The sequence below is a fragment of the Orcinus orca genome, chromosome 4 (genome assembly GCF_937001465.1).
Source record: "Orcinus orca chromosome 4, mOrcOrc1.1, whole genome shotgun sequence".
NCBI lineage: Eukaryota > Metazoa > Chordata > Mammalia > Artiodactyla > Delphinidae > Orcinus > Orcinus orca.
In genome coordinates this window covers 125555076-125627164 of record NC_064562.1, presented here as the reverse complement: position 1 = coordinate 125627164, position 72089 = coordinate 125555076, and positions in this window count along the sequence as shown.

Genomic DNA, 72089 nt, shown 5'->3' with positions numbered 1-72089 from the left:
CTTAGTGGGTGAAATTGTTAAAGTCCCACCAGCTTGTCCAAGCCTCACAACTTCACTCCCCACCCCCAAAATAATTCCTATCACTCTTCAGATTGTTTAGGCAATATGAGATATAAAGTAAATAGTAGGAAACGTCATAAGAAAATAAAAATGGAATCCACCACCCCTCATTTGCTTTCCTCCTATTCTAAAAGTAATAATTTCTTCCAAGGTGATGCTGGGAAATAAATGAGATCTGAACAATAGCATTGATTTACGCTTTCTAATTACTTCAAAGGAAATGTGTTCTCTGGATGTGGCCATACAGACACGTTAATTTAACCAAATAATAGTAACACAAGTTAAAAATTTTTCAGACCACAATTTATTTATTTTTGGCTGAGTTGGGTCTTTGTTGCTGCACGCGAGCTTTCTCTAGTTGCGGTGAGCGGTGGCTCCTCTTGTTGCGGAGCACGGGCTTAAGTTGCTCCGCGGCATGTGGGATCTTCCCGGGCCAGGGCTCGATCCCGCGTCCCCTGCATTGGCAGGTGGATTCTTAACTACTGTGCCACCATGGAAGCCCCAGACCACAATTTAATAATATAAAAAATTTAATTTCTTTTTTAATTGAAATATAGTTGACTTACAATGTTATATTCATTTCAGGTGTACAACATAGTGATTCAATATTTTTATAATTATATACTATACAAAGTTATTATAAAATATTGACTGTATTCCCTGTGCTGTACACTATATACCTGTGACTTATTTATCTTATAACTAGTAGTTTGTACAAAAATATTTAATTTCACATACATCTTCTTAACAGAAGTACAATTTGATTTTACTGTTCTATTTCTTAATGTGTAACATCAAAATATCAGTTATTTGGTCCTCCAAGACAATTGTGAATACACAAAAGAAATTCAGAGAATTTGGATGAAAGTCGTTTTTATCTTGAATTATCAAAATAATTCTTTTCGTTTCTCCATGATCCAATTCATATCAATAAAAAAAATTAATTTATATGCAATACGTCACACAACACACTAACATGTATTGTTTAAACCATGGCCTCAGCTATAAAGTAGAAATTATAATTTTTAGAACCTGAAGATTTTTATCTTTGTGAACTATATTATTTCATTCATTATTATTGTAAAATATCTTAGATTTATATAGTTCAGTGTTTCAGCATGTTAAAACAACTTATATATATATTAATTCATTGGATAGTGGAAAAACCCTTCACATTAGGTAAAACAGGTGTTATCTTCACTTTACAGATGAAGAAACTGAGACAGAAGTAAAGGATCTTGCCCAACAATATGTAATGAGCTTTGGATGCTAACTGACAAGTGGACCCAAGTATCCTGGCAACCAGTCAGCACCCTTGCATTGACTGCTGGAAGTTGTCACCCTGCTAGGGCAGAGGTTAATTCTTCACTTTAATCAGTTTAGTGATTTACCAGTCATGGTTTAATAATTTAAATAATTTAAAGTTACCAAAAAAAAAAAAAAATGAATCTGTAGGCTCCTGAGAGCTTGAGAGGAAACTGATCACAAGAGAACAGGTTCCCATACTGGACACTGCTACAGAATGAGCCCAAATGACCAGAAAGAGAAAAGGTATCTACGTGCTTTACTTTTACAGGATCTTCAAGTTCCATTTTACAGAAACTTGTGCTCAATAAAAATTGTATTTTGACACCTGGATTGACTAGAGTGAAAACTTTTTCACATTTTTCAAAGGAAGGAGCTCTTAGAACACGGAGGGATACTGGCAGACAGCATCTCTCACGACTTTAGCAAGGCTTTTGATTCAGCCCTGCATGATAGAGTCATCAACGATCTGGAAACACAGTCTGGGTCACACAAATGATCCAGAGCTGCACAGTTAATAAGCGGTTATCATTGGCTCAGTGTCAACCGGGTGGGAAATGAATAGAAAATCCCAAATGTAAATTTGTTTAACATTTGCCATCAGTGACCTAGAGAAATGGAGAGCTTATTTAAGTTTGCAGCTGGATAAGATAAATGTCCTTTCTGGCAGTAAAAAATCTCAAAAATGAAGAGACAGCATACAATAGAATCAGAATTCTGCCTATTTTGATTAATTGGGAAAAATAGTAGTGGAAAAAACCAAGATCAATAGAACTAAGAGCAATAGAATATCTTTGAGAAAATGTGATTATAACAATAAAGAATAAAAAATTATGGCAATTGCTTGACCTTTTGATGTCTGCTTCCATAACCCAAGTTGACAGTGGTTGCACAATCCACCCCACCACCACCACACACACACACACGCACACGCACACGCACAGAGTACGCCAAAAAGAAATCGAATTCAGATGGAAAAAATTGTGGCGGGTATCTAGTATTTTATATAGAAACTTTCCTTTCCTTTAGTCAGACTCAGAAATTTCTAGTGAAAGAATACTTTGCTTAAGTAGTGTTGTTCTTGTCACCGTGTGTGTGTATTCAACACAGGCTATATGCTTTATGAAGTTGTACAGTCCCCGGAGTAAAACAAAAGTATGAGAGGTGGGAGAGGACATTGTTATTTTTTTCTTTTAAAAAGACATATTTAGAGAGGGCTTCCCTGGTAGCGCAGTGGTTGAGAGTCCGCCTGCCGATGCAGGGAACACGGGTTCGTGCCCCGGTCCGGGAAGATCCCACATGCCGCGGAGCGGCTGGGCCCGTGAGCTATGGCCGCTGAGCCTGTGCGTCCGGAGCCTGTGCTCCGCAATGGGAGAGGCCACAGCAGTGAGAGGCCCGCGTACCGCAAAATAAATAAATAAATAAATAAATAAAATAAAAAGACATATTTAAAACATTAAGTGATCAGGCCAATATTATACAGGGAATAAGGAATACAACATGTTAAAAATAAAATTAAAAATTTGTTTAATGATATGTTTATGCTTCTCACATGGACAATCTCTATTCATTCTTATTCTAAGACAGATCTTTGAAAATAAAGCAAAATGTTTGAAATGGACAAACCTCAAGCCATGAAATAGAATGTGATGGAGAAAACTAATCACACCATGCTGAAACTTTTCTCTCTAAATTTGCAAATGCTAAAAAATAAAGAGCATTTCATTGTCTATTGGCCTAACTTCTTTTTCCTAAGAATTTCCACAAAGATTTTAAATGAAAAATTCCTATAAATTGTGTGTAGTATCAATTGAGACCATGGTAATATCTTGCAGTTCAGATGGAAAGGGCAAACAATAACTTCTTTTATTTTTAAAAATCTATTTTTGTTTATGGGTGAGATTTTGCTATTTGAAGGGGGAGAGTAAAAGGACACTAAATTTTTCTTTTTTTTTTTTTGCGGTACGTGGGCCTCTCACTGTTGTGGCCTCTCACATTGCGGAGCACAGGCTCCGGACACGCAGGCTCAGCGGCCATGGCTCACGGGCCCAGCCGCTCCACGGCATGTGGGATTTTCCCGAACCGGGGCACAAACCTGTGTCCCCTGCATCGGCAGGCGGACTCTCAACCACTGCACCACCAGGGAAGCCCAGGACACTAATTTTTTTTATCTCTATCCCTCTCTGTCATGAACTGGGAGAAATGTAACTTTTCTCTAAAACAGCATTCTCTTTGCTCCCTCATCCAACACCAAGACCAACACTGTAAATGTGCCGGAGTTTAAGAAAACAATGCAGAATTGATTAAGTCATTATATATAATCACTTGGAAGGAAGAGTTTATATTTGTACATGGTTTCCATGGATTAGCCTACTTAAAAATTTACCCACTTAGTTTAGAGGTACCATATGTAATCTGTGATGAAATATTCCTTTGTCTTTGACCTTTCAAATGTTCTCATTTAAAAACAGATCTTATATAATGCTCTGTGCTTGTGTGTGTGTGTGTCTGTTTATGTATGTGTGTGGAGATATATATGATCTTCCTCGACTTACCATAGGCTTACGTCCTGATAAACTTATAGTAAATTGAAAATATTGTAAGTGGAAAATGCATTTAATACACTTAACCTACCAAACATCGTAGCTGGGCCTAGCCTACCTTAAACGTGCTCAGAACGCTTACTTTAGCCTATAGTTGGGTAAAAGCATCTAACACAAAGCCTATTTTATAATAAGGTGTTGAGTATTTCATGTAATTTATTGAATACTCTACTGAAGGTGAAAAACAGAATAGTTATATGGGGACAGAATTGTTGCAGGTATATGGGTTGTTTACCCTCATGATCACGTGGCTGACTGGGAGCTGCAGCTGCCCTGCCCAGTATCACGAGAGAGTATCATACTGCAAATCGCTAGCCCAGGAAAAGATCCCAACTCAAAATTCAAAGTACGGTTTCTACTGAATGTATATTGCTTTCTCACCACGGTAAAGCCACAAAAAAAAAAAAATAATAATAAGTCGAACTATTGGAAGTCTAGGACAATCTGTATACACCAAACACATATGTGAAAGACAGGGAAATCCCTTCACTAGAATTTTGTTTTCTTTCATATAATTAGCCAAGCTCTGACTCCAAATCTTTGGTTGGGGGTCCAGAATTTAAACTTAAAGAGTTTTGGCTTTAAGTAGGAATTTAATTTGGGTTTTAGTATTTTATCTATGTAGTTCCATAGAAGAAATTAAGTGATTTTAGGACAACTGCAATTCATGGAAATTTATTAATTTTCACTGATTAGTTCATGACTAATTTTAAAGGAAGGCAGCAATGAAAATGCGCAAATACTGGGATTATCCTGAAACTTCTTTAATTTTTTTTATTGAAGGATTTGCAAAAGATAAATGTTGGGACATATTTTTAAGAAAGCATGAAATGCCATATCACATCACAATAATTTTCTAAATCTCTCATCAAAGGATAGAAACATAGAAATTGTCACACATGCTAAAAATATGGCCCATTCATTTTCATGCCAAAAGCAATCATCCCTAAAATCAGCTTTGAATATTAAATGTATTGCATCTCTTACTGTAATTCAGCTGAAAACTCTGCCACCCTTGATTTTCTTAAGTGTTTTTTTAATCCATTTCTAACTCTATAAATAGCAACAACTTGTGGTTAAAAGTAATGCCAGATTACAGAAAATAAAATTATACTTTTTAAATTTATCACACTCAAGTTTCAAAGTGAGTCCCCACTACCCTTTGTATTAGTTCACTAAGGCTGCCGTAACAAAGAACCAAAAAATGAGTGGTTTAAACAACAGAAATGTATGGTCTCACAGTTCTGGAGGCTGGAAGTCTGAGACTGAGGTGTCAGCAGGGCTGGTTCCTTGAGAACTGTGAGGGAAGGATCTGTCCCAGGCATCTCTCCTTGGCTAGTTGATGGCCATCTTCTCTCTGTGCCTCTTCACATGGCCTTCTTCCTGTATGTGAGTCTGTCTCCAAATTTCCCCTTTTTACAATGATACCACTCATACTGGATTGGGGCTACCCTAATGACTTCATTTTAACTGGGTTACCTCTCTAAAGACCCTTTATCCAAATAAGATCACACTGAGGTACTGGGATTTAGGACTTCAACATACGGATTTGATAGGGAGGCACACAACTCAATACAAGACACCAGTGTAAAACTTGATGTAGAAAATTCTTTACCTTAAAAAATATATATATATCTTCTGAGTAAAGAAACAACATCAGAACATGTCTCTGTGAGTATGACCAACTTGGGTAAAATGAAAGAACTGGGTCTGTACGTGCAAGCCCAGCGTCCAAACAGATTTACTCAAGTTTGTACTGGAGGTTAAAAAAAAAACTGTATCAATTAGAACTTTTTTGTTCTAGTGACAAGTGACAGAAAGCCCAACCCAAATTTGGCTTAAACAAAAAGGACATGTATTGGTTCCTGTAACTGAAAGGTCTAGGGGTAGGACTGGTTTGGGGTATGTCTGGATTCAAGGCTCAGGCAATATCATCAGGATGAAATTTTTCTATATTACTCAGCTCTGCCTATATCTGGTTGGCTTCATCCTTTCAGATTTAAGTTCTGCAGGAAGAAATTTTCCACAATCATCTGCAAAATTCTCTTGGTATCTTACTATCTCAGATTGGGTCATGTACTCATGCTAAGCATGGTGATCCAGGAAAGGCAAAGCTCTGAGTTAAGTCTGAACTCACAAACCACACACCTAGAATCAGTGGTGGAGTAAACTCTAACTGGGTAAACTAAAAATGGGAGAAAAGTTGACCCCTAAATAAACATCAAAATATGTTACCAGAGGTGGGGTAATTAGATAGGAGATGCCAAAATCAACAAATATTCACTACAGAGGTCCCAAGTGACAAACCCAGAAGTCAGTGGGTCAGCTTGGGAACAGTATTTCCTTACCTATGTAAGACCTCCCTGGATTCAACAAATGAGTTTTAAGGACCTATCTCAGAATTCTCATATAATGCTGAATATATCTGTAAAATGAGTATCAGCTAAACCTCTGATTTTGCATGCAAAAACCCATGTCCACCAAACTTCTGCAGAAAATGTCAAATAACTGAAAACCATGGCTTTGATTTATGGAGTGTAAATAACCAATGTGACTTCAGAATTCAAAGGACTACAGACAACAGCCAGAAGAGAATAAGTTTAAGTGAAACTAAGAAAAAAAATTTTTCCAAGTGGCCTTTTTTTCTTTTTGTCTCTTGAGTAGTAGAGTATCCAACCACTATGTCCACTGAAGAGAAATCAATATTTTATCTTGCAATGGACTAAGAAAAAGGAAACTTAGAAAAATTTTATTTGAAGGCTGAAGTTACTGAATCTAACTACCTCCTCTCAGTTCATTAAGACAGTGTCACAGATTAATAGAAATGATATTTCTGGGTCCACACTCTTTTAGACCAGTTAAACGGGTATGACAAATTATTGGTTGCAGATCTTTCATTTCAACTCTCATTGTTCATATATATGCTGAATCATATTTAAGACCTAGGATCTGGAACATAATCGAGAGGATATATGTGTAAAGTAGCTTGTTGGTTAGAGATGAACTACTTTTATTCTAGCATATTTTGTGACATTGTTCCTTAGTATTGTGTAGATTTTCACTTTAAGATCAAACAAATACATCCTCTAGATTGTCACCATCTTTGGATTTGTCTGTCTTGATTTTTTGTTTTGTTTTGTTTTGGTTTTGCCCACAGATGGAAGCAAGCTGTGAGCCTAAGAAGCATGACCAAATTTATCATTTTTAAGCAAGAAGTTTGGTCTGCACTACACATGAATATATATCATTGAAAATTACACTTTTTTCTTCTCTCTTTTCTGTACTGGAGACAGGTCTTCCCTTACACATTTCTCTCCCTCCCCTTCCTCTTTTTATCCATCAAAGAAGTTTCAAGAAAAGGAGAAAGGATTAGACCAGGCAAAAGAACACTTTGGCTCCTACTTAACATGAAATGAGTTCCAATTACCAAGTTCCCTATAGGACACACCAAAGAACCAGCTGAAAGTGGTTAGGAAGTGTCAGCAATTTAAAATGTGTTACTAATTATTTCTGTACCTCATCAACAACTCAGCACTTTTATTCTTGGTAACCATGACTCACCCTCTTCATCCATTCACCATTTCGATTAACTTTTTATGTTGTGGTTATTTTCATGAGAAAAGTGACCCCGAAAAGTTGTTGGGTCCTGGATGTTATTCAGAGACCCACCTTCCAGACACTTCTGTCCATCACCATATCCTGCAGCTTCTCACTCTGATCTCTGAGTGCAGTGGAAGGACTGGAGCGTGAGGACAGTGTTGATGCAAATCTAATCCAGCTCTGACAAGGCTCTTTTACAGTGTGTCTTATAAGAACTATATTTTGAGTACTATACTCTGAAATCTTTTCCACACTACACAGATGTGGGAAATAGGTATGCATCACCGTACATATGTATAGATTTTAATCCAATCATCTTTTACCCATGAGGTCAGGGACTCCCATTGTATTCCTAAAAGCCAAACACGACTGTGCTTAGACTATAGGCTGCATTCATAAATACTTGTTTAATAAACAAATAAAAGAAAGAATAGATGTTGCCAGATGTTGCCAGATCAAATATAATAAGGAAAGAATTCACTATCTATAACAATGAATCCCCTCTAGAAAGGATGAATTATGTTACTAGAAGGCCATTGCTCAATTGAGCACTTGGATGAATGTCTAAGTATGAGTTTGACAGTATAAGCCAGAAAACATGCAACCATTTTCCAAACTGTTGGGGGACCCTGAAGTGGAGATGGAACCTGGATGGAGGTGCTCACTAAAGAGGGAGAGAGAAAACCCTGGATGGCAGCAGAGCCCTGAGAAACTTGGGAGAACAAGAATTACTAACGTGGAGCTTTATTATGGTTTGCTCTACAACGTGTCATGGAATAAAACGTTCTTCTGCCTTCCTACAAAATATTCGGTAAATTTTACATCTTTCACTAACGTGAGGATAATCTTTTGAGGAACTTGAGAAGTCTGCAGTTTTCTTTTCTTGCTAGACACCCTGCTGGGTGATGATAGCTCACAAGAAAATAGTATTATGAAAGTGTAAATCCTTGGGTGGGAATTTTTCAGAAATCATAGAAAGACTGATGGCTACACAAGTCATCTGTGAGACTGGGGGCACAGTTCAACTCTGTCTAGATCCAGAAGGTGCAGGGAAACCAAGCTGCCATCCGGGTTCCATGCTGCCCACTCAGAGTGGAAGAATGGAAGCCTCAGAGGGATAGGACTAAGATGCTCTTTGAATATCTTTTCCACTGTGCGGCTTTCAGTTCCCCACCAGCTATCACCTGATTACCATCAGACAGCTCTGACTATGACATCTTTTTTTCTGACTAAGCTCCTAATAAATTATCGGTATTTATGATTATTATGGTACCTAACATTTATTATGGTCATGCAGTGTGACAGTTATGGTGCTAAGACTTAACAAGTGTTATTTCATTTATGGGTATTTATCTATAATATTCCTCATGACATAGGAAACATTATGCCTGGAACAGTGTAATTGATATATAAACACTCTTTCAATGAACGAATTAATGCTAATAGCTAGTTACTAGCTAGCTATTCAACCCTTAGTATGTGCCAGGCACTGTTCTAAGCTCTTTCCGTAAACTAACTCAGTGAATCCTTAGTACAATCCCATGGGGTAGATACTATTATTATTCCTATTTTTATGGCTCAGAGAAGTTAAAGACTTGCCTATAGCCATAGAGTCTGGCTCCAAATTCCACACTCTTAACCACACAGCCTTCCAAATGAATAATCTAAGGAAAATTTGGAGAAGTTAAATAACTTATCCAAGTTCACCTGTCAAGTGAGAGCAGACACGGGACTCAAACTCAGGCCTGGCTGTCCTCAAAATCCACACTTTTAAGTTTTACATGCAAAAGAAACCAAAAGCATTAATTAACTCATAACTAAGTGGGTTCTCAAAGATCAGAGTCCAAATCTTCTTCAAGTCCCTCACAAAACTTTGACAGTCTGGATAACACTTGACAACCTAAAAGAGGCACCAACTGGGCAGCCAGAAGAAGGGGGAGTCAGATTACTAGTAAAAGAGGTCAAAGACAACAATTAAAGGGAACATTATTTTTGATTAACCAGGCATTATGGCACCAAATCGGGGCTGGCTTCACGGGCATACAGCCAGTACAGTCACACAGGGCTCTGTGCTCAGAAAAGCCTTACACTTGCAATTTGATACTCTGTAGCCTCTGTCTTGAAATGACAATCCAGGAAAACAGGACTTGGAGAAGTTAAAAGACTTGGCTGAGATCATCCACCAATTGAGATCATTTGAATCTGCCTTTCGTAAGTGAAATCTGATGGGGAAATGGAGCACGCAAGGGTCTTGGTGCTTCACGCAGGTGTGCACACACCTCCTATGATCTCTCTGCCTTCCCACCAACCCAGGATGGGTTCTTGATCACCTAGGCTCTGCCCAGCTTCCTTGCCCCTGATCTACCCTGTGACTACTAGCACCCTAGCCTTGAGGTAGGGAAGGCTCAAAATCTGTTGTCACTTGCCCTTTAGTCTCAGGAGGGCCTGGGTGCAGGTGCAGAGAGGGTTGGTGTTGGACACACACCCCATGACATCCTAGAGCAGATCAAGGCAGTGACTCTCTCTACCCTGGACTGGCAGCAACACACAATATTTAGTGGGTAAGTTGGCATGGGGTCTTGCCAAGCCAGGTACCAAGCACATCTCAGAACAAAGGTTGTGATCCATAGGGGGTCATCAGTCCACCATATATTGGGACACGAGCCTGCGGGAAGGAGAGGTTGATTCCCTGACCCCATCAGGAGCCCAACATTTTCATTTTGCACTGGGTAACTCAAATTATGTAACCATCACTCCACCAGATCAACACAGGCCTTTAACTACATGGTTGGAAACTGACTTGTCAACTCCATTATCACCTAGCTTAGCACTAAAATAGGTAGAAAAGTAGAAAAATAAATTATAATTAGATCTGTAAATTAAAAGAGAGCATCCAGAATTCCATTATTTCACAACAGCTATATTTCCATGGTAATGCTTAATCTTGCTAGTTTATGTGAATATGATGATTTGTTTTTACTCACATTCAAGAGTTCTTCAGAAAGATCTCTAGACTAACAGTCAGGAAAAATTTGTTCTAGTCCCAACAGTGCCACTAACTTACTATATGAGATTGAAGAAGTCTATTACTCCTCTGGCTTTCAGGTTCTTTGACTATAAAATGAAATAGATGGATTATGATCTCTGAGTTACTTCCAACACTAAGGTCTACAAGTTTGATTCCAGCATTTTCACTCTTCAGATAAGTTATCTATTCATACAACCTCAAAAACCACCCATAGGTATAGGTCTCAAAAATTGTAGTCATAATTACAATTGTTGGTGCTTACCAGGGTAAGTACTTTATATGCATTATTTCCTTCAATCCTCAAGGTTTTTAAAGAAAGTATCTGGCTACTGTTGAACTTATTTCTGGATAAACGACTATTCATATTTTTTTTTTTTGCTTAAGTTAATTTTAGTAAATTAGATTTGTTTAGGAAGTAGCCAATTTTGCTAAATTTTCTAAGTTTTTGCCATAAAATTGTTTGCAATATCCTCGTATGTGCTTATGTCTACAGTGCATGTAGTGATGGCCCCTTTTCACTTCGGTGGTTAATTGTTTATGCTTTCTCTTTTTTTTTAATTAATAAGTCTAGATGGAAGTTTACCAATTTTATTTTAGTGACTACTTTATGATTGTTCTCTATTTTTTCATTTTCTTAACAAAGCTAAGAGAGTAGTTGGAAATAAAGAGATAAGGTCAGGAAGGTACGAGTGGGAGTCAGGGGGTAAATCCTATAAGAACTTAGGATTTTAGTCTAAGTGAAATAGAAAGCTATTGCATGGTTTTGAGCAGAGGTGAGATATGATTTGACATATGGTTTAAAGGATGTTTTTGTTAGAAACACTAAAAGTAGGACACTGTAAAAATAGGTAGATTAGTCAGGAATCTATTGTATTAATCCAATCAAGGGATGATAATATCCTGCATTGGGGTAATAGCGGTAGAAGTGATAAAAAGAAAACAGATTTTGGATGTAGTTTAGAGGTAGGGCTAACATAATTTAATGAAGTATTGAATGTGGAATATGAGAGTCAGAGAAAAGTCAAGGATTACACCTGAGCAACTGAAAAATGGAGTTGTCATCAACCAAAGTAGCTTTGTTTTGTTGTTTGTTTGTTTGACAGTGTGAGGAGTTTCAGAAGTTCTGTTTTGAAGACACTGATTTTGAAATGTCTGTTAGATGTGTAAATGGAAATGCTAAGTAACCAATTGAAGAGAGATTGAGCTGAAGATATAATTGTGGGAGTCATTAACTTACAGACGGATGACAGCACACTTCATCCAGGAAGTGAATGTAAAGAGAGAAGAAAACTAAGGATGGAGTTCTAGGGCACTCTCCAACTCTAAAATATAAGAAAGAAGAGGAGGAACCAGTGAAGACGACAGAGAATGCGGGACCAGCAAAGCAGAAGCGAAACCAAGAGAATGTGCTGTCCTAGAAACCAAAGGCAGATATATATTAAAGAGAGGAGAATAATCAACTGTGTAAATGTTACTGATGGGTCAAGGAAGATGAAGACTGAGAACAGACTTTTTGATTTAGCAAGATGGAGGTCATTTGTTACCTTGGTGGAATGGAATGAAAGACTGATTAGTTAAAGTGGGTTAAGAGAGAATTGGAGAAATGGAATTGAAGACAGGGCGTATAGATAACTCCTTCAAGGAGCTTTGTTGCAAAAGGGGCAAAGAAAAGGTGATAGATGGGAGGAGAACTGAGCCAATAAAAGTTTGTTGTTGTTTTAGATGGGAGAAATAACAGTATGTTTGTACGCTGGGGTGAAGAATTCAGTACAGTACAAATCTGATGTTGCAAGAAGCAGGGAGGAAGTATTGCTGGTGTGATGTCACTGAGTAGGTGAGAAGGGATAGCATCTCCTGCACAAGTGGAGGGATGGGCTTTCAATAAGAGCATGGATATTTCAAAGAGGTGGGAAGGCAGAGTATGGGAATATAATGCTGATGAGCAGACATGGTGTTGGGAATCTGTGGAAGTTCTCTTCTGATTGTTCTAAATGTCTCATTATAAAAGAAAAAGGTCATCTGCTAAGATTGAAGATGGGGGAAGAAGTGTTAGAATTTTGCAAAGAAAGAAAGGCATGAAAGAGTCACCTAGGCATGTGGGTGAGTGAATGGACCACCTACAGAAAGTACATTTGCTTGGTAACATTAAATTTAAAGTGATACCTTGTAGTGTTGGGAGTTGCGAATGGTAGTGGGTTTGGGGGTTTTTTCTTCCCCATACACTTTAGGAAAGAGGTAAGTTGACTTGAACAACCTTCTTTTGCATTGGGAAAATGAACAGGTGTTTGAAATGGTTTTAATTTTTTTTTAATTAAAAGAACACTCTGGAAAATACTAAATATCTGTAACTTATAAACACCAACTTTCAATGTAATAAGTGTACCTTAATCTTATGTGTGTTTAACTGGATTACATAGATTCTTATCTTTTGTTAAAATACGTATACTCATTGGGCTTCCCTGGTGACGCAGTGGTTGAGAGTCCGCCTGCCAAGGCAGGGGACACGGGTTCGTGCGCCGGTCCGGGAAGATCCCACATGCCGTGGAGCGGCTGGGCCCGTGAGTCATGGCCGCTGAGCCTGCGTGTCCGGAGCCTGTGCTCCGCAACGGGAGAGGCCACAACAGTGAGAGGCCCGCGTACAGCCAAAAAAAAAAAAAAAAAATAGCACAGATTTGACAGAAGTCTCCTGCTTTAGCTATTACTCCTTACCAAAGCGAGAGCTAGCGGGGAAATGCAATCTCTTTTCTGTCCCTCGGTTCCTGACCCATTTTAGGTGCTTAATAAATTCTTTGCCCCAATCTTCTAAATCTTCTAGCTTTGTGACAGAATTGCATTTCGGCTCTGTAAGAATCTGTAACATTTTAGCATCCAGTCACTCCCAAAACTTGACTTGTATTCTCTGGTTTGACCAAATCTAGACTGGAATATTTCTTGACATAAAAAGTACGAAGCTGGAAAGCACGAGAACTGTAATTGTGAGCATAAATCAGTACACAGAGCAGCCTCACTCTTGCGGCATCTAAGTCATGGCAGGATCACAGCTCTCCATAAGAAGCTGATGAATGTAGAATGTGGGCTGTGGCAACTTGCCGTCCGTGAAGGGTGGAGGGAGCATCTCTCGGGTCTTGTCGTCCACATCAAACTCCACCTGCCCCCACTTTGTTCTGCCGTGGCTTTCTGTGTGCCGCGTGCTGGCTCCACTCACCTTCAACAGCCGCCTGTTTAGGCTCAGCTGTGCTCCGTGCCTAGTGATCGCCACAACTGGAGAATTCCAGTCACTAGCCTGCCAAGGATGGTGGAAAGTTTGGGGCTATCAAGGAGTGGACTCTTAATAAGTACACATTAAGTACTCTTTAAAGAGTGTCCAGGCTGGTGTGCTGCCAGTGTTGTCCCCATGCCCATTGAGCATGGCACAGTGGAAAGTTCACGGGCTTTGGGGTTACACAGACTTGGGTTCAAATTCCAAATCTGATTTTTTTAAATAGTTCATACTTACTGAGAACTTACTACTTACAAGGCACTAAACCAAGCACTTTCCATATATAAATCATTTAATACTCATATTATTATTCCCATTTTTACAGATGAGGAAATTGAGGCTTACTAATTTGCCCCAAGCCACATAACCAATAAATGGCAAAGCAGGGACTTGACCCCTAATTTTTCAAATCAATACTCTCAACCACTGTTTTACACTATGTGGGTATGGGAAAGGAAATTAACTTTATCAGCTCTTGAGAATTTAAATTTAAAAAAAAACCATAAATAACCAAGAACATAATGACTGCTCATTAAATGTGAAGATGCTTGAAGAATTATGGTTAATTATTCTGTGTGTTAATGGATTGCTTTACATGTTTAAGAAGAATTATTACTTTGAGAGATATATACAAAAGTATTTACAGATGGAATATTATGTCTGAATTTGCTTCAAAATAATCCAGTGGGGTAGGGGATATAGATGAAACAAGATTGTCATGATAATTACTGAAGTTGTGATGAGTACGGGATTATAGTACTATTCATTCTACTTTTATTCTGCTTGGAGATAATAAAAAGTGTTTTTTAACATACCCCTTAAAATAATGTAAAGTGTGTGTGTGTGTGTGTGTATACACAGAGAAAGAGACTTGTTTTTCTAGAAAGAGTTTCCATAAATGAGAAATAAACCATTCTGTTTCTTATGAATGAAACTGATCTTTAGATATATGGTTTCTTAAATGAAAAGTTGTTCCAGTATAAGACAATGATTTATCTATAGCCACATTTAAAAAGTAAAACATGCAATACCATTATTTTGAAACTGCCCTCAAAACCACAACTATCTCTTCTGGAGGACATACCTGGATTTAAATGGTGACTAAATGAAGAAAGCAAGTGTTTTCTGCTTCACACACAAAGCATTAAAATCTGATCAACTACAGTAAGCAGAAGATTCAAGTTTTCTGGCCAATAATGTATTTTAAAGGCATAAAATACTGGAGATTTTTCCCCAAACCATCTTTGAGGATGCTGAACTGGAAAAATATCAAGAAAGTATGAGATGAGTAATGCCAATAGAAGATTAAATTTCATTCATGTACTTCCTATTTATTTACAAAAACCTAAAAGCACATAATATGGGTTTTGTATTATTGGATTTTTCATCCAAAGAATTAAGTGATATTAAACATGTAAAATTTGCAAGAAGGTTCACTTGGTGAATTCACTAGGGATGTAACCTATGTCTTCAATTTTAATATGAAAATGTAGGCAGTAATTTGGAGATGGAAGATAAAACATCCATTATGAAGGGAAAAAAAAAACTACTGTAAAGTTATATATAGTGAAGTGGACACCAGGTAGAAATTTAAGTTGTCAGTCCACCAAACTTTTTATCTGTTGGGAAAATATTTGCCAGTCTTTCTTATATTCACCAACAAGAAAGACACTGGTAGTGATCAGGTTTTCAATATTCTAAATTCATCACTTGTTTGAAAAACAATTTGTTGTTTTACCATAAATGACTCATTCAACCATTACAAAAAGGGAGAAAATTGAGTTGCACTCAAGTAAATATTCAAAATTCTTTTGAGTACATATCCATAGAGTCAGAATCGAAACTTTAGGCATAAACGCAAGAATGACAATATCCAGTCTGTTGCCTTCAATGTTTTTGGTGAGTCACAGTCAAAGAGCACAATTTTCGTTTTCTTCAGCCACCATTTTTTAAAAGAGATGACACACATTCTTAAAAAGAAATTTAGATCCCAGGAAAAAAATTCATTGTGAATTTTACAATTAAATGTAACATGTAAGGGAAAAAAACGTACAGTCTTGAATAGCCATATTACTTATTCTTTATTTTCCCACCACAATAACCAAATCAGAAAAAGAAAACTATAGTTCCCCAGAAAGAGTGTCAAACTTACAGGCAGAAGCTCCAATTTTCAATTCCAGTTTTGTCTCCTACCCATTAAGTCCATTAACCACTTGGTTTGCTCATCTGCAAAATGATGATAATGAGACTTCAGAGTTGGGAAAGTTAAGCTAAAATCAAACATACATTTAAAGACCTCAATGGAACAAAAGAAAATCCATAATTATTCTTCATATATGTATACACATAAAACAAAAACACTTATTAATGTGTGAGCTAAAGTCATGCATGTTTTGGGGCCTTCCCCAATGGTCCAGTGGTAAAGAATCTGCCTTCCAATGCAGGGGACGTAGGTTCCCCTGGTCGGGGAACTAAGATCCCACATGCCCTGGGGCAATTAAGCCCACGCACCACAACTACTGAGCCCACACACTCTGGAGCTTGTGTGCCACAACTAGAGAGAGAAAATCCACACGCCACAAAATAGAGAGAAGCCCGTGCACCACAACTAGAGAAGCCTGCGCACCACAATGAAAGATCCCACCTGCCTCAACAAGGATCCTGCGGACTGCAACTAAGACCAGACGCAGCCCCCAAATTAATTAATTAATTAACTAATTAATTAATTTTTAAAAAAGACATGCACGTTTTATGTTTTATTTAGGGCACAGCACGTTGTATTTAGCAACAGGATCCTGTGCTATTCCTAATGGGGGCAGAAAGGAAATGCTCTGTGGGAAAAGATGATCTTCCAGAGGACTTCTATTATGTGAATTAAAGCTTACTTCATTAGTTTGGGCAAAATCTGCTTTAATATTTGTACCACTTAGTCCTGCTGATTTGCCTCTTTGCATTTCTACCAAATCAAACTTTGATTTTCATTTGGGGGTGTCCATGCATTGATCATCTTTTCTTTGCTCAGTAAATCAAAGAGCAGTGAAATCTTCATTCTTTGAGAGTTCTGTAGAGTCATTCTTTAAAGACGGCACTCAAAGAAATCTTATCCTCTAACACTGGTTTTTATTTTAGTAATAATTTTCTTCAAATCAAAATTAAAGTCAAGTCTATGTTTTCTTCTCTGTCACATTCTTTTCCTGTTGTTAGCAATTTAGTCTCAGAAAAAAAGTAATTGAGACTAGAAAGGAAAAAGAAACAGAGAAAGATAGAAAAAAACAATTACAGTGTAAGACTGAAACATAAAAGAGAATTAAATGATAACTTAGAAATAGGATAATTATAAGCAAAAATAAGTGATTTTTAACATGACTAACCTTTATTATTAAGCAAAAATCTTGGGTTAAGTTAGAATTTAAAAACCTTTTCTGTCAGCTTCATTGGTATAATGCGAAAGTCTAATAAAATTAAAATGTCAATATTTTGCACAGAAAATTCCTATAAATAAGAAATTTGGAACTTTAATTTGTTAGTATTTTAATGACCTTTTATTTTTTAATTCTACAACATATCTAGTGATTCACTAGGCCACTTTTTTGTAAAATGCAGTTTCATAAGCACATGCATGAATCTGCACAGATGCTTGAAATGTGCAATGAGACATTTCCAACATGCATTTAAATCACTTTTCTATCTGCCCATTAAGATGACAGAATAAGGTGATGAATCTTGATAGTTTCAATAAAAATTGAAGAACGGTGTATTATTGACATCTTCATTCAATACACCCCTCCCACCCAGAAAAAGATGCTTTCAGAAATGCGTTTGGCAAACTTGATATTGTTCTTGTAGATCACGATGCTTTAGGAGCATGACTTCTCTGAGGAAACACTAGATCTTGTAACAGAAATATCTTTAAATCTTTTAGATAGCCAGTCCACAGGGAAAGGTTTAAGAAAGGATCAAAGCTTGTCCTTTCAGCTTGAATTATTCCATTACAGCTGAATGTGACATAATTACAAAAGATGTTGGATGTGGAATCTCATCAGGATTATCTGACACTCATCTTTGTTGAAAAAGTCTCCCCAGCTGTTGCTCTGATCGCCCAAATGTGACAGGGGTACAGAGTACAAAAGTGCTTGTAAGTGATGACTGCTTGGGGTGAGCTTAGCTTCCTTAGGCCATTTTGTGACTTTCTGCAAATATCAATAGTATGGAAAAACAGAAAGCATTGTTCCAAATACAGTTCCATTTTCATCTGTAAAGCGGCTTAGAAAACATAAAAAAGCAGCAGCAGCAGCAGCAGCAGCGAGGGGGCTTATCTTGTGGCACATTTTTGTTCGATGCAGCCAAACTCACTTAGCTAAAAACATTTCAATCAGAAATGATCATTCTGCAGTCCTATGCAAGTCTGCGTGTGTTCTTATTTGTATATACAATCTCATCTTAAGTCAGTGCTCCCCTATCTTGATGCCTGATAATGGCTTTGCTGGTGTAATTCTGAGTCATTCTTGGGGATGACTCAGAAAGAGCATTTATGACCCTGAAAATGAAATAAGCTGAATAAATATTTAATTTCCTACTATGTTTAACAAGTTCTGGCCATCAGTAAATCACATTTAAAATTTTAAAACGTGTGTTTTGGGCAAGCATTTGCCAAAGTTTCTTTTTAAAATATCATTACAGGAGTTCAACTGTACAGTATAACATCAAACATAAAATGTTGAATAATTACTCATTCCAAAGGATTTGAGAGAAGCAAAAAAAAATACTTTTCTTTCCTTCCTCATCGTGGATTACATTTTCTTCATACATTATTAATGAAATTAAACTACTAGTAACATGCCAAATGTGCTGCATAAGAGATTTGTGCCTAATCCAGCACAAAACAGGCCCAGTCACATAATGATAGAAAAAAGAACAAATGTCAACAGTTTCACACTGGGACTAGATTAAGCAGACCGTACTTACTGATTTCTTACACAGGGATTAACTCACTTTTAGTACTATGAGAAGGAAGGCCACACTTCTCTTATATTAACACAGAATTGCACCTGAGGAAAAAAAAATGGAGAGAAGACGCTTCATCCCCACTCCCACTCAGCCCCATGGCCATGGAACCTTGATTTATTAAATACCACAGACTTAAGCCATTGTTTGGATAATGGGTTACATAAAAATGTCTAATCGTGATATACAAGTATTAATACCTTAGAGATCAAATATAATATTGCTTCTCATTGAACTCTGATGAGATCGTGCTTAAAATAACTGGTGTTTATTGTTTACCCTTCTACTTGCTAGGTTCAAAAAGCTCCATGGCTTAGATCATGGCTGGATTCCTTACAGGCAATATTAATGTTGAAAGAGTTTAAGATTTTTTTCCCCTTTAATCTCTGGAGGCTAAGGCTTGCAGCCCTTACGTAAGCAAGCTCCATTGACTTCAGTGAGAGTTTAGCAGTTGCATAAATATCACAGGACCTGGCTCCCATTCTTCATTATTAGTCTTGCTCAAAGGGTACATATTCACTGAAAGTGTAGTTTTCAGACCTTTGATTATCTATGTAGGCAGGATTATGTCTGCTATTCATGTCAAGAGTACGCACTATTAAATTAGGCTATGTAAAAAAATTAAATTTATTTATTCATTATACTTCAGAATACAGACATTACTGTGTCCTCAAAAAACTATGACTGCCATTGAATCCAAAGATTGTTCCCATTGCTTCAATGTTCACAAAATTTTCTAATGCTTCTGTACTAAATGACTTCCCAAATGCACCTTTTTAAAAAACTTGATCCCTAATTTAAAATGTTTCTGGGAACTTAAGAGGAATTTTATCTTAAGAGAAATTGTATCCTAAGATGTACTTTTGTTTGGTTCAGAAACTATTTGTTAATTTGCCGTGGCTCTTATTCCAACTACTTAGTATAGTGGCTCAGAAACTAACATTCATTTAATGGGTGAAACAATCATTTAGGGATTTTTGCTTTTATGGTACCAAACAATTGCTATATCTTCTCTGTATGCAATTCTGAAATAACTGCTTAGAAGACTCTGACAATAAAAAAAGAATGAGTAAAAGAAGCTTAAGAAATAGAAAAAAGAAAGGGTAAGGCCCATTGGCTTGACCTACCAAAATAGCAGGTACAATTTACTACCGTACTCTAACTGTGGACACCCAGGAAAAAAGAAAAGGTTTTTCACCTTTAAGGAAATCTCAGAAAGAAATATTTTTCCAAGCTAAAAAATTTTTCCAAATTCTTTTCTCCACTAATTTTGATTTAAAATTTTTCTTTAATATAAATCTTCTTTGGCAGTTCGTAACTATCTATGCCTCTGGATGAGTATTCATTTCAAAAGAAAAAGTTATACAAATCTTGCTCAAAAAGCAAATAATTAATCTCTGGTACACCATGAATTCTACACTATATAGGGTTAGATACAGGCATATCTGTTCAGAATCATATTTCCATAAAACAAGAAAAATTTAAAGCATAGTCATCGTTTATCTCATTTATATCTAACAACACAATCAAGTGGGTAACATTGATGCTACCAGTGAGGATCTGTGTGACTTTCTGTATCATGCAGCAAGTAGAAAAACAGAGCACTTAAATCCAAGTCTTCTGACTACAAATTGAATACTTTTTCCCTTCACATTAAATCAAACATTGTGTTAATGCTGCTATACGTTACCCCAAGAAAATAAAGTAAAAAAATTTCCAAACATTGGAAAGAATTTTGACATATATTTGCATCCTCTTTCACTAATACTTGTTTTAGTGTTTCCAAAAGCATGCTACAAAGATCACTGCTGGTACTTGAGATGACTTTAGACAGTATCCAAACAATATTTTCATTTTAATAGTTTAATATTTACTTTTCAAGACAACCTCTATTTATGGGAAATATTTTTGTTTTTAACTTATAGTTGTAATTAAAAGATTCCATTCTACAGATGTTAATTTAATTTAAAAAGTGCTGCTCTCTAAAAATATTAATTATTATCATAAATGGCACAAGACTACGGCAAAACATGAAGACAAAATGGGAACGACTGAGGTTTGGAAAATGTTGATTTGTGGATGCTTCCCTGTGACCTGGGCAAATACAAAGAAGAGCAAGACACACTTGCTAGCTTCAGAAATGTGCCGTCTTATGATAATTTTCACATACATCATGAGAAATTAATAGTGTTATTAGAAAAGAAGAAATATCTAAAATCAACAATCTAAGCTCCCATTTTAGGTATCTGGACATATCCTCTCTGCTACAATAATGTCTTCCAGAAAATAGAAGCAGAGAGGATACTTCCAAATATAATAAATTCTGAGGTCAGCATTACCCTAATACCAAAACCAGACAGACATTGCAAGAAAGGAAACCTAGAGACCAATATTTCTCACGAGAATAAATGTAAAAATTCTCAGCAAAATATTATCAAACTGAATTCAACAAAGACAGCTTTATAAACCTTCATCTGACTGACACATGCATGAATACATACAACTAACACAACAGAGTAACTTTAACTCAGAGTAACTCTGATAATATATGCAGTAATAGAAGAGAGAAAGCGGAAATGTTTTCTGGTTGGAGGATGGGAAAATTTGCTTGGAAGGTGGCATTTATGAGGAATGGATCCGGACTTTGAAGGTCAGAGTATGGGAAGGGAAAGTCAGGTGGAAGGAATCTTGTGGATAAATTTCTGGAGGGTAAGATGAAGGGCATGAGATGGGAACAGTGTACAGGAACATGGGAAGGGGAGCTTGTAATGGAAGCTAACACGGGAAAGACAAATTATGGCTGGAGTGTAGAAGGCCGTAAATGCAAGCACAGGATCTGGGACTTGGTTCTGACAGCAATATCTCCATTGTGCCTGAAATCTTTTCAGTTAGAAAAAGTCACAATCAGAGCTGAACTCTAGACAGGTCAGGCTCACAGAGGTGCACCGAAGGCAAAGGAAGTAGGTGGAGGATTTGCAATTTTCTGGTTGAGAAGAAATAAGGAGCTAAATATAGACAGTGTCAGAGATGATGGAAATGAACTGATGAGCATGAGAAACATTTTGGTGGTACAGTTAACAAAACCTAGTCATTGATTAGATGTGGGAGAAAAGAAAGAGGCAGAATTTGAAGAAAATGAATGAGTAGGTAAATCCCCATCAAGCCAGAGAGGTTTTGTGGAATGAGATGAATGGAAATGAAGACCTTGAATTTGAATTTTGCAACGGATTGCTATTAAGCTTTACCATGATTATAATATCAGGGTGAAGTGATTCAGAGTACTTCCTCCTTAGATCAGGGGAAATAACCATTTTGATTAGTAGGGCCCAGTATAAATTGTGCTAAGCTCCACAATGATATAATAGAATAATATCTTATTAAGATTATATAATCCCAATCAAAAGAACATGTAATTTCAAACAACTGTGCTGTTATAAAAGTGAGCAAACAACCTATTGCTCTCATATAAAAATATCTGGATGACCTAAAGTCACTTAACTCAACATAGAGAACATACGGTTCTCTATCTTTTGAATGATTTAGATATTGGTATAAAAAGAAGTAAATATTTGAGGAAAGCATACATTTCTTGAGATCAAGAATGGTGAACAAAGAGTAAAAGTTTCCCAAACTCTAACTCAAAGCCTTTTAGTATAATGATATTATACTCCTAGGAAGATAACACCATATAGCTTTTGAATATATGCATTAATAACATGTAAACAGTCAAAAAGATAGTCAATTTTGGGGAATACACATTAGAAAATGAAAAAAGCCATAATGGATTACCTGCAAAACAAACGCAAGGTTAATGACTAAACCAGAGCAACTGAGATGAATTTTCAGAAACTCAGACATCTAATTTCTACACCCTCCAGAAAAACAATAATAATGGGCAAAGAAAGGCAAACAAATGAAGGCTCTAGCTTCCTCTTATCTCTCAATATATAGACTTAGCCCTCAGGACACCCTCACCAGCTTTGCACTTTCTCAAATCAATGCTGTAAGCAAAATGGCATTTCCTCTTATCCTGTGTCCTGCCTCTCAAGTGACTAAATCTAAAGCTGTTTCTACAGAGTCTTCCTCTCAGCTTGAAGTCAAATCCCCTCTAAAGCATTAACAGTTAAACTTTTGGTATTTAGTCCCAGAGATATTTGCTTTAGAATGGGGGCTTCAAAGTTCAAAAGATAATTGTTGCAACTATTATTAGGTTACTGCAAGTGCTGTGAAACACCATATTTTGTCTGTTTTTGCACACCATTTTATTTTCAGTACCTATCACAGTGCTTGGCATGCAGTAGCTGCTCAATTAATAACTGAACCAGATAAATTAATTACTCTCTAATAATTTAATTTTAAGGACATAATCAAGGGTATTGGGGGGCTGAAGGGGCTGCTCCTCAAATCATACCTTCCTCAAAAGCCCAGTCTAGATTGGGAAAGGGAACATCTGGTACCAGGAGAGTATCATTAACACAAACTCACAGTTACCAAACAAGGAATTCAAGGTCAAGATAAATTAAAGAGCTCAACAATAAAATTGTTTGTGGAAAACAAGTATGAAGAAAATGTCTTTCAGGAGAAAAATGGGATTAAAAAAGAGAGAAGTGGGGGAGGAAAAATTTAAGCTTCCTGTCTTTAAAGAGGAAAACAAGTTTTCAGATGTGATCAGAAATATACAAGCAGTGGGGGAGGGATAAATTAGGAGTTTGGGATTAAAGTATGCACACCACTTTGTATAAAATAGATAACCAACAAGGACCTACTGTATAGCACAGGGAACTACACTCAGTATCTTGCAATAACCTATAATGGAAAAGAATCTGAAAAAGAATATATATATTCAGTTATATATATGTATAAATGAATCACTTTGCTGTATATCTGAAACTAACACAACATTGTAAGTGAACTATATTTCAATAAAGATTTTTAAAGAACTATGTAGAGAATTGTCCTTTGATGATTCTGAACTAATGCTATTTCTTACATCTACAAAAGTGGCCAGAGAGGTACACCCCACAGGCTATTATACATGTGTGTCCTGTTCCTGAATAAAGACTACCTTCACTCCTCTATAGTCTATTGCTTAGGAAATCCTAACCTTAACCTTCTCATTGAACATGGTCTTTTTGCTTAAGTGGCAGCAATAATAGCTATAGTATCCAGTCACTCCACCCAGAAGAGGTCAGCCTGTTCTTTGTCTCCAACAGTTGAAATGGACCCCTGAAAGTTCATTCTCATGTGACTGGCACCAGTACAATTTGCATGATTTCAAGGATGCTTGTAGAGTGACTATGTTCTAATAGCTTACAGTCGCATTCTAGGCGACTATATCTGTTAATATAGTAGTCCTCTTTCCTAAGCATTTTCCTACCACTGACTACAAGATAAGAAACAGAAACAAATATACAGAGATAAAAATCCAACTTTAGGATGTGCTCTCTGATATTTTTTTACAATTCTCTTTTTAATCTTCTATCTACAAAGCTGAATGCTGTAAAAACTGTACATTCAACTTCTCCTTGAAATGAGTTTTTCCTTTGAGTGTTTCCATGAGTGTTGAATCTGACAACCTTAGCTGACTATATCATTGTGTTAATGAGGTCAAAGTTGGTCGTCAGTTCAATTCCCACATAGTCCAATTCATTTTGATCTGTTCTATTACCAAGGTCCCAACCTAACTATATTGCCTGAGTAACAGATAGGTGTAGTTCATGAAAAGGAGGACCAAGGAATAATAAATAGATAATCAGCCACCATGATTCTATGGAAAAGTAACTTTCACTTTTTTATACAGAGATTTTGTATGGAACAAAATGAATACATGACATTACATGCAAAATTGGGTTCATCTGCATATGTGTGCTGTATTTAATAGTTTGTCATTTCTAAAGACTGAAGACGGACTCAGAGTCTCTTAACGCTAAATGGAAGTGACCAGTCCTTTTCACAAATGGACATCAATAAGAGCAAAGTTCAAAACATATATATTAACAAAACATATATAGAAAAAGATATACCTCGGTAAAGCACTTTTCTTTACCTTCATAGGTGAATTTTACATCTTTTTTATTACACAAGGCAAAATTTTAATTTCATCCTGGCTACATGCTTCCCATATCTTTGATGTCTTCAACTGGTGCACGCCCAGGAAATAGAAATTCCTTTTAATCTTAGCCTAAAAAATCCATAATTAAATATGGTGTCAAACTATGTTGGCTAAGTAAGGGTGACTTTAAGGATGGTATGTAATAGTTTTTCCTAAAAGTAGTACTTAAATTGTGATGATTCATAATTAATTCTACATGGTACACAGGTAAACAGCTTTCATTTTGATAATGATGCACTTGTTTTGTTATAAATAGAAAGATGCAACCTAAAACATCAAACCTTGATTTCCCAGGTATTATTGTTAAGATGAAGTTTAAAATACACACATTTTAACAAAATTCATGTAGAAATATTGGAAAAATCTTGAAACTGGCATGTGAATGAAGTTTGGGAAATGGATGTATGTTCTCAAAACAAAAGACCTGGGCTTCCCTGGTGGCGCAGTGGTTGAGAGTCCGCCTGCCGATGCAGGGGACACGGGTTCGTGCCCCGGTCCGGGAAGATCCCACATGCCGCAGAACGGCTGGGCCCGTGAGCCATGGCCGCTGAGCCTGCGCGTCCGAAGCCTGTGCTCCGCAACGGGAGAGGCCACAACAGTGAGAGGCCCGCATACCGCAAAAACAAACAAACAAAAAACCTGAAATAGAACTATATTAGAAAATATGTATTTAGAAATTGCATTCCTATTTTTAAAAAAGGAAAAGTTGATCTCAGGAACATCAATTACTATAATTAATTTTTACGTATTACTTAGCATACAAAGCAGCTTCTATCACATCTTTTTACCTGTATGCCACCAAATCAGCTCACCACAGAATGGATACAAAACTGAAAGGAATCAATAGTGTAAGTGTAGAGAATTTTGACCATATTTCCAAAAAACAACTACCTGCATGGAAGCACCCTCAGAAGGACTCTTAAATGCCAAGAATGTACCCACCATCTACAGTTCTGCTCCACACACAGGTATTGGTAAAAAAAAAAACCTCCACCTCTTAGGCTCTGCCTCATAAAATCCCAAGTAACTGCACTAGAAGCACACCCAGGTTCTCTGCCACAAAAGGAGACTGTAATAAGCGGCCCAAAGCCAAAATATGGTTTAACTACCTGTCTTTTTTCACACATGCTATTAGCTTAACATTTCAGGCAGAAGAGAGATGTGAAAATGCCTCAAGGTAGATAAAGCATTGGTCTGCTGGAGAAATTCAAGAGTACTGTGTGATGGAAAACGGTGAGTGACGGATGGAGGCCCCGGATGGTGCACCACAGGAAGGCCGGGACAGGGCCACGCAAGCCCTGAAGGCTACTGGACTGTGTTTCGATTTTAATCTCAGTGCAATACCAAGTCACAGAAGAGTATTAAGCAGGAGAATGAAATGATCCTATTCTCATTACAAAGATATTTCTGGATGCTGTGTGGAAAATTACTGTAGGAGGGGGAAGGCCAGAGGAGCAGGAGAGAGATTGGTCAGAGGCTGTTAAATTCATTCAACCATAAGTGACAGTGGCCTGGAGTAGAGTGGTAGCGACGGAGATGGAGAGAAGTGGATGGCAAGTAAGGTAAGAGAGGAATGCAGGCTGATTTCTAGACTTCCAGCGGATTCTGTGGAGACGATAAGCGCTAAAAGAAATGCAGATTCGGCTGCATGGGAATCAAAGATTCAGTTTGGAATACGTTAGTTTAAGATACAACGAGGTGTGCAAATGGAGAGGGTAAGTAGGCAGGTAGTTGGATGTAAAAGTCTGGAGCTCAGAAGAGAGGTCTGACCTGAAGACATAAATCTGGGATTCCTCAGCATATATATAGCATTTTAAACTACGAGATTGAATGAGATAACCTAGGGAGAGAGTGTAGACAGGTAAGAAAAGAGGATCCAGGGCAAAGCAACATTAATGGAGCAGATACAAGAGGAAGGGTCGGCAAAGACAGAAGACACGACCAGGGAGGCGTGGTGAAAACCAGGAGAGCATGGGATCATAGAATCCAGGAGAGTTTCAACAGGAGGAAATGGTGAACAGTGCCAATGCTACCACAGGAGGGGTAAGATGAGTCACCAGGCCCTGGGCAAGAGCGGTTTCAGCAGAATGGCAAGGGGCGGAGCCAGACTGGAGCAGGTCAAAGAAGAAAAAGAAGATAAGGAAGTGAACACAGAGTGCATAGATAGTTCTTTTTAAAAGTGTGTTTATGCAGTGGAGCTGGGGTCGGGGGAGGGTGGCGGTGTGGAGGGGAATGCACAGTCAAGAGAGGTTTTCGTTGCTTACTTTTGTGTTTTAGGATAAATTGGCTGAATGGACTGGGGGGGGTGTTGGTGCTGCCCCAGTCTTCCCAGTGCATTCATTTCTGCTTTCTGGACCTGGTCCACTCTCACAAGCATCCAGTTCATCTACAAGCAGATAATCCTTTAGAAAGGAAACACAAGACCCATCAATAAATGTCTACTTGACCTCCCCACTTGGAAGTATCTTTTCCAGATAGCTTATTTGGTTAATCGGAAGGAATTTCAATTTAGTTTATTTGACAAATTATGTTGATTTGTATTGAAAAACAGTTTACTTATCATCAGAAGCTTCTCTCACCAAAATAAAGTGTCTTCCCACCGTATTTTAGGTTAGAAATAGACCAAGGAGTTAAGAAATGATTAATAAAACCTTTGTTTTACTCAATGCACTGTTTTAGTTTACCAGGACTGTTGTAACAAAGTACTACAAACTGGGTCACATTAGAAATCTACTGTCTCAACGTTCATGGAGGCCAGGAAGTCTGAGACCAAGGTGTCAGCACGATTAATCACTTCCAAAGGTTATGAGAGAAACTCTGTCCCATGCCCCTCTCCTAGCTTCTGGTGGTTTGTGGCAATCTTTGCTGTTCCTTGCCTTGCAGATGCTTCATCAGATCTCTGTCTTCATGTTCACATAATACTCTCCCTGTGTGTGTGTGTGTCATCTGTGTTCAAATTCCTCCCTTTTATCAGGATACCAGTCATTTTGGATTATGGCCCACCATAATAACCTCATTTTAACTTGATTCCTTTAAAAAGACCCTATTTCCAAATGAGGTCACATTCTCAGGTACCAAGGCTTAGAACTTCAATGAATCTTTTTGGGAGGACACAATTCAACCCATAAAATGTACTAAATCAAAAATAATCTTTCTTTTTCTTAGTGAAAGGGGAAAAATCACTCTTTGTGAGAGATACCTCTAGATTCATGGTATTTGCCCTGATTTTGATCCTGCAGTCCTTATGCAGGCAGACTTGTGTATGTTCAAGAACTCCAAGATATACACCATGGGGAGCAAAACCTCACAGGTGTTATTTTTGTAGTTTGAAATTCAGAATAGCTAATCATAATCTTCATTTTGCAAATGATAATCTATAATAATGGCTTTCTTAAAGCATGAACAGTTTTTGAACATACCGGTATTTTATTTTCATAATATATGTAGTTCTCTGGAATTTGGGGTTGAATTGTTCCGAGATTTAAATGTAACAAAGGTGAACCTTTTTCTCATGCTAACTTCCTGGTAATGAATTCTTTATTAGGTAGAGAAGCTACTTTTTATTCCATCAAATACCTTGATAATTTCTTTGTTCAAAAAAAAAAAGGTGAAGTTGCAAACAAGGGCCACGTTGCTTTGAAGCAAGAAACATGGGAGAAGGAGGATTGAGCCTGAGAGCCTGAGTAGAGGAAAAAGGGAGAAGCCAAGCAGCTTCTGTAAACCTGGGCTCTGTGCCAAGAACTGGTCCTATGAGGAGACAAGAATCACAAAGGGACTTCTCAGGTCTAATATCCATTGTTGATCATTTTCTAGGCTGCATGTTATCTCCCTCCATAACCTCAGACCTTCAGTAAAAGTCCACATATATAAGCTTGGGTCAGTGGAACTTTGGGGGAGCACAGGAGTTGAGGTGTCCAGCATGTGACAACAGAGTGCAGAAAAGCGACAGCAGCACGAAGATAAGATGCAGATCGGGGGTTGAGAGTTTGGTGAAAAAGGATGATTAGCCAAAGGTGACCAAACACACCATAAACTTCACCAAGAAACTCTGAACACAATGTGAGGGATGATGTGATTCCCTCCATTCTTTAGATAGGATCCATGCCACTTTTATTGAAATCTGAAAGCAAGCTGGAGGACTCTGGGGATATCTAGGCAGCTGACACTTGGCCTACGTAAGTGTAACGGTGTCCAGTTTCTGGCACCTAATGGGACTTGAGTACCTCTTGGTTGTTTTATTTTTAATTTAACAATCCTGCAGAAATACAGAATGGGAAAAACCTCACTTACAAGTAGTTTACATGAAAACGATTAAGGGATTTTTGTTGGTGAAAAGATCAATATAAGTCAACAATCTTCCCCAAGAAAATAATGAAATCTTGAGCTGCATTAATAGAAGTAGAGTTTCCAGAAGCAGGGAAATGTTATCTTTGTTGAATCTTCCTGAGTCTAATCATATTTATGTTCAGTTCTGAGCACTTAAAAAAGACATTGACAAAAGGGAATAAATACAGATGGGGGCAATAAGGAGGGTGATGAATCAGGGATCCATGTCAAACATGAAACAAGTAAAGATATTTTCGTATGTTAACCTAAAAAAAGAAAGTCTTAGAAGATACATAACATTTGTGCAAATATTTGTAGAGTTATCATATAGAAGAGCGTGGTAGGCAGAATAATGGTCCCCCAAAGAGTCTACATCCTAATCCCTGTAAATATCTTACCTTCCATGGCAAAAGGGACTCTGCAAATATGATTAAGTATCTTGACATAGGGAGACTATCTTGGATTATCCAGATGGGTCCACTGTCATCACAAGAGTTCTTAAAAGGTGGAAGAGGAAGACACAAGGTCAGAGTGAGAGGAGGAGAATTGACTATAAAAGCAGAGGTCAGAGTGGTGAGGGGCCATGAGCTAAGGAATGCAGGCAGCCTCTAAGAGCTAGAAAAGGCAAGGAAATGGATTCTGTCCCAGAGCCTCCAGAAGGAACACCGCTCTGCCAGCCCATTTTACACTTCTGACCTCCAGAACTGTAAAATAATGAACTTGTGTTGTTTTAAAACACTAAGTTTGTGGTCATTTTTCTTACAGCAGCAGTAGGAAACTAGAAAGAGTTAAATAGTCTCAATAGTGCTAAACAGCAGAAAGAGTACAAGTAGACGAGAGTCACTGGATAAAATTTTGGTTCAATGCAAAATCCCAGTCTAACAGCACCAGAGGTGGAACGGATTGACCTGTACAGAGCCTTGTACATGGACCTTAATCACTAAGTGTCCATGAGTCAGGGCAAACCCTGGGGCCAGCTAGGCATAGCAATGAGAAAGTAAGACAGACAAAACAGTGAATGAAAAATATTAACACATTTTTGGAAGGTTGAAAGCAAATGGAGGAGTGGCCATTGGTATATCAGCTGATTCATGTGACTGTGGGGTATCGGGAGGCTTTTTACAGAGCTGATGGATAAATCTCTGTATTTGGAAAAACTCTCAGTAGAGACATAGAAAACTAAGCAAACTAAACTAAAAACATTTTTTATTTTAAGGAAATAATAATTCCAGAGGAGAATACTGTCCATGACAGGATACATAATCACAGTACATGACTAGTTCACTTAGGTGAACAATATCTACAAAGTGATAATAATGACAACACTGAATAGTGATTTAACCAAAACTGTGATGAATATTGGGAAGGGAAGTGTGGGGTAGTTGGAAAAAGTTAAGTCCTCAACTACTATAAGTGTGTAAGTGATGTCTAAGTATATATGTCAAGAAATCATCAACTATCACCATTGCAAAATATTGAGGGAGAATCAGAAGAATTAACAAAAAGAGTTGGAAATGGTTGCCTCTGGGGAAGAAAACTGGGGTATTTTTCATGTGTTTCTTTCTCTCCAGAGTTGCAAAGTAGAAAAAAGGGACACATTCCCATTCTGCAATAATTTGTAGGACAAACATACCAATATGAATCAACCTATGCCTTCTTGCTAAAGCAAGAGAAATGGGTTGTTTTGCTAAAGCAAGAGAAATAGAAAAGAACACAAGAGCAGCATCAGGGCAACATACATACAAACATATATACATGCATGCTACACACATACACACATGCATCCATAGGTAGAGAAAGGGAATTGACTCCTGAGCTCTCACTGCTGTCATACAAAGGGGCAAATGATTTACATGAGTATTCCATATAATTACCACAGCAGCTCCCAGGGGATTGCAATTATTATGCCCATTTATAGCCAAGGAAGCCAAGGTTAAAGAGAGACTTGCGCAAGGTCACGTAGTGAGAAAAGTACAGAGCTCGAACACAAACCCTGATCTGCCTGACCTCTAAGCCTGTGTCCCTTCCACTGTCCACCTCACTTACTGTACTGTTACTGACTAGGGTTCTTGGCCTCCTTAATCAATAAAAATTGATCAGAAGCCAGACAAGAAATTCAGGCAAGGCATTATTGGGGAACAAACAGGTTCCCTTGTTTGTTCTCGCTCCCCAAGGCGGGGGGCAAGTTTGTTTCTTATATGGGGTGAGGGTGTGTCCCGGGGTCGGGCCAGAGGGGTGGCTTAGGTGTTTTGCCCACCCCTTAACTTAGGGGTCCCCAACCCCAGGGCTGTGGACCAGTATCAGGTTGCACAGCAGGAGGTGCGCAGCAGGCAAGCGAGCGGAGCTTCCTCTGCGGCTCCCCATCGCGCTCATTACCGCCTCCCACCCCCACCCGTGGAAAAACCGTCTTCCACGAAACCAGTTCCTGGTGCCGAAGAGCTTGGGGACCACTGCCTCAGGTGATGTTGTGTGCAGGGGCATGCACAGCACCCAGCTTTTGCTCCCAACACCCTGTTTTTGCTCCAAGCTCTTCAGAAGTGGCAGTTGGGTTTTTTGGTCTCTTTGTATCTTTTGAGTTCAGAATTTGCCCCAAAGGCGCATGCACACAGGTATTTTTAGTCCCATATAGTTTCTTTGTATTCCTTTGCTTGAGGAGAGGTGTGTCCATGTGCAAGCATTGCAGCAAGGGGTCCCAGGTCCCAGCAAAGGGTCCCAGGTCCCAGCCTGTCTCAGTTCTAGCAGTAGAACATGATAGGTGCCCCACTGGGAGATCTGAAGGGCCAAGTTCAAATAAAATAGTGGTATTATCAAGTAATATAAGTATGACCACGATCGGGCTGAGGTACGGTTGAGAAGAAACAGATCCAGGTCCTTGGAGCAAAACTGGCACAGGCCTGGGAAGTCAGAGGCTTCAGAGTTTACAAGGACCAGACAGGGCATCCCTATTGCCTGTGAAATTGGTGCAAAAAATGAGCTGCATTAAAGATTAAAGCCACAGCTGGAGCCACATATATCACGGAGCAATAAATTAGAACTCAAAGCCAGAATAAGAGCTTCTAGTCCTAGGACCACTGACGTTCCATCAGGCAGAGAAACATGTTTTCCAAGAGTTACCTAACCACAAAAAGCTGGGAATTGGTTTTCTAGAATCTTCTCTTAAAGGAGAGGCATGAAGAACTTAGGGAAGCAAAGGACCTCGGAGCATGTGCACAGCATATTTTAGCTTTCCATCCAAGGAAGCCCATCCATTTCATCGCTACAGATTTCCCTCCAAAATTGAAAGCATCCATTCACCTTTCTCTAAGCCACTAAGAAAACAGCCTATGTATGTACTTTTCTCCGTGAAGTCTATAGCAATCACTGGTCTGCTTCCTACCAGAAGAACTGTCCGAAGTCCGAGGAGTCCAACCATGACAAGGCAAGGTAGGGTATGATATGACGTTTTCAAAAAGATGAGGGAAAGGAAGCAAGGAACTCAGAAGGAAGCAAAGGAGAAGAAAGGGAGGGGTAAAGAAAGAAAAAAGATGGCCCTGCTGAATGCAGAAGAAGAGAAACAGGAGAAAGAAATTCATCAATAGGCCGGCTGTGGAGGACAATTTGACATTCATGTGTCTTTTGGACTCAGCTTCTTTGATATAAAATTTCCCTCGTTTCCTTTTTATTTTGTGTTGAGATGACATAAGAATTCCTAATTTTGCACTCAAGTAACATTAAAAATTCCCTACTTACATAAATAAGTCTACTAAATGTTTATTACTTTACAATAAATTACGTTTGTAATATGATTACGGTTGGGTGTTTCTTTTTCTCAGATGTTCTGTGTTTCACATGCAGTAGAGTCCTAAGGAAATAATGTTTACTAAACTGATTTTTGAAAGATAACAGATTCACAGAGGTTGAGGTATATGGCATTATTATCTATCCTTGATCATTTGATCTTCAGCTTTGGAAGAAAATGCATCACTGCCCAAAAAAAGAGATCTGAATACCTCTTCCAATTTTAACACTGTTCTTATAGGCAAAATGCTATAAAATAGAAAAGATCTTGGGTAAAGAAAAGAGAACTAGATTTTCACAGGCCCCAAGTCATATCCAAATCGACCTTTGTAATGCATTTGGTATAAAGGGATCTTTCTGTTATCAAACCACGCTTTTTCTGGAGCATAAGTGATATAGAAAAAATGGAAAACTCACAGGTAAGTTCTGTACAGGGATAGACATTTAAAACAAAAACCTATCTCTATATTGCTTTCCATTTTGGTTAAATCATCCATTTCTTATCTTAAGTCCCTCATTTAGATCTCTCAGAATGACTGATATTCTATTTTGGTTCTCTAAAAGCAGGTGAAATTAGGAAGTTCAAATTTAGTCTAGTCTCTCAATCTTGACAAAGCACCTGGAACCGAGTAGGCTTTCAACGTGTGCTGTTGAAATGAATTGAACTAACATATATCCAAAAAGAAAGAGTAGTAAAATACCAAAACCTGAAAGGTAACCAAATTTTGCTGACCTGGCTATGTAAAAAAAAAAAAAAAAAAAAAAAAATGAAAATTTTCAGTATTGAAAAACACACCTGTCAAAGTGAATTTACTGCAGATAAAGAAGACAAACAAATTTAACCTCTTAAGCCTTTCATGCCTTGTTCCTATGAGGGAATTTTTTAATTAAAATGGTAAAAAAAAAAGTCAATTACAGAAAGCCAAAATTACAAACACATTTTATCTCATAAATAAATCAATTTAATATTAACAATATTGTGAAGTAAAATTTAAAAGGAAATTTAAAATAAAAAAACAAGAACAGATTAAATATTCCAACTCGTATGTAAAATAAGTTATCCCAAGGAATAAACAACTGAATGGAAATAGCAGGTGATTAAAAGGTAGCAAAAGGAAGCACACAGTAGCTAGAATCGCTTAATTAACAGTACCTTATTGCCTCCTTCCTGTCATACAGAGGCCATACTGACCTAAAAGACAACTGTGTCAGATATTAGATATTTTATTTCTGACCCATTAAAAACTATTGGCCAAAATACATACCACTAGTTTAAAAAGAGAAAATCTAGGCAAATGTAATTAAAATGACATTATTATTTTAACTGGACATTCATTATAAATTTTAAAGCTGCCACCTAGTTTACTCACATAAGACTTACTATTTTGACATTTCAAATAACAAAAATATATTGACCTTTGTTAAATTGGAAATTACACATGCAGTAGAAAGACCACCCATGCCAGCACTGGGAATTGATGCCCTTCTGATCTGTTTTACATGTGTCTGATGAAGGATGCAATTCAGCTGTTTTTGTCCTGATTTCATTCTTGGATGACTTCCCCTTGGGCAGCATAGTGACTGCTTTCCACTGGTTATTCATGTGCTATATTGATTGACACTCTGAACCAAGTTATTAGGTCCTTTTAAAATACATGGCTTTCCTGTGGGAAAAAATAACTTTTAGAGACTATGAATAATGTGTTTTCTAAAGTTAATATATGTGCTTCGCAGTGAACAAAATAAGCTTCCTACTGTGGACATCTATACAAAAACTCAGGGATGCAAGCTAGGCTTCAGTATCAGGTGTAACTTCTTTTTGATAATTACATGTAATAATAGTCACCAAACTCAGCCTAACTTAACTATATATGCTCCCTTTTTTACTATTTGTCTCTATAATCTGGAACATGCTGTAAATGATTCTGTAACTGGTCTTGTGCCAAAGGAGCTAGTTTTTCTCCCAATATCTGGTTCTCTTCTTCATGGACATGGAAAAACTATATTTCACAGGGTTCCTTGTCTAGAAATATCTAGGTAGCTACATTTTCATTCAATGAACAAGTGTCATACAACATTTTGGGGGACCATCCTTAAATGATAAGTAACGCACATTCTTTAACTTTTTTGTTTTCCCTTCCTCCTTCCTGCTAGCTAGAATATGGACATGATGGCTAGAGCACGAGCAGCTATCTTGAGCCAGCAGGTGACCTTGGTAATGGAGCTGTATATGAAAGAGCACTCACAGAGAAGGTGCTGGATCCCTGAGGACTTTGTGGAACAGACCTACCATATCAGCATTAAACTACTTATCCATAAAACCTGTCCATATCCAAGAAATAAATTTTCATTTTACTTAAGACACTATATTTTGGGTCTCTGTTACTCTCAGTAAAATCTAATCCTAAATAATAATGTCCAATGGCAATAGAGAATTAAAAACAGAAATGACTTAACGATGGAGCTTTAAATACCCTTTCTTCGAGAAGATGTGTATGCCTACAAGTCTTTGCATTTAGAGAATGATAATATAAGAGTAGCAAATGTAATAGCTACTATTATTGAGGGAGAGGAAAACTGATGCATAGGAAAACTGAGATTCAGAAAGATTATGTAACATACATACACCAGGTCATATGACCAATAAGAGGGAGAGCCAGGATAAAGAAGACTAGACCAAAGAAATGAAATTACCGGGTCAGGTGGTCCACGGTACCACATCTGCCATAATCCTCAGAGAGTAGAATGGCATACAGTATTCCTCAGACACACCCCTATTCTGCCAATGGATACTGAGGTAAGCAGGGTGGCATTGCTCTTTCCTCTGAGATCAAAATGGTGTTGCCTGTATATGAGTTCCTACTAGTGCAGTAGAGTCTCCGTCCCAGAAAGACACTCATAAAATATTACTGCTTACTTCCCTAAACTAGCAGGTGCAAATAATTTCTCCCTGCCACAGAACAAAAATTAAACTATAATCCTTGAAATGTTTTACATTTTGTAATTCGTAAAGGGAATTGTTACATAAATAACTGGTTTCCCCCACAGTCACCTTATAATGCATACAAAACAGGTATGCCCCCCGTCTTAAAGGTGCAAAAAATTAAACATCAAAGAAATTAAGTGACTTGAACAATGCCACATAGTTATTAAAAGATAGGGCCAAAATTCAAAATGCATTTTGCATGTTTATTATTCTTTCAAGCGCATCAGAGGAGTTCCATGACTTTTGAAACCATTCCTTATCTCACCAATAAATCCAAAGCAACGATCATGCATATTGATACCATACCTAGGACTAAATTCCCCAAAAGCAAAAACTAATCTCTATAGTTAATCAAGAGGTTCTGGAAGTTTCATTATCTCTTTCAGGATAATAAGATGGTAATCAATGCATCACAATTTCAAATAGCTTTAAATCAGTCCCGGGGATTAACATTAATTTTGCATTCAGTCACCTTGGTTACATAACATAAGTATGCAACCGTGAAAACATCTTGCAATCAATGAATATCCAAATTTGGAAAATAAAACATAAAACTCTAGAGCTGGAGAAATTCTTGGGCATCATCTAATACAGCTCCATCACCAATGGGAAAAGTCATCCTTCAGTGTTAGGTTTGCTTGAAGTCATACTACTATTGACGATCAGGACAAGAATTAGAACCCAGATCTCACGGGGCTAAGTTCTGTGTTGTTTGTACCACAACTTGCTACCTCCTAACACATATTTGGTGAGTAAGTTGATGGAGCAGATGTTATTCTTATACTAAGAGGATTCCTCAGATATGTTTTCTTTCTTTCTTTCTTTCTCCCCCCCACCCTTTTTTAGATATCTTTTTTTAATAAAGAGCTTTATTATTACATTTAGAATGTGCTTCAATTTATAAAAATTAATGTCAAATGCAACTCCTCCTTTTATAGGCTGATAAGACTCATGTTATATGGGATTGAAATGGGAGAATGGGATCCCTCTGTAGTCAGTCATGAGTTAACTACACAATTAACCACCATTTTCATGACACAAAGATAATGGGGAAAAAAAGTGCTTAGATTTGCTAAGTCACTGTCAAGTTCACTTCAGCTGTCCACACCAAACATAAGGTTCTGAGGTTATATGACTAACATTATTTTACCTAGTGTTTGTAATTGCCTATACAGTCCTCTCAGTATCCTTGGGGGATTGGTTTCAGGACCCCTAAGGATATCAAAATCTGTAGATGCTCGAGTCCCTTATAAAAAATGGTGCAGTATTTGCATATAACCTGCACATATCCTCCCATATATTTTAAATCACCTTTAGATTACTTATAATACCTAATACAATGTAAATGCTCTGTAAATAGTTGCCAGCATTTGTGGCAAATGCAAGTTTTGCTTTTGGGAACTTTCTGGAATTCTTTTTCTTTTTAGAATATTTTTGATCTACAGTTGTTTAAAGCCAGGGACTTGAAATTTACAGATACGGAGGGCCAACTGTATACATATAATTCACATATCTTACCAGTTAAGTGTTCTCTCCACTAACCACGCTGAGTGTATACATTCTTGCCATGTCACTGTGGGATTCCCAAGAAAGCACTTCAATGGTTACATGTGATATTTAAATGAAGACAGGGCTTAACCCTTATACCCTGAAACTTCTCAGCCCCACTCACACCCTGATCCCTGCCACTGGTAAAATATATATTTTTAAACTGAGCTGAAAATTTATTTCAAATCTCTTTTTAACACTCCCATCATCTTACTCTTAAGTCCCCTATCTCAATCCCTCACACTAGCAATTAATTTGAAACATATTCAAATTGACAATGTGTAAAAACACAAGACACAGGCTGCTCTTTCTCCAGAGAAGATAAGACTGAGAGTCAGTTGACAAATAAGAGAAATCAAGAAATATTAAGCCAAAAAACACTAAGTCACTTTTCCTATCAGCATTTAAATAGTACCACAGGATATGGATTTGTTGGTTTGAGGGGGTTTTGTGGGGAGAAGCAAGGGGACTGGCTTATTTTACTAGTAACTGGTATTTAAAACTTAATTAATTAATTAAAAAATAAAAACAATCCTTTTCTTTACCAAGTGACTTGGTCATATCCGGTTTTTGTGAAATAGATGCCGCCTCCTTTGTTTTACAGAAACTGTAATATCGTGTTGAAGCTTAGTATGTCAGAAAGACAAAAGTTATTTCGTGAATATCTACAACTTAGGTCTGGCCTGGTTAGAATTCTATACACAAGCATATGTATAGCTGTGTGTATAGAACTCTAACCTAGCTGAGCACAGCTAGAATGACCTAGCTGTGCTTCTGATCTTGCTTGAGCAAGGTATAGGCCACATATAGATCAATAAGGAATAGCTCTTCACTCAAGTTCCTAGATTCACAATCTCTTTAAAGTATAGCTTAAAAGTGAAGTTACCTACCTTGGCTTATTTACTAAAAATTCTTAGTCTAAATTCTCTGAAATGTCATTGTCATAAAAATCTTGAACCACATTACTTTGCAATTCATGGTAACTAGTCATCTATGTTGATAATTGGGCCCCTTTGTTGTTTTTCATCACGTTCTACTATTATCAAACACTGTGCAAGGTGCTTGAGAAACAAAATTTAGCAGATACGGCTTTGTTCACATACAGCATAAATTCCAGTGGGGGATTATAATCATAGGCAGATAAACAAATGAATAAATAAAATTATTGCAGATTTGTGAAGTGTAATATGAAAATTAATTACTTTAAACAGGAGAAAGACATGATTCTATTTGTTTTCTCAGAAATCACTCTGGCTTCTTGAAGAATGAAATGCAAAATGAAAATGAAACAAGAAATTAGAAAGATCTGTTCCAAGGGGGTCTTATAAGAGAAAAAGATGAGTTGATGAATTTGTGGTATAGTACAGAAGTTGAGGAGAGAGGACCTTCTGATGGATTGAATGTTAATGACAAAGGGACAACTTATCAAGAATGGTACCCAAGGGCTTCCCTGGTGGCGCAGTGGTTGAGAGTCCGCCTGCCAGTGCAGGGGACATGGGTTCGTGTCCCGGTCCGGGGGGATCCCACATGCCGTGGAGCGGCTGGGCCCGTGAGCCATGGCCGCTGAGCCTGCGCGTCCGGAGCCTGTGCTCCGCAACAGGAGAGGCCACAACAGCGGAGGCCTGTGTACAGGAAAAAAAAAAAAAAAAAAAAAAAAAGAATGGTACCCAAGATTTTAGTTTGTGACTCTATTAGGTACTAGTATCATTCACTGAGAAAGGGATCAAGAAGGAAGCATAAATTACTGGGGAAATATAGCAAGTTCTTTTCCAGATTGATTAATTTGAAATTTCCTGTGGAACTCAGTATAATGAAGATGGTAACTGAGTATTTAAATATATGGGTCTCAATTTTCAGAAGCAAATCTTGGGTTAGAGATGGAATATAGAATGTCATCAACATATAATAACAATGAAGCCATAGGAGTAGATCCAATTAATTACAGAGAAACATGCAAATGAAAAGAGAAATTATGCTAAGACAAAACACCACTGCTTAAAGAATACACCAAGAAAAGGAAAGCCACAAGACACTAAGAAGAAGTAGCTAGGGGATCCAGAAAGAATACCAGATTTCTAGATTAAGGATCTAGAGGATGATTGCATTATTACTAAGATGTGGAAAACTGAAGAGGGTTATTCAGTGGTGAGGGATTGGAAATAATAATTGTTTTAGCCATCTTACATTTAAGATGCCTGTGGTCCCTCCAAATAGAGACATCAAGAAGACAGTCTGAATATTTTGAGTCTGTAGCTCAGAGGAAAAGTCTGGAGAGAAGATACAAATGTGAAAAGTTCTAGTATATGTGCTATTTGAAGTCATGAAGCTGGGGGAGATCACCTTTGGGGGAAAGTATGAAAAAGAATGAAGGCTGGATTAAGCCCTGTAGATCTCCAACATTTAGAGGTTGAGTCAAGAGGAAGAGCAAGTAGATATAGACTGAATTGCTAATGAGGCAAGAAGAAAGCCAGAAGAGTGTGACACTGTGGAAGCTAAGATAGAAAAACGTTTCCGAAAGAAGAAAATGATCAGCTCTGCTGAAGGCTGCCAGGGCACTGAGTGAGATGAGAACAGAAACCTGTACACAGAATTTGGTCAATTTCAGTGAGGTGGTAGAGATGCAAGGCAGATTCCAGTGGCTTGAAAACCGAATAGAAGGTGAGAAAGGGTGAGAGCACACGTAGACTCTTTTTTAAGTAATGTGGCCAGGGAGAGCGACAGAGAAATGAAGCCGCAGATTGAGGGTTGGGGGAGATGTGGAGGTAAACGGTATTTTTTTTCTTTAAGAAGAAAGACATTATAGCATATTTTTATACTGCTGAGAATAATCCAACAGAAAGAAATTCACAATGTAAAAGCTAAAGGAAGGGCCGAAGTGTTCTAAAGGACAAGAAGGAATGAGATCCCAAGCAAAATTGGAGGGATTGGCATTTGGTGAAAGAATTGACTCTCTTTCCACATTTCTCTAAGGAAGAAAGAGACGCAGGTTATTTATAGATTTAGCAGTGAGAGTTCTCCAGTGACTATAATTTTTCTCAATGATCTATGAGATGAGGTCTTCTGCTGAGAACTGGGTACGGAAGGGGGAAAGGGTAATGAGACCTCTGAGGAGCAAGTAGACAGATAAAATAGTCATCCTGTAAAGTAGAAAACTAAACTTAGCAATGTAACTAGAATAACAATTTTTGATATATATTAATGTGCCTTTCTCTTTTGCATTTCCATGGACGTGACCATCTCTCTACTCAAAGGCATCCATCTACAGGGGAGTTGGAGAGTAGGTGTCAAGGGGCATGGGAGGGTGGAGACGAAGACAATTATAACAGGAATAGAAAGAAAGCAACCAATGTTCAGTTGAATCCCTAGCAACACTACAAATTTGAAAAACAGGCTTTTCAAGAGAAAAGGGATTTTCTAAATTCCTTAAACTCTCCGTAATATATCAAAAGCCAGTCTGGCTGACTTGACCATCAAGTTTATTATCAGTGGAGAAAACTCAAGATAGGGCACAAGAAAAGTCCCTGCAACATGCCCAGCTGATGTAGCCCTGGAGGAGTGTGGAAAGGAGAAGAGGAAAAGGTAGACCAAGGTCTTTTTCTTTCCTCCCGGTCAGCATTGGATCTCAGTAGCGGCAGGTGCAGGAACATTCTAAAAGGTAGAGAGGTAATAGAGAACATTAGAGATAGCAGACTGCTTCTCCAGGCAGAGCCTGGAGACACATACCACAGGCACGAGTCCCACATTTGTTTCAGCACCATGTCCGATTTGCATGGAACCAAGAGTACACATATTGCTACTGGTTTCTTAAAGTTTATGTGGATTATGTGTGGCTATAAAGGTGCTGAGAGGACTGGTTGGTCAGAGTAGGGCTGGCACCATAAAAAAGGGACCACAAAGCATGAGATCTGGGCAACCAGATCATTGGCTAAGACAACAGATTTCACAAACTGATGCACACACAATACCTCCAAAATGCCACAAGAGATCAGATGTACCTCAGTGAGCTGTAGTGCAAAGGGCCAAGGATCAATACAGGTAAGACATCTCTCCTCCCCAGTAAAGACAACAAAGGTCAGAGTTTGAGTCTGAGGTGTCCTTGCCCTCTGTCATAAAATCAAATAAGCTGTTCCGTATATCTCAAAGTTATCATGAAAAGGAGCTAGAGAGAGTGAAGGGATTTGAAAAACAAAGTACCCAATTGTTGCCTGAAGCAATGAAATCTGAAATTGAGATTCCATTGATTAAATTTTATATCTAAGTTTCCCCTACCTTACTATCTCATCTCCCCAACTTTTACCTCTGCTACTAAGTAAGTGAGACCTGGGAGGGGGAGATCACATCAGTTACAAAAAATAAATTATCCCTTTTTTTCAAATCAAACAAACAGTGTGTAATATTTTAACCCAACAATAGTAGGAAAACTCAAAGAATTTCTGGATTGTGTTTGAACCCATTTGAAGTTTGAGATCAAGAATTTAAAATTGAATAAGTCAGCTACACAATGTGAATATTTTTCTCCAGTGTTCAAGGAAAGAGGATGGTTGGTTTCAATCAGGGTTGAGCTTTTGCCAGTCAAATGCAAAGAAGGAAAAGAGGGGCAAGGGAGTTTAGGGCATTAGCAAGGGAGTGATAATAATGATGCACCATGACATTATGCTAGACAAGAAAGGAAATGAAGACGGGAGGAACTGATGTATAGGGCATGAAGGGTCGATGGACTGGAGGTCCCCATGACATTGAAGAACTGTTGTAGTGGGTGTACTAGAGCAATTGAGCTGGGAAAGTAAGTGCTGGGAGTCAGAGAATGGGATATTTAAAGATTTTAAAGGCAGTGGTGGTATCATTCACAATAACTTGTATGTGTATAACTTACCAAGTAAATTGATATACATAATTGATTTATTTAACTATCCTTGCCTACAGAGAAAGGGAAATTTAATAAAGTGACTGAAATTTCACAAAATTATTTACAACATTTAAGAGGAAAATCTACACTCAAGTAAAGGGGAATTTAGAAACAACCATGTAAATCCAAACACTTAAATACTAATTACAAATCCATCATTTCTTTTCACTGATACGAGTCTTGTAAAAAACTAAACCACAATTTTTACCCAATTACTTAGTTGGTTAATTAGCTGATTAGTTAGTGAGAGTTATTCTACTAGTTTGTTTACATTTGTTTTGTTTTTGTTTTTTTAATTTTTTTATTTTATTTTATTTTTATACAGCAGGTTCTTATTAGTCATCAATTTTATATACATCAGTGTATACATGTCAATCCCAATTGCCCAAGTCATCACACCACTGTCTCCACCCCGCTGCGGCTTTCGCCCCTTGGTGTCCATACGTTTGTTCTCTACATCTGTGTCTCAATTCCTGCCCTGCAAACCGGTTCATCTGTACCATTTTTCTAGGTTCCACATACATGCATTAATATACGATATTTGTTTTTCTCTTTCTGACTTACTTCACTCTGTACAACAGTCTCTAGATCCATCCACATCTCAACGAATGACCCAATTTCGTTCCTTTTTATGGCTGAGTAATATTCCATTGTATATATGTACCACATCTTCTTTATCCATTCGTCTGTCGATGGGCATTTAGGTTGCTTCCATGACCTGGCTATTGTAAATAGTGCTGCAATGAACATTGGGGTGCATGTGTCTTTTTGAATTATGGTTTTCTCTGGGTATATGCCCAGTAGTGGGATTGCTGGATCATATGGTAATTCTATTTTTAGTTTTTTAAGGAACCTCCATACTGTTCTCCATAGTGGCTGTATCAATTTACATTCCCACCAACAGTGCCAGAGGGTTCCCTTTTCTCCACACCCTCTCCAGCATTTGCTGTTTGTAGATTTTCTGATGATGCCCATGCTAACTGGTGTGAGGTGATACCTCACTGTAGTTTTGATTTGCATTTCTCTAATAATTAGTGATGTTGAGCAGCTTTTCATGTGCTTCTTGGCCATCTGTATGTCTTCTTTGGAGAAATGTCTATTTAGGTCTTCTGCCCATTTTTGGATTGGGTTGTTTTTTTCTTTAATATTGAGCTGCATGAGCTGTTTATATGTTCTGGAAATTAATCTTTTGTCTACTGATTCATTTGCAAATATTTTCTCCCATTCTGAGGGTTGTCTTTTTGTCTTGTTTATGGTTTCCTTTGCTGTGCAAAAGCTTTTAAATTTCATTAGATCCCATTTGTTTATTTTTGTTTTTATTTCCATTACTCTAGGAGGTGGATCAAAAAAGAACTTGCTGTGATTTATGTCAAAGAGTGTTCTTCCTGTTTTCCTCTAAGAGTTTTATAGTGTCCAGTCTTAAATTTAGGTCTTAAATCCATTTTGAGTTTATTTTTGTGTATGGTGTTAGGGAGTGTTCTAATTTCATCTTTTACATGTAGCTATCCAGTTTTCCCAGCACCACTTATTGAAGAGACTGTCTTTTCTCCATTGTATATCTTTGCCTCCTTTGTCATAGATTAGTTGACCATAGGTGTGTGGGTTTATCTCTGGGCTTTCTATCTTGTTCCATTGATCTATGTTTCTGATTTTGTGCCAGTACCATATCATCTTGATCACTGTAGCTTTGTAGTATAGTCTGAAGTCAGGGAGCCTGATTCCTCCAGCTCTGTTTTCTTCCCTCAATAGCTTCCCTCAATAGCTTTGGCTATTCGGGGTCTTTTCTGTCTCCATACAAATTTTAAGATTTTTTTATTCTAGTTCTGTAAAAAATGCCATTGGTAATTTGATAGGGATTGCATTGAATCTGTAGATTGCTTTGGGTAGTATAGTCGTTTTCGCAATATTGATTCTTCCAATCCAAGAACATGGTATATCTCTCCATCTGTTGATATCATCTTTAACTTCTTTCATCAGTGTCTTAGAGTTCTCTTCATACAGGTCTTTTGTCTCCCTAGGTAGGTTTATTCCTACCATTTTTAAAACATAAAACTACTTTTGTTTTTCTATACTTTCAATTTAGATATCTTTATTGAACTAAGCCAAATTTAAATATTTTAATCCATATAGCTAGATTTAAGGATATCGAATTACATCATCGCAAGTTCCTTTTACTTAAGTGCAATGATCAAATATAGTAAATTTCCCCATCATACCAACTGACCAGCAAAAGTCAGTTCATCACAGAAACAGAGATAAGCCTCCCCTGCACTTAGGCTTTTTCCCTCTCGGCATCCATTTCAGTTTCTGACAGCTTTTTCCATATCGCCACAAAATGCAAACATTTCATATTCATTAAAAGGAAATATTCTTACAACATTTCTTTATTTGAAATCTGAGACATTCAGAAGCTGATACAGAATAGTTCTATATATCTGCTGTTAAAAGTGAAAATAACATTTTGATGGCCAATTAAATCAACCTTTAAAATGAGCACAATTAATGTAAAAAAGTATTCATATAATTCAAATTTTAAAATAATGTTTTAGTTTGAAATATGTAGTAAAATTATGACAATACCATCTTTTTAACTTACATTAAATCAAAGGGTCACCACGTTTTGGACAAAGGCCTGATCAGGCCTTCTCAACTCTGCTAAGCCAGCACAGTACTCAGAAATGATTTGAATTTGAATACGTTTAGGCAGGACAGGCCACTCTGAAATTCCCACAGAATTCCCTACTCTTTGTTTTCAACGGGTAACTTTGTTCCCTGCCGATAAATGATTTTTAATTGGTGACCTCAGGGCTATGTCACACTCTGTTTTGTGTAGAGTCAGTTTAAACTGTATTGTTCTTATTTTTATTTTTTAAATATTAAGCGATCTTAGGTTTTTACATGTAAGCTGCCCGTTTTCATTTTAAAAGTGTCTAAAATGCTTCAATCTATGCTAGCAACGGTTAGACCTGAATTCCTTAAGTAAAAACATTATTGCCAAGATTTGGGAAGACAAGATAATTCATGGGTGTCTTCCAGTTTCAACCACAAAGAAGTTAACCCATTTTTGCTAACATTTGAAAAAATATATATATATTATTTTCTTAGATTCCACTTCCTTGAGGCATCATTCAAACTTCACATGAGGTTCAGAGTGTAGTAATTAGCAGTAGGCTGCTTACATTTGCCAATATATTTGTACAAACATATGTTGGCACTCAGTTCCATATCAGCTACACATCAAAGAAGGGCGCTGAGGAGGAATTATTCCACCTCAGGGCTGGATTAGTGTCTCTGCCTGAAACAGGCCTCATTTAAGGGTATGGTTTGGGGGAAATTAAAGAACCTGCATGGCCTGAGTACTAGAGTGAATCCATTAACAAAAAGCTGTGCTGAATATTTCTGCCATTCTTTTTCGGTTCCTGCTACTGTGATCCTGGGGCAAGTTATAATCTCTTTTATCTTCAGTTTGCCAGTCTGCAAAAAGCAGACCATATAATTCTCTCCCAAGCACCTCACAGGAGGATGGGCATGGCAAGCATCCTCCTGCTAAGAAAGTCGGTGCCTCCTTCTGCTAATATCCTCTTTCAGGTATGCACAAGCTTTCCCATCGGCTCTTTGCTCACACTCCGTACCTCACCATAAAGATGAAAGCCCCACACCCCCAATGCAGCTGAAATAAGAACCAAAGACAGAAAATTCTCCCTAATCTCACCTCCCAAGAAAGGCTGGCTTTCTTTTCATTGCTGTAAATTTTAATAGCACTAGTGCCAAAATGCATTCATACATTTTAGAGGAAAACTAAATAATTTTAATAACATTAGGGCTGACAATGTACAAAGTTCTGTGTTTCCCTGACTTCGATCTTCCACAACAACCTTGTAGGGTACCTACGATTATCCTCGTTTTGCATACGAGGCAATAGGATTAGACATTAAGTAACTTACCCAAGGTCACACCACTAAGGCACAAAGCCAGAATTTTAACTCAACCCTAACTCCAAAGCCAGGTAACTTAACTGTTCTACCAGAGCTGAGGATTGAGGAAAAATCAGCCCAAACTGATCAAGGAGAGACTGTCAGTCAGTTATGTGCTGGAGCCATTACTCCGAAGGTAAGAAAGCCAACTGTTACATTTTCAGAAATCTTGTGACAGTGATTATTAAAATTTAAACTATATAAATGTGTAATTAAATAAACTGTATTAAAAACAAAGGTAAGAAATACTCAAAACTGTTTACGTGGCAAGTGGATCAACACAATTTCAAAAAGACCTTCTAAGGGACGGGTAAGTCACATTCCCAAGAGATTTATGCTCATAAAGAAACCCTGGGAGTGCAAATTTTGGAAGCTTAAGTATCAGTTACCTATTGCTGCCCAAGAAACTACCTCAAAACTTAGCAGATTAAACAATAACCATTTTATTATATCTCATAATTTTTTGAGTTAGGAAATCCAACAGCGGTAGGCTGGAGGATTTGTCTGCTCTATCTATTGTCAGTTGAAGTGGCAGGTGGGCTGTTCTGGAGGGTCCAAGATGACTTCACTCATGTGTCTGGTGCCTTGGCAGAAAGGGCGAGAAGGCTGAGCTCAGCTGGGACTGTTGACTGGAGTACAGACACATGCCTCTTCACCACAGTTGTCTCAAGGTAGTTAAATTTCTTATATGAAATTCAAGACTCCCAAAAAAATTGTTCCAAGAGACAGGAAGTGGAGGATCTAAGGCCTGGACCCTGAAGCTGCTACAGCATCTCCTCTGCCATAGTATAGCCACAGAGCCTGCCCAAACTCAAGGGGAGGGGACCCAGACCCCACCAAGTGATGGAGAAGAATCAAATAATTGTTACCACTTTTAATCTATCACCAGATTATCATTAAGTTTCTTTTATCTATGTCATATTCTTTAAATTATTATTATTTAGAGATATTACTGAAATATTTATAGGTGAAATGATATGATATTGGGATGTAAAGAGAAGTGGGTCAAAGTATAAATTAAATAACATTGGCCACAAGGTGATAATGTTGAAGGTGGATGATGGCTAAATGGGGGTTCATTACCCTATTTTTAAATGTTTGAACTTCTCTGAATAAAAAAAAAATCTGTTTCAGTGTCAGCCAAGGAAAAAGCATTAACGCAGTTGCATACACCAAACACAGGGAAGACAGAGAGAGTGCGAAACACAGTTCTTTAAAAACTGCTCCTTGGAGAAAAGGCTGATTTTAGGACTGGAGCAGAAAATATGCAAAATGAGCCTGAGGCATCTTACAGTGGCAGGAAGTAAGGAAGTGCTCAAAACAGACACAGAGGGGGACTTCCCTAGTGGTGCAGTGGATAAGACTCTGCTCTCCCAATGCAGGGGGCCCAGGTTTGATCCTTGGTCAGGGAACCAGATCCCACATGCATGCCACTGAGAGTTCGCATGCCACAAGTAAGGAGCCCACGAGCCGCAACTAAGGAGCCCACTTGCTGCAGCTAAACACCCGGTGCAAACAAATAAATATATTTTTTAAAAATAAATACAATCATTTTTTTAAAAAACAAACAAACTCAGAGATAGAGGCATGTCAAATGGACACAGGAGCCAATTTGAAGAGCTCCCGATGGCCAAAACTAGAACATTTTAAGAAACAAAATAAAGTAGTATTGGATTATAACCTAGAATTGAAAACAAATATCCATAAGTAAACAATAATAAGTAAATAAATGGGGAGAATGAGTAAACCTCTCAGCAAAAGAATGCCAAATAATTGATGTAGATACTCCGCCCTCAAGGAGGTGGAGCATAGCTCCCCATTCCTGCATCATACCATGACATGGATAAAGCTATATAGCTCACCACTAAACGCTTGTAATTTCTTAGTTCATGCTGATAATCTCCTTCAGATGAGCTGTGTTGACTTCCTCCCAAACAGTACAGTATGGAAAAGAGCAAAAAAGTTAGTAATTTTACAGCGGACAAACCTGACAAACTACCTCAACCAAGTGATCACGATTAATATCAACACTGACAAGTCATGTTGACAGTATGTATCCTTGATACGATGTGATGAAAATGGCACTTTTCCTCTGTAGTCATCATCCCGAAAACTCATAGTCCCAGTCTAATCATGAGAAAAACATCAGACAAATCCCCACTGAGGAACGTTCTACAAAATATCTGACCAGTAATCCTCAAAATTGCCAAGGTCATCAAAAACAAGAAAATTCTGAAAAACTGTCACAGTTAAGAGGAGTCTAAAGAGACATGATGACTAAATGTAATGCAGTATCTTAGATGGGATCCTGGACAAAAGACAATTCGGTAAAAACTGAGAAAATCTAAATATAGTATGGAGTTTAGCTAATACTGCTGTATTAATATTGGTTCATTAATTAATATACCAACAAATATACCATACTAATGTAAGATGTTAATAATAGATAAAACAGGGAGTGGGATATACGGGAATTTTCTGTACTATTCTTACAATTTTCCTGTAAATCTAAAACTATCTTAAAATAAAGTTTATTTTAAAAGATTATAAACTAACTGCTTCTGCAGCCTTGATGGAAAACTGACAAGATCTAGAGCTTTGAAGCAGTTTCTCTAGTCCACATGGAAGAGACTTGGAAGCAGCAACAGAAACCTGCACTTTAACCCACCGTAGCCTACTGCCAAATCTGGTTATTAGATGAAAGAAGATAACGTCAAGAGAGAGACATCACTTAATGAAAGAGCTAGCTTCTTTCCCTACCTAATATACTCCTTTATGTGGATGCATTTCTGCCCTAGACCACAAAAATTAAAGAACCAAGATCTAACGCTGCCTGAAAGACAGCAGAGGTGCTGACGATAGTGTCATTTACAAACCGAAAAATATTTAGCAGGCATAAAGTAATGCATTCATCTTCCAAAAATGTCAAAAGGCCAGGGAGTTTCATAAACTCCAAGAAAATCTGGATTGACATCTTTCTTGGCATCCTGGAAATAATTAAGTTTTTGGCAAGTATAAAGATTCATTTTAAGGAGGTCTTAACAATGTCACATATCCTCTCAAGTAAGTCCACCTGGGAGTTTGCTCAGGTCTAGGAGAAAAGGTCAGGTAGTATACCCTCTTGCCCCTACAGCAGTCCTCACACTCCAGACATAAGTGTGCCATTACTATGAGGTCAATTCTTCTTCTCATTCTTGCAACTATGAAAAGAAAAAATCCTGGAAAATCAGAGCATTCTCCCTCCTTATTGTACCTTTGATGAATAGCCGTAGGCATCACTGCTGACCATCCGACTACCATGTCTAGTCAAAATAAACCTGCCTCTGGTGCTGAAATTATTTTTAGCTACCATCAAGAGGAGTTCCAACTGCCACTGGAGTCAACCCTCTAGTAGTCCAGGAGGAATCAATACCCAAGTCCAGTCCCAGGCTCACATCTCAAAGATCACACCTCTCAAGGGTGCCATAACCACTTACATGTCCTACTTGTGCGTGACAGTTATGGTATCCCCTTGAGAACACCGCTCCAAATAACATTCATCTGCTGCAAAGGGCAGCTGAAGCCTGCCTACTGGGCCACTGAGCCTAGGGCTTGCACACCCCCTAGACTTAGAGTTTATGGAGTCTTCAGATTCTTTCTGCATCGTATCATGACATAGATTAAGCTATAGAACTCACACAAAAACCCTTGTAATTTCTCTTGGTTGGTGATGATAAATTTCCCTTAATAGAATTCACAAAAAAAAGAAACCCTATACATCAAATGTGTGAAAATTAAGTTAAACTCCTTATAGAATCAACCATCTATTATTAGTATCAATGGAGGAATGTAGTGACAGGTACTTTAAATGTCCTACACACAAGACTATATAAATTTTGTGAAATAAGCATTATTGTCTTTTAATGACATAATATTAAAATAAGTTTTTATTATCTAAGTGCACACCCAATGAATTGTTCAGAAACATAAAAGCATCTTGTGTTGACTGAAAGATGATATCTCACATTAACTACCATATTTACTTTTCACCATATACAGAGAAGCCAGAGTCTCCTTTGTGGGGGACCAGTCAAGAGTAATTCTGACTCATCAAAAATGGCCAGCCAGGCATTCATGGGAGCGGTAAGCCACCACCCTTGAAAAATAAATAACGCAAAGAAAAGCACACCATAAATTTTAAACATAGCTTTAGCACCTATAGCAACTTGCTATAGTTTAATTAAGTTGCACCAGCCAGCCATCTGCAGGCTTTAACAACTTTAAAGGCTAGTCCAGTGACCAAAGAAAGTCTCTTACAAAGTGACATTTAATTGGAGGCCCCCGGGCCACTCAAGAATATATCGTCCCAGAAAACACTTACCAAGGCAGACATGAAATGAAATCTGAAGACATGGTCTCTCAAAAGCAGGATGTGGGGGGAGCTCGGGAAGATGGCGGAATAGTAAGTCGCAGAGATCACCTTCCTCCCCACAGATACACCAGAAATACGTCTACACGTGGAACAACTCCTACAGAACACCTACTGAACTTTGGCAGAAGACCTCAGACCTCCCAAAAGGCAAGAAACTCCCCACGTACCTGGGTAGGGCAAAAGAAAAAATAAACAGAGACAAAAGGATAGGGACGGGACCTGCACCAGTGGGAGGGAGCTGTGAAGGAGGAAAGGGTTCCACACACTAGGAAGCCCCTTCGCGGGCACAGACTGCGGGAGGCGGAGGGGGAAGATTCGGAGCCGCGGAGGAGAGCACAGCAACAAGGGTGCGGAGGGCAAAGCGGAGAGATTCCCACACAGAGGATCAGGGCCGACCGGCACTCACCAGCCCGAGAGGCTTGTCTGTTCACCCGCCAGGGCGGGCGGGGCTGCGAGTTGAGGCTCGGGCTTCGGTCGGAGCGCAGGGAGGGGACTGGGGTTGGCGGCGTGAACACAGCCTGAAGGAGTTGGTGCACCACAGCTAGCTGGGAGGGAGTCCGGGGAAAAGTCTGGACCTGCCAAAGAGGCCAGAGGCTTTTTCTTCCCTCTTTGTTTCCTGGTGCGCGAGAAGAGGGGATTAAGAGCGCTGCTTAAAGGAGCTCCGGGCGTGAGGCGCGGCTAACAGCGCGGACCCGAGAGACGGGCATGAGACGCTAAGGCTGCTGCTACCGCCACCAAGAAGCCTGTGTGCAAGCACAGGTCACTCTCCACACCCCCCTTCCGGGTAGCCTGTGCAGCCCGCCACTGCCAGGGTCCCGGGATCCAGGGACAACTTCCCCGGGAAAACGCACGGCGAGCCTCGGGCTGGTGCAACGTCACGCCGTCCTCTGCCGCCGCAGGACCGCCCTGCACGCCACGCCGTGCCCCGCCCTCCCCCGGCGTGAGTGAGCCAGAGCCCCCGAATCAGCGGCTCTTTTAACCCCGTCCTGTCAGAGCGAAGAACAGGCGCGCTCCGGCAACCTACACACAGAGGCGGGGCCAAATCCAAAGCTGAGCCCCTGGGAGCTGTGAGAACAAAGAAGAGAAAGGGAAATCTCTCCCAGCAGCCTCAGAAGCAGCAGATTAAAGCTCCACAATCAACTTGATGTACCCTGCACCTGTGGAATACATGTATACACAATGAATCATCCCAAATTGAGGAGGTGGACTTTGAGAGCAAGATTTATGATTTTTTCCCCTTTTCCTCTTTCTGTGAGTATGTATGTATATGCTTCTGTGTGATATTTTGTCTGTATGGCTTTGCTTCCACCATTTGTCCTAGGGTTCTATCCGTCCGTCTTTTTATTTTTAATTTTTTTTCTTAATAATTATTTTTTATTTTAATAACTTTATTATATGTTATCTTATTTTATTTTACTTTATCTTCTTTCTTTCTTTTTTTCCTTCTTCCCTCCTCCCTCCCTCCCTCCTTTCTTTCTTTCCTTCCTTCTTTCTTTCTTTCTTTCTTTCTTTCTTCCTTCCTTTCTACTTCTACAAATTCCTTCTTTCTACTTTTTCCCCCTTTTATTCTGAGCCGTGTGGATGAAAGGCTCTTGGTGCTGCAGCCAGGAGTCAGTGCTGTGCCTCTGAGGTGGGAGAGCCAACTTCAGGACACTGGTCCACAAGACACCTCCCAGCTCCACATAATATCAAATGGCGAAAATCTCGCAGAGATCTCCATCTCAACACCAACACCCAGCTTCACTCAACGACCAGCAAGCTACAGTGCTGGACACCCTATGCCAAACAACTAGCAAGACAGGAACACAACCCCACCCATTAGCAGAGAGGCTGCCTAAAATCATAATAAGTTCACAGACACCCCAAAACACACCACCAGGTGGACCTGCCCACCAGAAAGACAAGATCCAGCCTCATCCATCAGAGCACAGGCACTAGTCCTCTCCACCAGGAAGCCTACACAACCCACTGAACCAACCTTAGCCACTGGGGACAGACACCAAGAACAGTGGGAACTACGAACCTGCAGCCTGCATAAAGGAGACCCCAAACACAGTAAGATAAGCAAAATGAGAAGACAGAAAAACAAACATCAGATGAAGGAGCAAGATAAAAACCCACCAGACCTAACAAATGAAGAGAAAATAGGCAGTCTACCTGAAAAAGAATTCAGAATAATGATAGTAAAGATGATCCAAAATCTTGGAAATAGAATAGACAAAATGCAAGAAACATTTAACAAGGACCTAGAAGAACTAAAGATGAAACAAACAACAATGAACAACACAATAAATGAAAGTAAAAATACTCTAGATGGGATCAATAGCACAATAACTAAGGCAGAAGAACGAATAAGTGACCTGGAAGATAAAATAGTGGAAATAACTACTGCAGAGCAGAATACAGAAAAAAGAATGAAAAGAACTGAGGACAGTCTCAGAGACCTCTGGGACAACATTAAACGCACCAATATTCGAATTATAGGGGTTCCAGAAGAAGAAGAGAAAAAGAAAGGGACTGAGAAAATATTTGAAGAGATTATAGTTGAAAACGTCCCTAATATGGGAAAGGAAATAGTTAATCAAGTCCAGGAAGCACAGAGAGTCCCATACAGGATAAATCCAAGGAGAAACACGCCAAGACACATATTAATCAAACTGTCAAAAATTAAATACAAAGAAAACATATTAAAAGCAGCAAGGGAAAAACAACAAATAACACACAAGGGAATCCCCATAAGGTTAACAGCTGATCTTTCAGCAGAAACTCTGCAAGCCAGAAGGGACTGGCAGGACATATTTAAAGTGATGAAGGAGAAAAACCTGCAACCAAGATTACTCTACCCAGCAAGGTTCTCTTTCAGATTTGATGGAGAAATAAAAACCTTTACACACAAGCAAAAGCTGAGAGAGTTCAGCACCACCAAACTAGCTTTACAACAAATGCTAAAGGAACTTCTCTAGGCAAGAAACACAAGACAAGGAAAAGACCTATAATAACAAACCCAAAACAATTAAGAAAATGGGAATAGGAACATACATATCAATAATTACCTTAAATGTAAATGGACTAAATGCTCCCACCAAAAGACACAGATTGGCTGAATGGATACAAAAACAAGACCCATATATATGCTGTCTACAAGAGACCCACTTCAGACCTAGAGACACATACAGACTGAAAGTAAGGGGGTGGAAAAAGATATTCCATGCAAATGGAAACCAAAAGAAAGTTGGAATAGCAATTCTCATATCAAACAAAATGGACTTTAAAATAAAGACTATTACAAGAGACAAAGAAGGACACTACATAATGATCAAGGGATCGATCCAAGAAGAAGATATAACAATTGTAAATATTTATGCACCCAACATAGGAGCACCTCAATACATAAGGCAAATACCAACAGCCATAAAAGGGGAAATTGAGAGTAACAAATTCATAGTAGGGGACTTTAACACCCCACTTTCACCAATGGACAGATCATCCAAAATGAAAATAAATAAGGAAACACAAGCTTTAAATGATACATTAAACAAGATGGACTTAATTGATATTTATAGGACATTCCATCCAAAAACAACAGAATACACATTTTTCTCAAGTGCTCATGGAACATTCTCCAGGATAGATCATATCTTGGGTCACAAATCAAGCCTTGGTAAATTTAAGAAAATTGAAATTGTATCAAGTATCTTTTCCGACCACAACACTATGAGACTAGATATCAATTACAGGAAAAAATCTGTAAAAAATACAAACACATGCAGGCTAAACAATACACTACTTAGTAACGAAGTGATCACTGAAGAAATCAAAGAGGAAATAACAATATACCTAGAAACAAATGACAGTGGAGACACGACGATCCAAAACCTATGGGATGCAACAAAAGCAGTTCTAAGAGGGAAGTTTATAGCAATACAATCCTACTTAAGAAACAGGAAACATCTCGAATAAACAACCTAACCTTGCACCTAAAGCAACTAGAGAAAGAACAAAAAAACCCCAAAGTTAGCAGAAGGAAAGAAATCATAAAAATCAGATCAGAAATAAATGAAAAAGAAATGAAGGAAACGATAGCAAAGATCAATAAAACTAAAAGATGGTTCTTTGAGAAGATAAACAAAATTGATAAACCACTAGCCAGACTCATCAAGAAAAAAAGGGAGAAGACTCAAATCAATAGAATTAGAAATGAAACAGGGGAAATAACAACTGACACTGCAGAAATACAAAAGATCATGAGAGATTACTACAAGCAACTCTATGCCAATAAAATGGACAACCTGGAAGAAATTGACAAATTCTTAGAAATGCACAACCTGCCAAGACTGAACCAGGAAGAAATAGAAAATATGAACAGACCAATCACAAGCACTGAAATTGAAACTGTGATTAAAAATCTTCCAACAAACAAAAGCCCAGGACCAGATGGCTTCACAGGCGAATTCTATCAAACATTCAGAGAAGAGCTAACAGCTATCCTTCTCAAACTCTTCCAAAATATAGCAGAGGGAGGAACACTCCCCAACTCATTCTACGAAGCCACCATCACCTTGATACCAAAACCAGACAAGGATGTCACAAAGAAAGAAAACTACAGGCCAATATCACTGATGAACATAGATGCAAAGATCCTCAACAAAATACTAGCAAACAGAATCCAACAGCACATTAAACGGATCATACACCATGATCAAGTGGGGTTTGCTTCAGGAATGCAAGGATTCTTCAATATACGCAAATCAATCAACGTGATACACCATATTAACAAATTGAAGGAGAAAAACCATATGATCATCTCAATCGATGCAGAGAAAGCTTTCGACAAAATTCAACACCGATTTATGATAAAAACACTGCAGAACGTAGGCATAGAGGGAACTTTAGTCAACATAATAAAGGCCATATATGACAAACCCACAGCCAACATCGTCCTCAATGGTGAAAAACTGAAAGCATTTCCACTAAGATCAGGAACAAGACAAGGTTGCCCACTCTCACCACTCTTATTCAACATAGTTTTGGAAGTTTTAGCCACAGCAATCAGAGAAGAGAAGGAAATAAAAAGAATCGAAATCGGAAAATAAGAAGTAAAGCTGTCACTGTTTGCAGATGACATGATACTCTACATAGAGAATCCTAAAGATGCTACCAGAAAACTACTAGAGCTAATCAATGAATTTGGTAAAGTAGCAGGATACAAAATTAATGCACAGAAATCTCTGGCATTCCTATACACTAATGATGAAAAATCTGAAAGTGAAATCAAGAAAACACTCCCATTTACCACTGCAACAAAAAGAAGAAAATATCTAGGAATAGACCTACCTAAGGAGACAAAAGACCTTTATGCAGAAAATTATAAGACACTGATGAAGGAAATTAAAGATGATACAAATAGATGGAGAGATATACCATGTTCTTGGTTTGGAAGAATCAACATTGTGAAAATGAAAAAAAAAAAGGGGGGGGATAGATTGAGTGTAAAATATAGAGATGTATCTAACTGACATTTTATAAGTATATGTTTTAGAACAACACAGGATGTAGGAATCTAGCTACCAATTAATTGAATCAGTAAAAGAAATTTTACTAATCCAAATGAATGACTTTTCTTAAATGCAAACTTTTACATGATTGATAATTATTAACTGATCTTCCAGAAGTGTTTGTGGTATTTAAGGAAAAAAATCCCTTTAGAAAGCTTTCAGTCATACCAAGAAAGTCATCACTTGGACATTTATATTTCCCTTCTGTAGCAACAACTTCAGTTATTTGGGGCAGGTGGTTTTGCTGGTGGAGAATCACAACAATTTTCTTACCCTTTCTCAGCTTTCAAGCATTTCATTTAGGTAGTTCACACTCTGAAGGCAGGCAAGAAAAGACAGAGAAGATAGAATTCATATTAATATATTTTTATTATTTTTTTTGTGGTACGCAGGCCTCTTCACTGTTGTGGCCTCTCCCGTTGCGGAGCACAGGCTCCGGACGCGCAGGCTCAGCGGCCATAGCTCACGGGCCTAGCCGCTCCGCGGCATGTGGGATCCTCCCGGACCGGGGCAAGAACCCGTGTCCCCTGCATCGGCAGGCGGACTCTCAACCACTGCGCCACCAGGGAAGCCCCCATATAAATACTTTTTGATTGTTAAAACATTCATGTCATATCCCAAACTCTCTAAAAACTGTCCCACGTTACTTAAAAAGTAAGAAAAAATACTTTTTACTCTGTTCCTGTTATATTTGCATTGTAAGGTACCTAATGCTTACAACTATGCTTAAAATATTTAAATAATGTATTTCATTATTGGTTTCTATTTTTATAAATGCTATGCACAGTTGCATTTTAAATATAGCCACAGTGCAAAATTCAACTACCCTGTTAATTTCACAGACTTGTGTATGTTTTGTGACTATCTTTTTCTCTTATCGTTAGAGTTCGAAGCTAGATAAAATGAAATGATAGTTTCATTTTCAAAAAGTGATCATCTTAGGCAAGACTTGTCTTAGCCTTAGGAGCTAAGACTATTGAATGTGTGCTGCAACATACCAAAAATATTCTTGAAATCCTTCGCTCCACACAAAGTGAAAATAAGAAACTCCTTAATGCCAGTGACTCAGACATGACATCAGTGGGGATGGGAAGTAGGAAGCAAGGAAGGACAGTAAAGAGTAGGGAGGGACACAAAAAATGGTTGGAATGGGGAAGGAGAACAAACATTTCCTACTTCATATTTCTCTACAGGTCCAGGCCTGTTCTTAAATGAATGTTCAGCCGATAATGCCGCCGAGAAATGTAAGTTCCTATTTTGCCATCTCCACTTCACATTCTTAAATCATTTAATTATTCCCTATTTTGACAACAAACTAGTCCTCGTTTTCCCATCACATAATCCTGTACCACTTGAGTCTCAGATCTGCCTACGAAATGCTGAACAGAAATGTAAACCAAACCGCATTTGGAAGACTTCTCCCAGACCCTAATCGCCTTCAACACATGACATTTCCTGGACTTGTAGAAAGTAGGGGTGTCATGTGGTCATAACTGGCAGTCAGTCATCTGAGAATCAAGCCAAAGATCTGAATCGTGGGACTTGTGCATTGTTGTTTTTACACGTAAATCAAAAGTCAGCAACCATTTTCAATGTAAAAATTGCATCTGGGATTGTCAAGACGTGTGCCATGTTTCAGTTGAGGGAAATTTGGAATGGTTAGATTGTAGAACAATCAAATAGCAACTTGGTAAATGGAAACACTGATGGATTTTTAGCTCATGAAATTCTCCCACAGATCAAGGCAGCTGAACTGAAGAAACGCAAACGCTCGGGCAGGTAGACCAGGTTGTGCTCCATCACAAGGTCAGCCATTGCCCTGCAGCTAAAACCAGCCAGCTGCAGGCTGGAGGGGAGGACAGACCACAACTTCAAGAAGTCTGGGCCCCCAAGGTCCTGGTAATTGATGAGAAGGGTCTGGGGGAGAGGAAATGTCACTGGTCTGGGCTCAGACGACCTGGGTTCCAGGCATGATTGGCCACTAGCACTCTGTGGATCCCTGGGAAAATTGTCAGTTGGATTTCCTTACTCTCTCACCAAACTACTACTATTTCTCCATTGGAAGCTACGTGTTCCCAGCCTAATGAGGCTTTTTTTTTTTTTAATGTGCCACACCCATATTCTGAGGTTGTAACAAACTTGTGTGTGTACAAATGTCTTGCCAGCCAGCACAGAACTCATTTTTGACACTCTAGTTCAAGTAACTACATGTCTAACCTTTCAATTACTTCAGGACATTTCATGAGTAAAGGCTGTAAAATTTACACTGCAAAATTTCACTTAATAAATGTTTCCCAACAAATTGAACCTCTTGAAAAGCTTTCATGAAAGGTCACTAATCAACCATCAACCTTTGAGAAATTGTACAGTGATTAGAATTGCATTTTGAATATAATCCAAACATGATTGTGGAGAAACACCGTCGCATCTTCTTAGCCCTCAGTACTAATTTTCCCATGTAATTTGTTCTTTTAGAACCCCGAGAGACTATATTTAAACCATCATACTGACAGTTTTTAAAAGTTGCTTAACTGAGTGGGATTTTTTTTTCCTTGGGAAAAATCCTCAGCCCATATCTAGATCTTGTTTTAAACCTTGGTATTTTAAGGATTCTTTCAAGGTGTTTGAAGTATTCTTAATAGTTACTCAATTGTTATAAAACCCAATTCCTATTCTTCTAATGTCTATAATCAAATCTTTACTTTCAGGACTTGCTATTAAGCCTCCATTTTAGGATTATCAAACCAGATATTCATCTTCGGTGACTTGTTACCATCAATTTGAAGGTGGCAAGTATCTCGCACATGCTTAATATGGATGTGCTTCTTACTCAAGAATAAAATGTGTGCTAAGGTTGCCATAATGTTAGTAAGAAAGCACTTACGGAGAGCTGAATACCTGGATGAATGAATACAAAAATAAATGTTTATTTATTTATTTATCTGAGTAATAAATAATTGCATGTGTACTAGGTGCCCATTAGCTAGGCGCTGGGAGTATTATGTGAATAAATCAGACAAGGACCTTGCTTTCCTAGAACTTTCATTCTACTAGGGCAGAGAGATGGTTAAAAAGAAGTAAGCGAGGGCTTCCCTGGTGGTGCAGTGGTTGAGAGTCCGCCTGCCAATGCAGGGAACACGGGTTCGTGCCCCAGTCCAGGAAGATCCCACATGCCGCGGAGCGGCCGGGCCCGTGAGCCATGGCCGCTGAGCCTGCGCGTCCGGAGCCTGTGCTCCGCAACGGAAGAGGCCACAACAGTGAGAGGCCTGCGTACCACAAAAAAATAAAAGAAGAAGAAGAAGTAAGCGAATTAATAAGCAAAGTAATTTTGACTCTCAGCAAGTGCTATGAGGACTTAGGACGCTGATGGCAAGAAAATGACTCGTGTTAGAGAGGGAGATTGCTTTAGCCTAGGGCAGGGTTTCCTAAAGTTGGCACTCTCGACCTCTCAGACCAAATAATTCTCTGTTGTATGCGTTGGGGGTGGGCAGGAGGGGCTGTCATTTGCACTGTAGGGGACTTAGCAGCTTCCTAGCCTCTTCCCACTAGATGCCAGTAGTACAACCCCTATTGTCAAGTTATGCCAACAAGATTGCCCAGTGTCCCCTGGGGAACAAAATCATGCCAGTTAAGAACCACAGGCTTAAGGGATCGTAGAAGGTCTACTCTGAAGAGGTGATGTCTGACCTGAGGCCAAATGACATGATATGGACAGCCATGAAAGATCTGGGGACTCAGCATCTGGGATCAAGGCAAAGGGATGGCTAAGGGCAAACACTGTAAGGTGGGAAAAGAGATCCAAAAGAAGACTGGGGTGGCCAAAGCATGGTGAGGTGTGTCAAGAGTGGTAGGAGGGGGTATCATACAGGTAGACCAAAGTCAGATCCCAGGAATCCCACAGGTAACTGAGTTCTTTTAAGGGTTTTAGTTTATCAGAAAAAATTGGAGGCAAGGAGGATTTTTTTTTAAACTCTTAGATAGATGATTAAAGAAAGTACTTTCAAAAAAAGTACCTTCCTATTTTCTTCGAAATTCTTAAAAGGGTTTGATTTGCATTTATTGCAAACTAACACCTACCTGGGATGAAACTATTAACCTCTGTATAGCCAGTCATTTCTTCATTCACTATGCAAATATTTATTGAGGGCCTACTAAGTCCTAGACACAGTTTTAGGCACTTGGATACATCATTGAACAAGAACAATGAAAAATCCCGCCCTCTCGGATCTTATTTTCTAATTGGAAGAGACAAATAAACAATAAACACAATGTAAAGTAGTTATACAGTGTGTAGAAGATGATAAGTATATGGTGCATAAGCACCAAAAAAATAAAGCAGGATAAAAGGATAGAAGTCACAGTGGGCGTGGGAACATATATAAGTCTCGAAGCATAAAATTATAATTAATTCCCATGTTCTTAGGCAGACAGTTAATACATTTCCAGAGATTCCCATTTATCCTTTCATTTTCATTGGACTATCTGCAAAATCAAATAAGTTTTTGTTTTCCAACCTCATGAGTGGACTTGTGAACTGACTGAAAGACACCTGAACACGTGAACAAAGCCCAAACGTACACCTGTGGTGAAGCTCAGGGTACCCCAAAAGGGGTTTCAAACTGACAATCAACAATAGATAGGGGAAACTCTCTGAGTCATTTTTGTTTGGGGCCTCAAATATATGAATATATCACCACTGGTAAGAATTCAAATCAGTACTGATGAAAGGAAGCATCTAAAAATCTGTTAACTAATCACTCATTCAAGTAACTGTAAATGTGTATAATGCTATCCCAAGCCAAGTATAAACTTCCCTTTCGCATTATTATTAAAAAAATATAACCAAGTTAAAGCTAAAATTCAGTGGCAATTTTGAGTGTAGATCGTAGTAACTACATACTCCCCACAACTGACTTTTATCAAATGACATTTCAAATAGTAAGACGGGAAGAAGTTAAAATTCCCTCTGTTAAGACAAGACTAAGATGAATGTACTAGTTTCCTACAGTCACTGTAAGAAATTGCCACAGATTTGGTGGCTTGAGACAGCAGAAATGTATTCTCTTACAGTTCTGGATGCAAGAAGTCTAAAATCCGTTTCACTGGGCTGAAATCAAGGTGTCAGCAGGGCCACATGGCCTCTCAAAGGTCTAGGGGAGAATCTGCTCCTTGCCTCTTCCAGCTTCTGTGGTTGCCCACATCACTCCATTCTCTACCTCAGCCTTCATATTACCTTCTCTTTAGTGTGTCTAATCTCCCTCTGCTTCTCTCATAAGGACATTTGTGATGGGGTTTAGGGCCCACTCAGATAATCCAGGACAATCTCCTCATTTCATGACCCTTAACTAATCACATCTGTAAAAACAACTTTTCCAAAAAGGTAACATTTACAGGTTCTAGGGATTAGGATAGGAATATCCTTTGGGGGGACCATTTCTCAATTTACCACAATGAACAATGTTCTCTTACTTAGAGGTAAGGGAGAAACCAAATTAAAGCATTTGGGAAAAATTCCTGCTCTCATATATGCATTAGAGTTCATCACCAAATATCACTTAAGCAGCAAGTCCTGCTCTGAATATCAAAGATTTCCTATCCCTACAAATGAATTGGAAGTGTTAAATAAATGTAAATGACAGCATATCAAACATTCCATGACATTAATAGGTTTAATTCTTACTGACTTGAAAAAAAGTTACTATAGATTCCAGGCATGGTCTTTTAAAGAAGAACATTATTACAACAAAATGAATTATTTTATTACTATAGGGATATGCTTTTATTCCAGTGCTCATAGAATTGGGTGGCAATTTTGATCTTTCAGTAAAAATCAATATTAAAAAAAACAGTTTTAGGACTCTGTATTTTTTTATATTAGGACTTCATGTTTGCTAAGAACGCTAACTCCTAGCCCACACTCAAACACTAAAAATCATACACGGAGTTCTGTTTTTCCTAGGATTGAAAAAGCCACAAAAGATTACTCCTTCTCTAACAAAAAGGAGAAAAAACAAACAGATAACCTACAAAATCATAACTCTTCTTGAGCCTAGGAGAGAGCTGAAGTCAAAAAGTCACAAGATGATCAGATGAACTAAATTTGAAAGAGTAATAAGCCCCTCTGAAGAGAAATTGAATGCATGAACTGTTTCATCTTTGGCACAGAAGAGGAGGGAAAAAGCATCTGCCAATGTAAAAGTGGATAAGTAAAAAACAAACTTTTACAGGTCAACTGTGTGTTAAAAGGACAATTTAAACTGCTTGGGAGATCCATACCCAAGGATAGCACACATTCATTCTCCAGCTCTTTTCCATGAGCCTCCACTGATTGCTTATGACAAAGATTAGAGCATAACAGAGGATCTGAGAGAGCCCTCTTTGGTAAAGCATAGGCATGAAGCCCTGCCTGCATCGCAGATCCTCCCACATGAAGCAAAAGCCTAAGGCTCTGAGAGAGGAGCAGAAAAGCCACCCGCCCAGGTGAAGATCCACTGATTCTGGGGGAAGGCAGAAGCAAAAGCCATCCCCTGTTGGGAGAAGACAGAAAACTACACACCTTCATTCCTAGGCAAAGGCATGTGCTACTGATCAGACCAGACGAAAATTTGGATTTTCAAAGAAATGAAAAGAACCAAAACAGGAAGAATTAGGATAAATATGAAAAACATTTTTCTTATTTTTAATCATTTAAAAAGATAATTGACTGAAGCAAAAACAATAGCAGTGCATTCTAGAAGTTATAACATGAGCAGAAATAAAATTTATGACAATAGCACAAAGTATAGGGGGGAAGAAATAAAGGTATACTATTATAAGGTTCTCACACTACATGTGAAGTAGCATAACATTATGTAAAGATACACTCTGATTAGTAGGATGTATATACAGTAAACTCTAGAGCAACCTCTAAAACAAAAAGAAGTATATGTAATAAGCCAATATTAGTTGTGTCAAAATAGAATCATAAAAAATACTCACTGCAAAAGAAAAGAGAAAAGAGAAACAAAGAACAGATAGGAACAATAAAACACAAAGAGAGCAAGACAGTAGATTTAAGTTCAGGTTTATTGATGAGTTCATTAAATGTAAATAGCCTACACATTACAAAAGAAGGCAGAGATTGTCATATCTGGATTTTAAAAACAAGACCAGGACTTCCCTGGTGGCACAGTGGTTAAGAATCTGCCTGCTAAGGGGAAAGTGGCAGGGTGTGGGGGGTGGGGGGCAGTGAGATGAATTGGGAGATTGGGATTGACATATACACACTAATACATATAAAATGGATAACTAATGAGAACCTGCTGTATAAAAAAATAAATAAAGTTTAAAAAAAAAAAAAAAAGGAATCCGCCTGCCAAAGCAGGGTACACTGATTTGATCCCTGGTCCGGGAAGATCCCATATGCCACGGAGCAACTAAGCCCACTCACCGCAACTACTGAAGTCCACGCACCTAGAGCCCATGCTCCACAACAAGAGAAGCCCCCACTTGCCGCAACTAGAGAAAACCTGCACACGGCAACAAAGACCCAACGCAGCCAAAAAAAAAAAAAAACAAAACCAAACAATATGCAGTAAAAGAATGGGAGGAACTATGTAAACACTAATCAAAAGAATGTTGGAGCAGTTATACTAATAAGTCAAAGCAGATTTTGGTACAAGAAATATTACCAAGATAAAGGGGAGCTGTCAAGAATGATGAAAGGTTAAAATATATCAAGAAGAAATAACAACACTGAATTTGCAGGCACTTGGTTACAGAGCTTTAAATACACAGGCAAAAACTGATAGGACTGAAAGAAGAAACAGAAAACTTCACAAGTATAGTTAGGGATTTCAAAAATCCTCTCTCAGTAAAGTTATAGAATTAGTAGACAAAAAATCAGGAAGGATATAAAAATTTGAACAACACCATCAACTAACTCCACCCAACAACAGTAGAAAACACATTTTTTAAACCACAGTAGATTATACTCGGCCATGAAACAAATCTCAACATATTTGAAAGAACTGAAATCATATAAAGTATGGCCTTTGACCAAATGAAATATGACATGCAGATTTCAAGGCCAATAGGGAGCTCTAAGCAAGGGTGATTTTCATCCATTCTGTCAGAAGTTGAAAAAGGTTCCACGAAAGAAATAGCATCTGATGTACAATTTTGATAGGTTGGAGAGAGGTTGCTTCACACTGAGAAAAGAATGTGAACCACAGAATGAGAGCAGGAAAGCACAGTCATGAAAGGTATTCCACTTTATTGGGGAAGTGTAAGGTAAAATCATGATGCCAATGGGGGCTTTCTTCTGGCCTGACCTGCGGAATCAGGCTGAGTGGTTGGTACTGAATTCAACAAGAAACTGGCCATCCTCAAGATGATATGAACTTACGTTTCACCTGCCAGCAGAGTAAGAGAGAGGACGAGTTGAAGAGGCCATTATAATAGTCTAGGCAAGAAGCAGTAAATTTCTCAACAAGGATACTGGCAGTGTAAAAGAATAAAACAGTGAAATTTTGGTGTGAATATATAGATGTTAGAACTGATTCAGTTGGCAGAAGCAGAGTGGTTTGGGACCGGAAGAGCACAAAGAGGCTCTCAAGAAACATGGTGGGATTTTGATTTGGGGCAACTGGAAGGATGACGGTGCCATGAAAATTTTATTTTAAAAAGTTATATATCAACATATAACGTATATAAACTTGAAGGAGAAGCTGGTGGAAAGAGATAAAGAGAGAGGATGAGCTGGGTTTTAAAGATGAATTTTAAACACTCCCAATCCATCCAGTTAACGACTGGAGAGAGAAGAAAGTATTCTGCAGTTGGAGATGAAGATGGGACTAGGGATCTGAATTTAGAGTCATCTGCATGGAGGTGGGAGGAGAAAATGTAGAGAAAGAAGAGAAAAATATCATGAATAGGACTTGGGTTTATCTACATTTAAGGAGCAAGATAATGAATTAACAAAGACAGGCAAGGATTGTCCAGCACTAGGGTTTTTCCATTAGGCAAAAAGTTTTTATTATTACATTGTACTCTCAGATATGAGCACTTCAGGGACTTCCCTGGTGGCACAGTGGTTAAGACTCCACCTGCCAATGCAGGGGACACGGGTTCCATTCCTGGTCCGGGAAGATCCCACATGCGGCAGGGCAACGAAGCCTGTGCGCCACAACTACTGAGCCTGCGCTCTAGAGTCCGCGAGTCACAACTACTGAAGCCCGCGTGCCTAGAGCCCGTGCTCTGCAACAAGAGGAACCACCGCAATGGGAAGCCCACATACCACAACGAAGAGTAGCCCCCGCTCACCGCAGCTAGAGAAAGCCAGCGCGCAGCAACGAAGACCCAATGCAGCCAAAAATAAATAAATAAATTCATATTTTTTTTAAAAAAGTCTTTACAAAAAAATGAGCACTTCAGCTACTGCTCTACACAAACAAAAATTAAAAACTCATTTCCTTAGCTGCTATAGAACAGACTATTAAGACATTATTACGATACATTAATTCAGTTCCATGACATACCAAATACATGGTCAGAATACATTCTACTTGAAAATTTTAAATCGCTCTGCCATATATATCATCTTTACATATAAGTTTAGCAGAATGATATTTTCTTTTAAATATCACTTAATTATGAGAGCAGAAGGAGAGACCCCTTTAGTCATAGTGTTGTTGAATATTGAAATGAAAATCCTTGAGCTCCTTGTCTTATGAAATCTTTTTGTGTGCATAAAATATAGTTCAACATTAAGCATTTTCTACAAAATGGGGGACAAATCCCAGAGTAATCTTCATATAAAGTTATTTTAGGTACCTAATGCCTGTAAAATTATAGTTGTGCCTTGTCCTAAAGTTGATAGTCTTTCAACATTTCATCATAAACGCCGTTTTTCAGGGGCTTATAATGCAACTATAGAAATTTGCTTCAGGATGAAACTTGGAATACCCAATTTCAGTCTGATCTAGTTATAACCAGTTGAAATAAAGACAAAAAAGTTTGCATTATCTCTTTCCACCTTTGGCTCTCTGCAGTTTTCAGTTTAAAGAAACACTCTCAGGCATTTCTACCAATTTCTCATTTTCCAAAAATCTTGATCTTTGGAATTTTTTAAATATAGCAAAAAGGATAAAAAGGAAATTTAATGAGTAAGTAATGTCTCAGGAGAAGGATAAAGAGTTACTGAATCTTTCATAGCCAACTCACCCTCCAAAATCCAGGTAAGGTCAACAGATATTGAAACTCATTACAACATGACATTTATTTTCAATGAAGGGCTTTTATTGAATGAGAATAGAATACCTGATTGAGGCCTATACCGTAGGAAGACACGGGGAAAAATTAATAATAAACAGTTCACTATATGGTGTGGTAATATTCTAGATTTTTTCATTGTAAAGAAGAAGAAAAACACTACTCTGAAACAATGGCAGTAGCCTATATCTCAAATATCTACTTGTTTCCTTACACATATAACAAACTGCCTTTCCCTAATGAGAAGATGTATCAGGTTAATGGATATAAAGATACTTAAATATAAATAATTATAAACTATGGTTATTAAGTGCTGGAGAAGGTGTGCAGAATAGGGTGTTTTAACAACCTGAGAGTTAATATATTTCCCTAGAACCTGCTAACTATTTGACAAGATGAGGGGCAACAAACGTGGTCATTGTTTGCTTTGGCTCTTCCTATACTCCTATTAAACACAGCCGTATATCTTCAGAGCAATCCTTCTTCACTTACGCATTGCCAAGTGCCTCCCATCTTTTTGTACCCTCCACCTTTGTTGATCACACACACCATCGCAGTACCACCTAAAGTAACATAAAGTGGTCCCCTCATGTCTGGCAAAGAGTAGGAACTCAAAACCACCCCCTGTTGCCCTTGCACTTCTTCCCTCCTTCCCATTGTCAAGGACATTCATGCCCTATAACATGTCTTCAAACTCTATGTGCACTTTTGACTGTCTTTCATAAAGGCATCAGGGCCAGATCTGATAGTTTTAAGGTCAAAATACAAGAAAGAGAAGCAGGCTTGAGAGCTGAGGTTTATAAACTGACAGGTAATAAGTTTTGCTGAAAGGTAACAAGACGAAAACCATTCCAGATTTTAATCTCCATTCTGCTACTCACCGGCTGTTCTTAACCTGTCTGAGCCTGAGTTTTCTTATGTGCAAAATAAAAACATTGCATCAAGAGATTTCTAAGATCCTTTCTGGCTCTAAAGTCCTGAAATTCTTGTGGAAAGAAGTATTTAATCCAGTTAGGTAAATTTTTCTATAATATCATTAAGCCCAATTAAACTCACACAGATAACCGTTTTCTCCCCCAAAAGCATTTTACTTTTTTATTCCCAAACAGGATAATGTATGGGAAAAATCAGACCTGCTACTGAAGTTTGATGTTTCACTAATTTGTATGTTAGAGGACTCCCTTCCCAACAATAGATAGCTGACCATTGCCTGGCTGCACCACCAAACCCACAGGAGAAAATAAGAACAGAGATCCTTGCTGAAATCCCTCATTCTTGTAGATTTGAAACTAGCTCACTGGAAAATCCAGTGGCTTTTGTGGGTTAGCTGTGCATGTGAAATGCAAGCTTGTGAAGAACTTAAACTGATATTCATAATTTGATGTCAGCCAGATTCCCTTTCCTTCCCATCCCCCAGTGAAGTACTATCAAAGAAGGGTTATAAAGATAAGAGAAGGGAGGAAAAATAACCTATGTACATTTGAATTAATCTTCAGCTCATTGTGAATATGTACCAGGTATTTTAAAGTGCCAGAATCTGAGGGTACTAAGAGAATTTGGCCACTCAATTTGTTTATTCCAGTAGCCGTCCAACTAGAGTATGGTAAAAATTAAAAGAAACACAATTAAAACGACTCCAGACATTTCCCACCTTCATAACCAGGTCGAACAGTACCACTGTCAGAATCTGTCTTTTCTCTGTACCTAAGAGCTGTTATCAGTTGCTCTGGGAACCATGGCCCTGCTCCTATCCTGCCAAATAACTGAGTTAGATTGGGGTTGCCCCTTCACCCCAGGGAGGCAGGCTATGACCTAAGGTGCTGCAACAGATCCACGTAGAAGGACAAAAGCAAAGATACCAGGGCCACGTGCAAGGATCAGGCACTTTCAGAAAGTGGGAGGCATCAGATCCAACAGGAAGCTCTGACTCTCGCCTCAGTGGAGGCCCATTTTGGAGACTCTGCAGTGTAAGCAAATATCCCAGGCAATGGTAGGCCTGGGATACAAGGCATAGAGTCCAGGCAATTCTTTACTAAGCAGCTTTGAGGTCAAGAAATACAATTTCAATTTTGCCTCACCATACAGCACTGAACACACTCTAAGTATTGAAAACAGAGGGAATTTAATGCAAGGAACTGGTTACACAGGTGATGGGATTGCTGACAAACCAAGCTGGAAAAAGTGTAACAACCCAGAAATCAGCAAAAGCAGGACGCCACTCCCTATGCTGGAGGAACAAAAGAAGGAAGCAGTTTTACCAGAGGTCAGAGAATGGTGCCACCCAAAAGAAGCTGGAATCACTGCAGCCAGTGCAGCAGGGGCTGGAGTCGCATAGTTTGTGCAGGTACCCAGTGCAAAAAATACCCTGGTTGCCCCCTTCCTCCTGCCTTTCAGTCTCCCACCACTGCCTCCTCTTGCCCAAACCCAGAAGGAAGACAGTTGTGTGGGAGCCTGAGATGCAACCTGCTGGGATCAGGTTCTCTGAGGCGTAGAGCAGAGCTGAGTAAGGACGAAGAATAGAGCTGGATCTATGACGCAGGAGTCAAGGACGAGAATGAGGATTTTCATCCGCTCATTAACATGCATACAAAATGAGCACCTGCTATGAGCCAGGCGATTCTCACTGGGGCAGATATAACTAATGCAATAAGCCCCAAAGAAGTTAAGATGTTTTGGAAGGGACAGATATGTAAGCACGTAATTACAACCCTGCATGTGCGAAGTGGTAAGATACATGAGAACTCAGTGGAGGGAGTAGCAGTCTGGGAATGGTACCTTTTATGTAATAAGTATGCTTTTTTAATTCCCTCAGAAAACATGTTAAAATGATACATCTCGGGTTGGAAACACAGACTGTATTCTTATCGCAGAAATCTCTTCTCTTAAAAACGCAGGAAAAGGTCCTAAAGAAATCATTGTTGCTCTTTTATTTCTTGTTACCCATGATCAAATGACTTCTGTCATTGTAGAGGGATTTTGACTGTCTCTGGAAAATGATGGTTGGAGTAAACCAACCAAAATGAATATTGCGGTAAAGAGGCCATTAAGCTAGAAAGACACACAGCCAGAAGCGCCCTGGTAGGCTACAAGTCAAGTAAGGGGCGAGGGGAATGAGAACAAATTCAGCCTTTGCAAATGTAAGGAGATTTTCCAGTAAAGTGACAATAATTTAATCACAAAAATGCTTCTGATACTGCTACCCATGAAATCTTTTTTGGCAAAAGGACTGACAGAATAAGTAGAGCAGGCTAAGTGATTACTGATAGGTTTGAATTAGAGCCAGATTAAAGGTACTATCCTGGCTTTCCGTGTAGGGTGCTTGAAGCAGCAGCCAAATGTTCAAGCCTGAACCCTCTCACTAGCATGTAATCCAAGACCACCATGTTCTGTCAAGGCACATTAACAAGTTTTAAGTTAGTGGACTGAACATCAACATTTTTCTCTCCTGATTTATTTACCATTAGGACAAAATATTAACATGAGTCTGATTGATTTCTATGGCAAAAATCAAATGTTAACCACAATCGTACTAGATGACATAACTACAGAATGATCATTTTTAAACAGCAAATCATACCATGAAGAGTCACAGTATCATTTCACTTCTTCATCGCCCCACAGTGCTTTGTGTTTCATAGCCAAAGTCTTAACAGCCTGGGAAGGCTGATAAACACCTTGTGTTTAATAGCAGACTAAGAATGCAATCATCATTAAGTGATTGTTAAGCCTGGGTGTGGCTCCATTTATATCAATTTGTTCTTTTTTTTTTTTTTTTAATGACGCTTTGTATTTTATTGGGAACCATCCAGATTTTTATTTAAAACAGAAATGCTAGGGGAAAAAAACTGAAAAAAGAAAAAAAAAAAAAACTACACAGTTTCTGTTCTGGACCATTAATTTTTCAGTCAGATCTAACTATCATTTAATTGGTTCCTGATGCTAAAACTTGGATTCCACTTTAAACGCTTGAAACTAGAGCATATAGAATAATTTGTTATGCTGAGCTATTCATCCCAAATGTCCAGGGAAAATAAACCAATCTCAAAATAAAACTGGGCTACCTTCTGTGATGACACAAAATTAATAATACAGTCTAAGAAAAAAACCTGGTGTCTGTTTGCCAAAAAAAAAAAATCATTAGCGTTTTCATGATGAAGTAATGTTTAATTCGTATTAATGTTTAATGTAAAAGGAGTTCTGTTAACTGAAAAAACAAAAATTCTGTGAACATAGAAAACTTCAGAAATCTACCTAATTTAACAAGATTCAAACTCACAATTCAGATAAATCTGCTTTTCTTGGTTATGTAAATGAGTTTTTGGTACTTCTTATTCCTTCTTTTTATAGATCAATTAAAATTAGTTCTGGTAATATTTATTCCTGTACTTAATTTCTAGAGAGAAATGTAAATTTTCCAAAGATTTCAAGGCAGTTACATTGTTACTTTACAACCTGAAATCTAAAAAGGAAAATACTTTATAGACATGAACTTTTTTTTTAAAGAATAGCAAAAAATTTATTGGATAACTTAATTTAACCAGAAAAGTGGCTTGGAAGATCTGCATTGTAAATAGGTTTCTGTTCACACCAAACAGAGTCAATTTGTAATCTGGCTCAACTAACCAGCTCAGAAAAACAACCTCTGAACAGGAATTCCACATATGCAGATAAGCACTAGTGAAAATCCTTATGAAATAACTGCTAGTTCAGCATGAACCCAGTGCAATCTGGTAACCAGTCCTCTGGAGGGATGCCCAATTAGTTAGATAATTGCTCTAGCCTGAATGCAGCCCTAGAGGTGCTCAAATCCGAAATTCTTTGGATCTTTTTAAGGATAGGTTGTATGTCCTCAGCTACTGACCATGTGACAATGCTGTGTTTCTGCAGCTTCAATAATCACAAAGCCTTTTTTAAATCAAGTTCTCTTTACCCCTGAAATGAAGTTTAAAGACAATAGAGCTGAGTCGTTTTCTAGCGGTTGAAACTGCAAGAGAAAAAGGAGGCATGTGATGTACAATTTATTTAACTTAGGGAAGGTAGGGCATAACGTTTCCTTGTCTTCTGAAAATATTTTAGAAATATATTGATATTAATAAAATTCATCCTACTGTTATTTTAAGTCTAATCCCCAACCAATGCTTTCATCTAGATGCAAAGTACTAGCTATAGATGTATTTTTACAATTTTTTCTCCTAATCAGCTTCTGGTGAGTTGTTTCCGGTTGTTTCTCGTCTATTAGTTTTTTTTTGTTTTTTGTTTTTTGTTTTTGTGGTACGTGGGCCTCTCACTGTTGTGGCCTCTCCCGTTGCAGAGCACAGGCTCTGGACGCACAGGCCCAGTGGCCATGGCTCACGGGCCCAGCCGCTCTGCAGCATGTGGGATCT